The 72089-nt window shown below is 37.1% G+C and overlaps 2 protein-coding genes across 3 annotated transcripts; one reads left to right on the top strand and one right to left on the bottom strand.

Moving 5' to 3' along the window:
* Positions 1-632: 632 nt before the first annotated feature.
* On the top strand, positions 633-15878 carry LOC116711028 (TOX high mobility group box family member 2-like). Of its 2 annotated transcripts, none has more exons than XM_032550398.1 (6): positions 633-906; positions 2686-2916; positions 8848-8928; positions 11758-12165; positions 12259-12407; positions 13906-15878. In XM_032550398.1, the coding sequence occupies exons 1-6, from the start codon at positions 640-642 to the stop codon at positions 13946-13948; spliced, it is 1179 nt and encodes a 392-aa protein (XP_032406289.1). In that variant the 5' UTR covers positions 633-639; the 3' UTR covers positions 13949-15878. The 2 variants fall into 2 exon arrangements, with proteins under 2 accessions (XP_032406289.1, XP_032406288.1); XM_032550397.1 differs by having other exon boundaries at positions 2674-2916.
* A 12257-nt stretch (positions 15879-28135) lies between these two features.
* snta1 (syntrophin, alpha 1) lies at positions 28136-69342 on the bottom strand. The gene is made up of 8 exons (XM_032549012.1): positions 69005-69342; positions 59321-59506; positions 35329-35524; positions 34857-35046; positions 32209-32339; positions 31103-31299; positions 30378-30565; positions 28136-29304 (listed from the first exon to the last, which is right to left on the bottom strand). The coding sequence occupies exons 1-8, from the start codon at positions 69285-69287 to the stop codon at positions 29212-29214; spliced, it is 1464 nt and encodes a 487-aa protein (XP_032404903.1). The 5' UTR covers positions 69288-69342; the 3' UTR covers positions 28136-29211.
* Positions 69343-72089: the final 2747 nt, after the last annotated feature.

Raw genomic sequence — 72089 nt, 5'->3', positions numbered from 1 at the left:
CTAATATCAAATTAGATTTAGACCCTTGGTTGACCGCTTTGATATGTTGATGCAAAACACCAAACTTTTGAAGATCAAATGTAGATGCCACACAAACAGTAAGATAAAGCAATGTGAGGAACCGAAATAATAGAAAACAGGCACAGAAACCAACAAGTCGAGTGAGAAATCAAAAATAAGTTAGTTTTTTTGGTCTAGCAGGAAGCTTCAGCATTAATGGGTGTGTGTGATGCTGTTTCAATAAGAATTTGTTTCTGTGTTTCTTGAAACTAGATAATTGTTTTATAGAGGATAATAGTTACTTTGATACTATGTGACTCATTAGTGCATTCCGTTTCATTCAACGACCCATAGAAAATAACATTTCAGACCCTTGGACAGTGCTAGATTATTTTGCCCCCCAAAATAAGGAAACCTTAAGGAAAAGTTTTAAAAATTTAGAATGTGCAAGTACATATTAAAGGGTTCAAGTCTACATTAGTCCCGTGAGCGTTTCTTTTTTTTTTCCCAAACATTATGCAGACTATATCACATCAAAATGTCATCTCCACCTAAAAATATTTGCACATTTGGCTAATTGGCAACATTTATTGCTTGAGCAGAGAAGATAGTAAAGCTGGTGTTCTTCTCTCATCCCAGATGCAGGAGATGGCTTTGCACCACCACCAACAGCAACACCATCACCAGCACCCTGACGGCGCTCATTACGATCCTGCCCGTAACCACCCCATGATAAACAGCTCACCTCCGATACTGCCCAACCCCATGAGCGCACTGTCTCAGCTAAACCCTCAGGTCAGCCGGAGTGCACTGCCTCATGGTTCCCCCTCGCCTCCTGGGAGTAAATCAGCCACACCCTCTCCTTCAAGCTCCAATCAGGAGGAGGAGACAGATCCTCATTCAAAGGTACTGATGTGGCTTCTTTAGTAGAGGCAGGGACTTGTCTGATATGGTTTAATGGCCAGCATAGTAGCATTTTGGAGGAATTCAAATTATTTTTGAGTTTTTGATAATTTTGCTGGTGCTGGAGTTAAAATTATTACACCACTCTAATGTGTGTAATTGCTTGGTAGTTTAGTACTAAGTTCAGTGTCTTGCCACGTTTGGTTGGTTTTTTGAATGTTGAAAACACACTCTTTATAAGTCAAAAAGGGAGTGCACAAGTTTAACTTTTATAGGAGGTGTTGCAACACGGAAACTTTTGCCCTCTAAGGAAAAAGACCAATTTAAAATTTGCCAGAAAAAAAACAAGCAAAAAAACAAAAAAACATCCAAAGTCAAGACTTCTGGAATCATGCTTTTTTGGCGAAATTAGTATAAAATCTACTTATACAGACACCAGAACAAGTACATGTTTTACATAAGCCAAACACAGAATGCCAGGAAAAGACAGTCACACAAACTGTGAGGCATAGAGGTGGATATGTCATGGTTTGGGAACGGCAGGATCTGGCGATCTCACCATCATACTATTCTACTTTGCATCAAAGGGTGCTTGAGGAAAACTTAAAAACATTCTGTCAGAAAAATTCAAGCTGATGTAGAAGTTAGCTGAGAAATAACAAATGGAAAGTCCCTGACTGAGTCAAAGCTGAGATCTTTAGAACAGCCATGAAATGGTAGGGTGTTCTAACTTTTTGCTCAGCTAGAAAATATTTTCTGTAAAGATTAATACAATGCACAATGTGTTGATCATCTGTGAATATATATTTTTTTTCAGAGGTAAAATTGATTAAATATCAATGCATAAACATTTCTCTATGAAGAACTGAATACTCGTGAGGTTTCCTGTTTTTTTTGGTATTTGAATAACATTTTTTGTCGGAAAATCATACACATCTTACCAGTTCAGATCTCTGCCGCTTCTTTAGTCATGTTCAGGTTTAAAGTCTGACTCTAAATTCTGCTTTTGTTGAAATGTCTTTTAACAACAGCAGATCTTTGTTAGCCTGATCCTGTTTATGCACCGTGGCCACAATCCATTTTTACTGCTCAGTTTTCATCAGGAGGAATGCAGATGAGTATATAACTGACTTTGCCATCTCATCAATGTTTCAGATTCATCTCTTTTTAGCCGGCAGTTCGTAGTGATACAGTATAAGTAAATGGGGGATGCTTTGGTTTAAAAAATATATTTCTAGGCCTATACATCTCTGCCGGGCTTCACAGGGCGCATGTGAATAAAATGATTACCATTCTCTTCTATCAGTAAGTAATTCCATTTGCTCTCTCCAATTCATTCTGAGACCACATCAAAGCCAGAGCAGATACATCAGACGATTTAAAATTCCCTTCAGCCCAGGCATGAAAGTCTGAATTTATGACTTGCTGAGCAACTGCAAAATAAGATTTGAAAGGTCTGATAAATTCAACTAGCACATGATATTTCTGACAAAGTGCTCTAGGAGAGAAAAAAGACAATTTCTGTCAACTTGTGAAAGTGTTTCTGTCAGTGAAACATTGCTGCAATATCCAAATGTTGGTTATTGAACTGAGCAATCAAATTATAGAGTTAATTAAGTTTACACGCTTCACCAGGACCCAGTGTTACAGGCATTCATCACATTACAATTATTCATTTGGTGAAGTTTTTTTTTTTTCTTTTCTTTGTACATGTAAATTCTAAAACCAACTTCAGTATCAATAAGCCGTTTCTGTGTTGTGTGTGCACTGATTGTCTTCCAGATGACGGGTGAGAAACGGCCATCTTCAGAGATGATGAAGCCCAAGCCCAAGCCCCAAAAGAAGAAGAAGAAGAAGGACCCTAATGAGCCGACCAAGCCTGTGTCAGCCTACGCTTTGTTCTTCAGAGACACCCAGGCAGCCATCAAAGGACAGAATCCAAACGCAACCTTTGGAGATGTTTCCAAGATAGTCGCCTCCATGTGGGACGGACTGGGAGAGGAGCAGAAACAGGTACACAAAAACACGCATGTTCAGTTGAGTAAATATGATTCAAAGGTACAATGCTTTGGATGCCTTGTTTCACATTTCACACACACGGAATTTCATACTGTGGTGTGTTCAGGCCACATGATGTTCAGTGATAGTTTTCCACCACACACCATCACTCTTCATACACACATCTTGTCTTGGTAGGATTGTAGGAGGGCAATGAATTTTGTGGTTTTCGATTGTTTTTAAAGCTGTTTAATCACTTCAGATTTTTCTTTGTGCAATAAATTTTAATACTTGTATAAATTTTCTTTCACTTCAAAATTATGCCATATTTTATCTTTTACATAAAATCTCACTGAACTATACAACAGTTTGTGGTTGTAAGTTGTAAACTGAAAATGTGAAAACTTTAAAGTGAACTTTTAGATATGGTGAAACAAAAACACTGGTTTATCTAGCAGATAAAATTAGATAAACATTGTAGCTTGTTCCCACAAAATATAAATTTTTTACTTGTTAACCAGTCACTTGCTATCACTGAATCAAAGAGAACTACAAAGCTTACGGTACACTTTCTTTCTTCTTCATAAGCATCCTTATTAACATGTCTTTGAGCTTCTTATTTGTTTGCTGTGTGATAAACTTACGCAAGAAAATGTAGTTTTGAAGTAGTACAAACAAACAGCATTTGTACAGATTAAATAGATTTTATAGGCTTTGCATTAAAACAGCTTCGATGACAGCGAGACGTGACACATTTATTTATTTACAATCACGTTTGAAAAGCTTTTAGTTCTTGTTTCATATGTTTACTTTTGGATTACACATTCACAATCAGTACAGAATTAAATGTGATTATTGAAGGAAGTGAAACATTGTTTTTAGCCATCAGCGGTGTAGATGTAATCAGCTAAATTTGGTTTTATTACACCCCGACCTGTGCGTATGAAACCGCCTTAACATTTACTGCAGTTTATTGATTCCCACAATGGAGCACAGTTTCAATTTCATTCAAACATTCCAGACCAACAGAGCTGAATAGGTTTCTGTGTGTTTTGTGGTAACAAATGATAGTGTGAAATGAACGGAAAATGAGACAGTCTGATGATCGTGCGCAGACTCATATTTTTAGAATATCCAGTCAGAGGCACAGCCTATTGGGTGTCAAATAAAAGCACCTGTCTCCATGACAAAGTGCAGCCCATTCTCTGCAGCGCCCCTCTCCAGCATGTGTCTTTTTCTTTCCCGTCCGAACCTGCTTTATACGCCGGACTTTGGAGGCCGGCTGTCCCTTTTATTTGTAGTTAATTTTTGCCACCTTCACCGGGGCTCTTCACCATGAATCTTCATTTCGCCGCTGACACCCTTGAATGTGAATTCCTCATTTCCTGTCCTTTTATTTATATCTGTTGCCTGGTGATTTGATCATGCTGGGAATACAAGATTAGCAATTGCCTCGTCCTTGGTTTTCCCTCAAGGACATCTGCTCCAGAAATGTTATTGTTTGTGCTTCTTAACCCTTTGTCTTCTGGCGATTTTTTTCACTGTTTAAATTTTCTGTTTCCTTCTTACACATTTCACATGCATTTGTCCTTCACAGTGGAACCAGGAAAACAGGAACACAACTAACAAGCTAGTAGTACAGCAGCAAAATTGCCCCATTTAGCGTGCCACTCTACAGCTAATTTCTTTATTTCTGCATCACGTGTTTAATCAGACGTGTCAACTCACAGGACACATAATTAACTTGAGTTAATGATTCATTATCGAATGAAATGTAGCACTCTGTCTGGGCAATAACCCCGTGATTGCTTTAATTAATACAATAGACTACCACTGTCATTTATCTTGACAACTTCATGAAATAGTTCAACACAAAAGCAGCATGTAATTCTGAAGTGGATGGAAAATTATGCTTTCAATGTGTTATTACTTTAAATTTATTTTCAAATAAAAAGGTAAGAAGTATGTTGAGCATGTTGTCAGCTCCCATGAGCTAAAACGGTTTAACAACTACATTTCATCACAACTACAGCTCTGCAAAATATCTCAACCTCAGCCCTATTAGATTTTTATCAATTCAGAGAGCTTTTATCTTTGCTGAAGAAAAACAATGTGCATGAGGCTGCCACTACCATATTTCACATTGAGATGGTGTGTTCAATGCGTATTGCAGCATTGCAATTTTTGCTTGTAAGCTAAAAGATTCAGGTTTGGTTTCCTATGAGCAGATTGACTTCTTCCATATGTTGCTGTGTATTCTGCATGTCTTGTTGCAACCTGCAAAATGAACTTTTTAGACTTTTTTTTTTAACAATGATTTTTTTCGGCTCTTTCGTAAACACAACATTTGTGGAGAGCAAAATTAACATATGCCCTGTTGACAGATTCTCACACCTGAGCAGATGAACTCTGCAGCTCCTCCATGGGTGTTGAGTGCTTCATTGCCTTCTTTAACGTTTTCAATTATAAAGAAAAGGATCTAGCATTTTCCTTCCAATTTACAATATAACATTAGTTTGTGTGCATCTACCAAATGAACGCCAAATAATGTACAGAAGTTAATGGTAGCAAAAAATCCCCCCAAAAATTCAAAGGGTATGAATAACACTTAATAAAGTCCTTAAAATGTCTCCTCAAAGGTCCATAAACTACAAAAACATATCTTCTTTGCTGTAACTCTCGTAAATTGCATCTGTAAGGAAAGCTGTTCATGCCAATTTCTCATTCCTGAAAACATTTTCAACATACAGCTTCAATTTTATAGTTAACTGTTCCTGATCTGTTTACATACACACCACTATGCTTTTCCTTCCAACATGCGGTCGTCACATCATCACTGTTGAGGTGTATTCTTTAATGTCTCAGTCAGACCCTCTGGAGCCTTGCAGGAACACCAGAATGTAAACACAACCCTTCCCCTACACACAGGTTTGTTTTAACTAGATCAGAGCTCCTGTTTCCAATTATCTATAGCGCTTCTCAAACATACCATGCAGCAAAAATTCACATAAATGCAATAAAGGAAGCACGTTTTAGACCTTTGAATTGGACAAGATCAACACTTTTTCACTGTTATCATTTGCTTTTTGCTTGTGATCCTGTTTGTTGATCTTCATTATGTTTCTTCTACTTCCCCTGTGTTATCCAAAAGTACAGCATAACAAAGACATGTTTATGTTCATTTTTTTTTTCTTTTTCTTTATATTTTTTTCTAGTTATGCAGGTTCCAATGACCTGTGCTTTAAAGTGTAAGATCAATGGGTTATTTGGGCTGCGTTATTCCTCAAGGTGCCTACATGTTAATGTTGCCCCAGAAACATAAAAGAACACTTTTCTTGTTTTTGTTATTTGAGATTAAGATCAATTTTCAGTTTTTACAACAGTGAAAAGGGGGGTAATGATAATGGATTTGCGTAGGAGTGAGGGGAAACCTTAGCTTTATTTAATTGAGTCCATGTTTTGGATTTGTGTGCTTTTGAAAGGTCAGAGACCAAAAAAAAAAGCAAAAAAACAAAAACAGACTGTCAATTAATTTAAGCTGCATGTTTGGATTTTAAACTCCTTGTTTAGGCTCAGATTTTGTACACTTTTATTATGTTAGTTTTTCTTTCCTCTCCCCTCTTTACACCTCTAACATTTCTCATCCATTACTACTTAGTATGTCTTTCATTTTATCCTCGGTTGCCACCATCCCCACCCTTACTTCTGTTTCTCACCGATTATTTGGTTTTACGTTCGCAGGGTAATCATTCCCATCGGTGTCAGCAGGGCGCAGGGTTATTGTCTCCTGTAATTAACTGGTTATCAAACAAGAACAATTCATTAAGGTACAATTAGGGGGCTAATTCAGATGGGACACCTCTGTGCTGGGATTACGTTGGAGGCATATGCTATCCCTCCTTGCAGCTTTGTTATTTTTAATTCATACTGACCTGCAGCCTTTGACGGCTTCAACCACTAATGAATCCACTCACTTTGGAATAATTAGACATCCTTAGGCATAGTAATTTGCTTGAAAGTATCTGTCGTTGCATAGATCATTAGCTGTGTTAAATTAATTTGAAATTAAGGCTGCTGGGAGTAGTTTGAGTTAATAAAAGCAAAGACTTTTAGTCTATAAGATGCAAAGAGTGACTTAAGAAATGATTTTGAAAACTTTAGGAAAATTGACAGTATTTTCCTATGCTTGCTGCATAATGTATAGACATTTATTGCCTTGCAGAAATTTTTTTCACATTGTGCTGCATTACAACACACTTTAATGTATTGCATGAGGATTTTGCTTGATAAAACAGCACAAATTAGTGCATAACTGTGAAGCGGAAGGAAAATGATACATGGTTTACAGAAGTTTACAGAAAACAGAAGTGTGGTATGAAGTTCCCTCCCCTCCAGGCTCAGTGCTGTGTAAAACCAGTGCAACATGTCTAAGTGAACTTTCACTAGACTCATATCCTTTGGAACCCATGAATGAGTTTATTCTAAAATTTTCCCTTTTTTATCTTCTAGCTCTTTTCCATTACATCAACATAATACTGCCACCACCATGTTCATTATTTGATTAATTCTGATTGGCAGTGTTACTTTGCATGATTATTTTGCAGGCAGGCCAAAAGGTTCATTTTTGATCTCCCCTTAGCATCTTTGTCCACAGGTTTGCTATGGCTTCTACGTGGCTTATTTGCGTATAGCAACTTTAAAAGAACTCTTACAGCTTTCTTTCAACCATGACTTCTTCTTACCACCAAGGCTACAATTGTGAAGCACACAACAAAATATTTTCCCATCAACAGATTCTCTTACCTAAGCTGTGGATCTCTGCAACCCCTCCAGAGTTAGCTTGCGATTCTTGGCTGACTTTTCGATTACTGCCTATAGTTTACGCTTCATTTCCTTACAACTGAACTGTTCTCTGGAAGGTGTTGGTGTAACATGACAAAATGTGAAAACAGGGGAATTAATACTTTTGGATGCTGCTGTATATCAAGGTAATAATGATAATATTGTAAATATGGATGAGTGAGAGGATAAACATCAGCTGTTTGAGCAAGAGATTGTATCCGGCTTCATCCCGCTTTGTTTGCTGTCTTGCTTGTTTGCTTGTTTGTTTATTGAGTGCGTGCGTCAGCGGCTGCCAGCCTATGCTCACTTGGCAACCCATGAATGCTTAATGGTTATTCTACCCCACCTCTCTGAGAAGAGATGACCCTGCCCATGTAGCCACTGACAGTATCTCATAGAGGATCAGTAATTACCCGCTGCATTCACTCACGCAAAGAAGAGTGCCCTCCTTCATATTAAAATGCTGAGATCTGAGTCTTTTCTATTGATTTGAGGGTGGACTTTCTGACACTTTCTTTTGCTGCATGAAAAAGGCAGCAGCAGCTGCACACAGGCCGTGAGTGACATGTGATGACATTAACTTGAATTCCCTGTCTCAACGCATCATTTGAGGTTCATTCAGACAGTTCAAGATTGCCTTTTTGCTAAAGCTGTTTTGAGTTCTTTTATTTTTTTTCTCTCTCTCTCTCTCACATCTGAGTGATTTGCTGCGACATCAGCTCTGATTAAGAGATGAGCAACAGCCTTAATAGAGAAGAACACTGAAAAAGAAGCGTGCAGAGCGACAAACAGGCTTTCGCTCCTCGTTTAACTTCTATTTTCATGTTATTGTGTAGAATCTTTCTTGACATTTCATTTTGAGCTGAATTGGATTTTCAAGAAGCAAATGGTTCGAATGCATCAGCATCATGCAGATGGGCAAAAATCTCCTTGACCTGATAATTGTGCGGCAAATGCATGTGAAATGTTTTTTTGTTTTTTTTTCCATCTCAGCCCTGACTCCCCGAATCTCATCCGCATCAGTCAGTGTGAAACGGAGGGTCATTGCAACCTTTAGTATCGGCTTGTAATCAAACATTGTTGTTGTTGTGTTTGTTCCTGCAGAGCTACAAGAGGAAAACAGAGGCTGCTAAGAAGGAGTACCTGAAAGCCCTGGCCGCCTACAGAGCCAGTCTGGTTTCCAAGGTAACAGTGGGGGTCACATGTTTGATATACATGGGTCAGCTGCAATATAAGGGATGATAAATTAGACAGAATTCCTCTCTCATTCCAAAGAAAAGGTCAACTAACAACAAAGATGGTTTAGTACGTCTTCATGTAGACATATATATGCATTATGATTGAGTTGAATAACAATGCATGTTTCAATGTTATCATGTCAATATGTAAATGTATTTATGAGTGGAGGTAAAAGAGAAAGGCTGTGCGTGTGCTCCAAAGAAAACAGGGAAAATTAGGCCTGAAACACACCTCAATTTGTAACCTGGGGAGAAATAAAAAGTAATAGTGCACGTCTGCGTGCCTGCTCATCAGCGTGCATGTGTAAGAGCAGGAGTGGACATTACCTGTCATTTGCCGTCCTCCTGGTGCTTGGTTCCTCCCCGGTGGGCTGCTAATGTGTTGGCTGAGGTTTGCTCACATCCACTGCCCTCTCTTTGAAGCAGTTTAAGTCCAGACCATTACCATTTTTTGACTGATCATGTTTGTGCAAAAAGAGAGAGCTCATGTATGAAGCTTAAAAGCAGTTGTAGCACTGTTCCAACTTCATTTCATATCTGTCCCCACATTGTTCTACATATTGAGATCTAAATTACATTAGCATTTGCCAAGCTCCTCCTCCTCGCCCTCTCTAGCCCTCCTCCCCCGAATGGGACGCCACACTTCCTCTCACGCTCATGTGCAGAAAACAAGCACCTTGATTAAGGCATGAATAGTTAATTCATCAGCCTCTTCACTGTGCCATACTTTCTACTCAAAAGACTATTCTCATCTCTTGTCTCTAGTGCGATTACACATTCAGGGTATCCTATGCAGAGGCTTGATTGATGCCATATGATGGTAGTTTGAGAGTCAAAAGAAAAAAAAATCTGACAGACAAAAATAAACCTGCAAACCTTCGCTCTCTCGTTCAGGAGGAGCCAATCTGAAAGCAGGACTGAGCCTCATCCTTCAAAATGACTCTCTTATTTTTTTTTTTTTAATTACAGATGAAGGAGTCTTTTCAGAGTGAATTGGGGTGGGTGGAATTGGAGGTAATTGGAGGATCATTTGAAGGATTTACATCCTGTGTGTGCACCTGTTGCCCTTTTGTTTTGTGACATTTGTCAGTTTATGTAAGAAGAAAAGAACAAAAAGTTTGATTGCACCTCTAAATACCATTGGCCCTTCCCTTGTGTCTGAAAATTAAAATAAAAAAAAGTTTAAAAGATAAAATGTCTTTTAGCATAAACCATCTCCACTCCATCTACTGTAATACACCCTCTTTGACTATCCACTTAAAAATGAGCTCTAACAAATCAAATCCATCATCTCACTCTTCCCCTTCTCCCTTCACCTCATTTCTTCCTTATTTCATTTTCCACTTGACCCCTGCAAATGTTCCTGTCCCCCTGCTTTATCTGCTCCTTCATATCGTTCCATTGATTATTTGAGGGATTTGGCTGGCTGGATGGGAGCCATTACTAAATAACAGACCACCACACATCATTCTAGTAAGTCTGACAGTTAATGAGAAAGAATCCCTGTGCTTCATACATGCATCTGCATCTTCCCCAGGGAAAGAAAGGGAGACTGAGAGACCTGCTGAGTGAATGTTTATAGATGTAGATGAATGCAGTGGTGGGCGGATGGGTGGGTGGAGTTAATGAATAAATAGAAGATGAAGAAATAACAAGAGTGGACACAAGTTAACATACTCTAAGCTCTTTAATTTAAGGTAAAAATGTCATTATGTGATTAATGAAGGACCCAAACGCAGGGACTGATGGTGCCTGAAATAAGTAGAGTTTTAATAATGAGATAACAAAAGAACTTACAGGGGGGATCAAAGGCAGAGCAGGACACGGAGCTTGGGCGGCATAACAGAATGAACCAGCAACAAGTAATGAAAACCAGTGAGCTTATACATAATGAGGCAAGGAGAAGGGTATTGGATACAGGTGAGCTAATCCAGAAATTTGTAACAGCTGTGGAGAGCAAAACACAAAGACTGAGGGAAGGTGAATAACGCAGAGGTAGCTGAACTAAACACAAAGGAAACTCAGTGTTATCCTCTGCTGTTTACATGTTGATATCTCCTTTGCATCTTATGAATAAACTAAAATTAGACTAATTAAATGCCCTTGAATGAAGGGATGCTCCAATCAGTATTGTGTGCCCAATTTCCCATTTTATTTTTTTATTAACTGCAAAATTATGATCTTCTGAAACAGATTTTTGCCAGTTTTATTTTCTCATTAAACACTTTAATGACAAAGATTTAAGAAATCTATGTTAAAAAAAGTACTCCTCTTTTCTTTTCTCAGTTCTTCTCTGCTCTTTTCAAATAAACGATTAACAGTTTAAATTCTTTATGGCTTACAACACTCCTGTTTAAAGATGTTGTGATGTAACACAGTGGTAAACATCCTTATAGAATTAAATCCAGCTTTTTATAAAGGAAATCAAGAATCCCCAGTTTTAGTCATTAATCTGTTTGAAGCTTGGCACAAAGCTGAGCAAATTCTGTTTACATCACAGCTTTTTTGGCATTTGTTTCTGCATCAGCTACACACACACTAATATACATATATAATAGTTTTTGTATCTTAACTTAGCTGCCGCTAAGTCATGATAACAGATTGCAAATATAATGATAGCATCAAAATAGTCAGGAGGATAAACTTTGTAGTTACACATTTGTAAAGCAGTATCCACAGCAAATTATGTTTAATCAAATAAAGTCTGATTAATCTGTGAAATTCTTTTGCAATGAGATTAATTACTGTGTTTTGGTTTGTCCTGTTTTGCTTTTAGACGTATAACGACCCTGGGGAGAATAAAACTGCCCAAACGAGCCAGGCCTCTCCACATATGATGCCAACCAACTCGCTGTACAGTGTGCCACCTCCCCCACAGCCGTCATCGCCATACCTGGGACCCGGGGCCTTCCCTCTAACCGACCTGCAGAGCTATGCAGGCCACGCCCCACGCCACACTCTGTCACAGACCCTCAGCCAATCCCCAATGCTGCCCAGCATTAGTGCCTCCCCACCTTCCTCCTTCCAGATCAGCCCGCCGCTTCACCCCCACCAGCAGCTCTCCCTGCACCAGAGCTCGCTCCTCAACCAGCCCATCCGAATGCAGCAGGTCCAGTCCCAGCCAATCATCTCTCACCAGATGGGGCTACAGGCCTCTCTTCACTCCCCACCTCCAGGGCAGCAGGTACAGAAATAAACTGAGACAAATCTGATGATGAGTGTAATGAGATCTCTGCTCAGGGGTTTTGCTTAATTTTTTGTGAATTATCTCCTTTAGGGTTTTTCCCACCTCCAGTCAGAGTACCAGAAGAGCATTGGGGGTTCCCAGTCACCAGGAGCTCCTGGCTCTGGGCCCGGTCCTGGAGTGGCTCAGACCCATGAGTGGGATGGAGAATACTGCAATCGGGAGTGCGGCAACCACTGCAGGTCAGTGTATACGCAGCAATTGATCAAAGTTATAGTCTTACAACGGTCCACTTCACGGACATGTTTTATGCTATGGCTTAGCATCGTTTATTAGAAATACTTAAGTTGATTCATGTTTTGTGTCAGATTATTGAACTATATGACAAGTTGTAAAACCAAGTCTGTTAAAAATACAGATACATTGCAACAAAAAAGAAAATTATTGAAAATGTAATACAATAATTCAACTCAAAAAATGAAAACTTTCATATTATATAGACTCATAACACACAGTGATTTATTTCACTTATGTATTTCTCTTAATTTCATAACTATTTCTTACAGCTTAATGAAAACATAATGTTTAGTTTTTTCAGAAAATTAGAATGTTCCATAAAAGCAAATAAAAGAGACCTCCAACACAAAAACCCGAATCAAATATTTGAGCAATTTGTAGATTGTAGAAGTAGGTAATGTGCTAATTCAGCCTCCAACAACTAATGACTGGAGTTGAACTACACATGCATGGAACTGACTTTACACTCTCCACAAGGAGAATAAGGTGAAAAAGGTGAAATTCTCAAAGAACCTGGAACTTCACAAAGGATGATGAAGAATTTTTTAATAGAAAGAAGGAAAAAGTATTGTAGAAGGAGGTGCAAACAATCAGGGCTAGCCCCAAGCTGAGGATTGTGAAGCAAACCCTATTCAAGGATTTGGACAGCAGTCAGCATTAGCAGCCACCACACAGACACATCCAAGACGTTGGCTACAAGTGTTGTTTCCCTGTGTCCCGTCTTGAAACCTGAGATCTGCCAGGGAAAAAAAAGATGACTTCCAGCTTTCCTCTTCTAACAAGATTTATGGAGATGATTTTACTTTCCAACAACACTTAGCCTGTTCTCTAACTGCCAAAAGTACTAGCACCTGTTGAGCTTTCTATCACTAGGTTTATTGATCCTAGCTATCAAACAGTTCATTAAGTTTAGCTCATGATTCAATTAGTTTAAAAAGTTGTCTCTCCAAGGAAATCCAGCAGATTGCAGTATAAGTGTGACGTGTTTCACTTTTTGAATTGAATTACTGAAATAAATGAATGATATTGTAACTTATTACAATTTACATTAAGCATACAATTTGCAAACATGTTTGAGGTTGGCCTCGGATTTTATTGTATAAGGGCTGAGAGTTGTAAGACCAAGTGAAGATTTTAAGACAAAAGAAAAACTAAAAACTAATATAAAGAGATACTTATAACCTCAGCATTTGTATATTGACAGAGATTGAAGCTCTGCTTCTTCATAGCAGATTTAAAATCCATACTTTTTTATGCTCATGAAATCCGATTTTTTATTTAATTCTAAAAAGCTTAAACTTAAGCTAAAAGTAGAACAACCAAGTCCATGATAACAAGACAAAAAAGTATTTTTACATTCTTTTGATGTTTTATTTTTGTTAATAAAGTCAGCAAATTTTTGTTTGTTTAATTTCTTTTCTTTTTTTTGTTCTTGTGTTACAGTGGAAGCATGATAGGCAGGGACAAGCCCCTCTACCTCACCTGAAACTGAAGATTATCCTCTGCTGACAAATGACGACACCGAGGAGTCTATTCTCATCCCGCTCTGTTCTCCTCACCCAGCCCCGACCTCCTTCCTCTCACATCATGTGTACACTTTACATACAGCCACACACAAACACATTCAGATTCCTGAAACTGTTATCATCAACCTGTTTATTTTTCATTGTTAATGTAATTATTATTTCTTGCAGTTTCTAGAGTTTGTGACCAGTTTTTTGACTAGATGACTACTGTCTGTACCACTTATTGTATTAACAGTCTTCTTGCTGTTTAAATTTGCCAAGCACTTATAAAATCCCTCCCCCCTTTTCCTTCTCTTCCTCCTCCTCTTCTTCTTCCTCATCCTCCTCCTTCTCGTCCTCCTCCTCCATGCCTCCTCAGTTATATGTCTGAGCCCTCTCTGATCTGGGCTAGTGGAGTGCTCCTCTTGTGTGTCACCATCAAAAAGACCCCTTAGGGATCCCATTCAGCTTTAAGTAGAAAAAAATAAGTGTTCCTCCTTTTTTCCACCCTATTTTTGTAGTTTTCTTTGCTTTTGTTGGTGTTTCTGTCTTATTTATTTCTTGCTGGCTATTTTGTTTCTCTCTCTCTTTTTTTGCATTTTTCCTAGTAAGCCCTGTATCATAGAGAAATATTAACTCCTAGTATGTTGAGCATAGGCCTTGATGTTATGGTAGCTGTGCTTACGGGCCAGAAGATTAAAGGCTTGGTGGGGAATGAGACAGAAAAACAAAGCAAATCTTTTTTATTATTAATAAAGACCTGTAGAGGTCTACTGAGCTGTCACAGTGTGATTGTAAATATCACTTTTGTGGAATCAAATTGGGAATTAAAAGTCCAAATAGATTTGTTCCTCTAAAAGTACATGTATGTTAATGTATGTGTGTGAGTACGTCAGGACGTTAGAATGTACCCCATTCATGGCGTGGTATGAGTGTGTGCGACCAGAGGACTAGTAAGTGTGACTCTCTCTGTGTTTGAGTCTTTCCTGTGAATTTAACAATCCCGTGCAGCTGGATTTCGGAGGAGTATTTCACACTTTCACTCTCGCATTAAATCTGTGCTCACTCGTGTGTTGTTGTTTTATTCAGACAAAATTCAGACCGAATATACAATATATGTCCTGCAGACCATTAAACAGAAAGAGCAAGGTGAGAGACAGAGAGCACAGAGATGGAAAAGAAATGCTGTGAGATAAAATGAGATGTAAAGTTTCAGATAGGAAAGTAGGGGGTGGGATTAATGCCTCAAAATAATCACCCCTCCCTTCGTTTGTTTAGCTGTCTGACCAATGTATCCATGTTGTCTCCTCACCACCCAGGAGGGGGGGGGGACCTGCAACGTGAACATACACATCACAAGTAATTTTTATAAGTTTCTGGTTCGTGTTTGGTTGTGTTTTTAACTCTTGTGTGATTAACGGAAAATGCATTTTGCTGACAAAGACATCTCGTTTTTATCTCTTTTTGTGTAGCAGAATTTCAGTTCTAGTCGCTGCAACACAATAACATTTTAAGTTGTGTAAAAAAATACAAAACAAACAAAAAAACTGCCAACTGTAGTTATATTATTTGTAAAACAAGTAATGATAAATATTTGAAATGGTTATTCCTACATTGTTCCTTTTTTTGCTAGTTACCCATCAGCTGTTTGACAGGTTTTCTTATTTATAAAAGAAATGAGATCAATTTTGCTTCTTACAATGGAGGTGTATTTTTATTCTTATTTTATTATTCTCTGCTTTGGTTTGATAAATAATGATGATGACGATCACAAGGATGATTATTTAGTTATTTTTTTTATATATTTTGGATGCTGCCTTCTTTTTCTTTCCTTGCCAGCAGCATCACTTTCTGTCATAATGCTTCTTTTATTTCAGACCTGCATAATAAAGAAAAAAGTTCAAAAAGTGAGCTTGACACATGTCATTTCATTTCCCCATGGACATATTTTCATCTTCTGTCGTCTTCTCCAATTAGACGATCACACCTTTTGTTGAAGACTTTATAATAGCTATCATAAAAGCAGAGAAACACCCCCAACTCTCTCTTCTGCACTTTATATCCACACTTTAGAGGGGTCACATGTTTTGTTTCCCGTATTTATATTTAGCCCCAGTGGCATTAGCTAATTAACCATGGCTGGCTACAGTGAGCACCAGCCAGCATGGATATTGCCAGTAAACTATCTCAACGAACAGAGGAGCAGATGCAAGGAGACGTTTTGCTTTTGCTTGTGAAAGTAGTGCATCGTAGGCGTCTAGTGTGAGATAAAGAGTACGGGAAAAAAAAATCCAATGCGCATACAAACTCAGGCAACCGTCCAAGTGCTGATTTTACCCCAATTGCAAACACATCTTCTTAGAGACTTCATGAAAGAAGTCTAGAAGAGATTGAAATGAAACTGTCACGATCCTCACATTCAATGTTTTATTCATTTAACGCCTGCCTGCCTTTTCTTCTACGGTGGCATTGAATTGGCAACTAGATCATTATTGGACAATTGGGAAACCTGCCACTTTGTGATATGACACACATTATACGAAAATCACAGTCATACATTCTTAATGCAGTGTCAGATAAGAGGGAGTTTGGGTGCAGCCACACAGTCTTGGCTCTGTGCCTTTTGTGTACATAAATGAATATCATCCTATATGAAACTAAGTGTGTGTTTTCTTTGCGTAGCGTAATCTCTGTTCCTGAGCTTTGTGCTTACAAAAACAGTATTGTGACAATGAGATCTCCCTTATTTTACAAAAATATAAATCGAGCACACTCTACCATTAGACTTTTATTGTCTATAGTCATTCTGTCATAAATACTGCAAAGGGACAGCATCACTTTGACACTCTTGTCAGCACTTTTTATCCTATTCCTCATCCCCAAGTTGAAGTCGGGAGGCCAACGGTAGTGAAAAAGGGGCAATTTATGGTTGTGGTTTTCAATGTGATCCTGTCAAACACTGACCATTTTAGTTTACATAACTTTATGTAGATTGATTTAGTGGATTACAATAATAAAAACATGTTATCTGTCTAAGGTGTAATACTAATTCTAAAGCACATGCAACACATTTCTATCCAAGTCCATACATTTTTTACACACTGGTTTGGATTTATTATCACATTTATGAATGTGTAGAGCAGCATTAAGAGCCAAAAACATTGTGTCACTAGTCTTTAATTAATATTGATGGAAAATGTAAGTGTTCAGGGGTGCATAGCTTGTGGGTGCCATGAGCACTTAAAAGAAGTTAAATGTCATCAGCCAGTTTTTCTAAACAGGTTTTCTATTCCTTTTTAGCATATCTAGTCAGTGGGTAGTGGGTGCATACTGTGTTGCGCATGTGCATGTCAGTAGGAAAATGCTGACACACACTTTAACTAGCTAATGACACTAAAGTTTGACTCTCACTTTCAGCTTCCAATTTGGCACTAAAGAACTTTATCACCGTTTTTAAGGTATCTGCACTGCTATTGGTTGTCCCTAGTTTAAACTGTAAAATATCCCCATTAAACCTGAACTGTGTGGTTCAGACTGCACTATGTAACATCTGTACATGGTGCAAAGGTCATTTACGACAATTTGGGATTCATGGAAGCTTTTATTTCTATTTCTGAAAACTGGAAAACTTGCATAAAGCACCACATTAGATCGAGTAGGAGAAACACATTATTTAGACTGGTCAAACCTGGACATTTCTATTACAAGTGTAGTTAATGTATGCAATATCTATCCACTGGGCAGTAAAATAAATCCCATATAGATTTGTATTGTTTTTGACACACCTCAATATTGTAGATCACTTAAGAAAATGTTATATTTTATATGACCAGAGAAAAAAAAAAATAGAACATATTTTTCAAATGATTTCAGATATTGTGAGAAAGTAGTTACATATCTAACCCATATTGCCCCTATGTAAAAACACAAGTAGCCATTATATTGATCTTATTGTTATAACCTTGTTGGCAATAACTGGCATCAAGCAAAAATACTTTTATATCATTACGAAAGCTATTGCATTATTCTTGAATTGTTTTAAGCTCACCACATTTGAGGATTTTCAAGAATAAGCAGCCTGTTTCTTGAAAACAGGCTGCCAGAGCATACGCTTGAGCCTAAGATCACAAACTGACTGCGAACATCAGGGCAATATTTATACAAGAGAAAAAGACATACCCAGCTATTTTCTGTTAGTAGTAGGAGTAGTATTTCTATTATCTGCAAGACTTTATTATTAGCGCAGATAAATGTTGATTTTAGGTGATCAGTGTTTAAATTGTTAAACCTAACTCAACTACATGTTGTGAACTCTAAATGCACCGAAGCTGTCGCATTCACCCAAAATCTTCCAGTTGCAACTTTGATGGCGCAACAGAGAAACAAACGGCAGGAAATGTGGGCGGTTTTGACAAGAAACGAGTTTCGCTTTGTCTTCGGAATCAGTTAAGGTTTCTTTTTTCTGCTGACTGTACAGCACATAATTTATCAATTTCTCGTTGAATGATCCAGACGCATTCACTCTGATTGCAATTAATACCTTTTTTGTATGGTATTAACAAATTGATCATAATCATTACAGGATTATGAGATAAAAAAAAAAATAATGACAATGAATTGGTGGAAACCCCCTTTTTAAAAGAACAAACAGTAATTAATTATTTATTGGAGTAGTTTTACAGTCCTTGTGCACATTCACCAAATAATGTAGCAAACAAACAGAACACAACAAAATCTATCTTCAGGGCCGTGCCGTGTGGCAAGCAGCACTGTGGTTTCACACTTGTAGATATTGACGTAATCCAAGGTACCTGCAATGTAAACTTTGAAAACCATTATTTGCTACATGCGGTGGCCAAACAAAACCAATTTCCTGTTTTAATGATAGAGCTAACAAATAACGTACAAACTTGTTGCTGCACCTTCATGCAACAGTCAGAACTTAGCTCTTTTTCTTCTCTGCTTATAATTCTCCATGTGAATCATTGTGAATCATTGTGAAACATCGGGTGATGGAGAATTTCTCTCTATGACTCCATTAAACCAAATTTAAATTTCTCAATATCAAACTATCAACAGTGTAAGATGAGTTCAAAGATTGTATAAAGTGTGTGTTTAGAGTCAGATTTCTGATGCAACATGTGCAAAGATTTCTCAGTACAAATATTGTTAGCCAAACATATCCGAGTTTGGCTATTTTTGTGACATATTTTATAGGATGTTTATATACCATGATGTCAGTTTCCTCTCTAGGAAGACCAAGCTGTAAATAAAGTCAATGTTTTTGAATTTCTTGTTGATTGCTAGGTTGTGGATCTGGGCATTAAAACAATGGTGACACAAAGATAAACTTCTTAATCAGAAGTGAGTCCCCCCACCCTCGTTCCTCACATGACCCCTCATATTTGCCTGGCGGCTTTATGGGACATGTGTCCTCATCCCCACTGAAAACCTTTTGACTAAGAGCTAAAATAAAGAAGCCACACTTTTTCTCACACCTCAGCAGTTCTTAAATCTTGACATGAAGTGCAGATGAGTCAAAACGAGAACCACACATATAACCATTTTCTCATAACCCCCTTCAGTCGTCTGTGAAAGGCAGGTCTCGTTATGCACTGGATCACCTCAGAGTCGAGCCACAGAAACACGACCAGCCATACGTAGTCATTTTAGATGTTTGTTAAACACCACAGCTGCTCTGTTTGAGCAATATCGCCCACACATGCTGCACCTCAGATCCTCTGATAACTGCGTGATGGAGAGAGTTTGTGAAACAAACGGTTATGTTATTGAAATGAGGTTCTGCTCCAGATGTCTGGGATTTAAAAGTTGTTATGAGATAACATTGTAGTTACTTAGGAAGTTAGGTATTCGTCTCTGTCATGCATATGGCATGTAACAGTGTTTGAATTAGCCTGAAGATCAGATTGGGAACAGATTCAACTGAATGTAGTGCAGCATGTTGGCATGTTGTATAATAGACAGTCCTACCATTTGGCTGGCAAAAAAGGTCCTTGTTCTTAAAAATCAGTACCATAGCAACCAAGCTGTGGAACAAGCTTTGCCAATATACAGCAAACATAACATATCAGTCGCACTCACATTACTTTGAATTCAAGAGACGCTATTTGAAACAGTGCTGATTAGATGTTCTTCAATATTTTTTTTGAAATATAGAAAACACAGAAAAATGTAATCACTGTCCAGTGTGTGAAAGGTCCACACTTCTAGAAAAATATATGAAAAAGAGCTCGCAATTTGATAAAGTACCAAAATGTCTCACTCATAGCAATGAAAAATTATGTTGTCAAGTGTCTGCTGGAAAGAGACTGACCTCACTTTTAAAAAGGACGGTATCTGTCAATTGTTTGCGTGTAAAAAATACCTTTGTTGTCCCTTGTTTTATTCTCCTGAAAAGCAGGGAAGATTGTCTTTGCTAAAAATGGCCAGAATGGGAAATCGAGGCAAGGACTGCTCCTAACTGGTATAAGACACAAGAGACTACTTGAACGTACAATCAAGGGTTTTGACCTCTTGGATCATCTGCAACAATTTCTTGATTACTGAAACTAAAAGACCATCTCCAGCAAATGAACAATATTGGTAAGTCATACATTGAAGATTGTATGACTTCAGTACAATCTGGGGAAAGCTTTCCATACATGGCGAGTTAGAGATGAGAGAAACATCTTGTTCCACACTCAGTTTACAGTTGATAATTGAAAATCATCATTGTTAGTGTTAATTTTTACCTTTATTTTCATGTATTAAAACATATTATGCACATTAATCATAATGAGTTTTGCCACTGTTAAGCAAATGTATAAACAGCATAAAATAACTACCGGTAATTAGAAAACGAGAAAAAATATAGCATCATTTTTTTATAAAAGAATTATGCAGTATTCTCACAAGCCAACTCTGACAGACTCCAACTATATTTTTCTCTGAAAATTGTTTCATATTTTGTTATTGCTTTGAAAAATATGACAAAAATAAAATCTTTCATTTCTGATTTAGGTTTGAGCTCTCCCAAAGTTAAAGTGCAAACAAACAAGATTGTCTTGTTTGGTCATTGTGAGCTCCATTGTTTCTGACACATGGTATGTCATGCTCAAGTAGTTTTCCTTCCTCATCAATTACAGTGTTTATGTACCTGCAGAATCCAGAATGCTTGGTGCATGATTGTAATTTTCATATTTCAAATCCAATAAATTGCTTCATCTTTAAAGCCCCTCATCTTCTATTTAGGTCTTCTTTTTTCCTCCCATGAGACATTTATTTTCGTCAGATGCATCTGCATTCATTAGAATCAAATCTACCTGAGTGTTTTCCCTCTCTTTGGTTTAGTTTTATCCCTGTCTGTGTCTCTTCTAAGTAATGATACTTTCTATCACTCCAAAGTGTTTTCAATCAGTCTCACTGGTTTTAGAGAAATTGACTTCAAAGGCATGGAGCGAGTGAAAAATGAGGATTGAATTCTAACTTGGGATTAAATTTGAAAAAAAAAAAAAAAAAAAAATCATCCTGGTGAAAGTCATTCACGGAGAGCTCCAGGTGCCTCCATACAAATCCTGATGAAGGTTACACTGTGAAAACTAGGTTGCAAGAGCGAATGTGATGAAAGTGTTTTACTTCTGTTTTGTCAACGTTGTAGTGGATCCCCTCAGTAATGTGACAGGCTAGGCGATCATTTGCAGCAAGAGCAAATGAGAAGATGAATAAGATTTTTCTTGTTTTGTTTTTATTAAACATTTTTCAATCTATTTTGGTTTGGCCAACATCCGAGAAAATTATTTTTGGAAACATTGTTTTGGCCTTGGTCTCAGTTGTGAGGAAAAGGGTAACGAGTTTAGTAAAGTTATAGTTTGTATTGTTTGTTTGAATTTTAACAAGAAACAAGTATTTTTTTTATATTTAAATTGAGATCTAAAGCTTGAAGTTAAATCCAAGTCCACATGGATTCCTCTGAATATAGTGTTTTATGGCATATAAAGTAGGTCTAAATACTGGCTCCATTTATGCCAGTTATGAAAATGAATAAAATCTTGGCCTTCTTTTTTCAAATTATTTGTAACACTGCTCTGCTTTTTGATTTGCCTGTATTGACATAGGCATTTGCTGAATTAAATTCTCAAACAATTTAATAAAATATCATTAAGGTTTTGCAAGGTTTTTAAACAATACGCAAAGTTTATTTTGAATACTCAACAAGAAGATTAAGTTATTCTGAGTTTTTATGCAAGAAGAAGAATCTTTCTTCCATTGATCTCTGAATGACACATTAATTTGCTATAAACCTTACATTTCTTCTTCAATACACTTCTTTTCACATAGCTTGAGCCCTGGTAAATCCAAACCCGCCCACTGAAATGCATACATAACAGGAACATTACACTATGTCTAGTGACGCGAATTGAATTACTTTTATGTGCCTTGTCAAATTATGCACACTAACCAGAACAGACAACAATAACAGTTAGTTTTTTTTCTTAAACCATTAAACTGTCTTTTTGTTACTAGAGCAAATCTAATTTGACAAAATACAGATAGAAATTATAGAAAAGACTACTGATTTCAGTCATAATAACAGATATTCTGCTAATAAGTAATTACTACAGAACTGAGCTCACTTATCCATATGGACCGTTTTAATCTGAAACACTAATTCACATTACTGCTCCATTTTAAATCTTCATTAGTAAGTTTAATTACATTTGTTAATTATGAGCCATGTAATGACTTAAATCCCTTTTTCCCCAACATCCACATACATGCAGCCTGCGGCCTCTGCATTCTCTGCTTGTCAGCTTCAGATAAAAATACAGGAGAGTTTTCAGGGGATGGGGTGGAAGCACATTTTTCATCTATTTCTTTTGAAAATGGATTATCAAATTAAAGGAAACTGCTCAATAACCGCTGCAGAGAGGAATGCTTCCCACTTAATTGAATTAGGGTTTTTCATTTCTGTGATTTCTGTGTTTGTTTTTTGGCAGCTGCCATCTGTTTGCCCAGGACCAGCTCTATTAATAAGCTATTCAGATTGAGAAAGGGGCTTTATTCCAGCAACTGTTTCTCACCTCCTCTCTCTCTTTTGCTCTCTGTCTCTCTCCCTTTCTCACTTGCTCACTCACTCAAACGATTGTCATGGAAATCATTAGAGGTGCCAAGCCGCAGACAAAAGAAAGAGCTTTGACACACACCTGAGCCAAAAAGAACAGAATTGTAGTCTAATTATGATGGGAACAATTAAGACTGTGCATATTTATTGACAGGGGACTTCACACAGTAGCATATGCTCATGAATACTAAAAAATAAAAAAAAAATCAGTCAGGGAGGGGAAGGATGGCTGATGGTACTGAATTTGATTGCCTATTAAAAACTGTATCAGCATTGCTACTGAATAAAGTAAATCTATATTTAAAACAAAACTACAGCTTACTACTTAGGACTGAATTTGGCTAAACATAATTGTAGTAAATTGAAGAAAGAGGGAAAAAAAATTAGGATTAGCCAAATTAGCCAAACTAAACACAATTTCTTCTCTTTATCCTTTCCTGTCTCCTTTTCGATGTTCCAAGAAGAAGAAAGTCCAATGTAGTCTTTGTTCTGTATTCTGATCACACGTCTCTCTCCCCAAGTAATACAAGTCTACTTTAAAATTCATAACTACATTTGGAAAGAATAAAAGGGTACCCTGATGGAATATTTCCAAGGAGCTTACTTGAGAGGAAACACTATTCGCTTTGGAATATTTAATAACCTTAACCTAGTCTTTAAGACATACAGCAGTAATAACATTTAAAAAAATAGTGGTGACTGGAAAATAAATAAATAAATCAAACTATGGCTTAGCATGAAATGAGCAGCTATAATTCCTGCCTGCAGGCAGACGATGAGAGAAAAAGTGAGAACGAAAGTAGACAAAAGATGGTGAGAATCCTTGTCAAAGTTAGAGAGTCGGCTCAAGTCGACTCTCATTTTCTGCTTTGCTTTTCCTCTCCCCTCTTCTGCCTAGGAGGGAGTTTGAATTGAATCAAACAACCTAGATTGATTAAGCTTGGAAGAATGACTTTCCAATGACACAGGATTCAGCAGCAGCCTCAGCCCATCCCTTCTGTACAGATTTGACATGGTTCTATTGAGAAAGTGATACAGGAGTGATTGCAGTTTGTTCCTGTGGATTTTGTGTGAGTCTGAAATGTTTTCTCATTGTACTAAGTGTTGTCACTATTGTGCAGTTCCTTAAAGGTCCCATTTGATTCATGTTGAATCCTGCTTCGGCTCGAATGCCTCTCCGGAAAAGGAGCACAATGGATGAGTGTGAGAAAATAGATAACATGCTTCTCCAGTTTTAATATGAATTGCTCAGAGAGAGCCTCGGTATTAATCTCTTGTCCGCTTTCCTTTCTCTTGTTCTTTTGTGTTTGTGGAGAGGGTGTTGGGAAGGCGGGGTACAGTTAGGGATATTGTGGGATGTCCTGCTCGGGATTTGGTCAGAACCAATCAATGCTGTAATGTTCTCAGTCTCTTTTCTCTTTTCAACACCACCACTGTCTTTAAAAATATTCATTGTGGAGACACAGAGACCCCTACTGTCTGTAAAACCTAGCAGCAGCATTTTCCTCCCATACCTGATACTCTACCGCCACCTGCTAGCTATAAATATAATGTGATGCACCAGTTCAGCCTATTGTATAGTCATGACGATATAAAGATATGTAAAGTTTATATCAACTCAAGCATTTTATGAATGAGTGCTTATTAAAAATTTACTCTAAATATGAATGTTTTTTCAACGTGAATTAGACGACTAAATGCTTACAAATTGTGTGCTTTTCTATCATAACAAAACAACAGGCTTTGTTCCCATGATTTTATAGCTTGTGGAACTGCATTTATGGGGACATAACTTAACTTGTCAACTGCCTGAGATTACTCTGTGGATATATTTGATCCCACTCTTCCTAAATGAAGTTTAAATGGTGAAGTTTGCAGTTGATCATTTATGCAGTGTTATAAATATCCTGCCTACACAAGTATTCTGTCAAGTTTGGTGAAATAGTCACATTCTTTTTAGCCATTGACAGATCTTTGTTCGAGTCTTACATATTTAAACAGTTGAAAAAGGCTACACATTTATATTAATTATATTTAATTAATTATAAAATGTTAGTAATGAAAATGAACCACTTCTCCTAGGGATGGATGATATGATATTCATGATTGTCAATAGATAATTATAGATTCATTTTCTAGTTTAAATATATGTGTGATCTTTTCGGTTTTATCCTGTTTTCATTCTATGTCATTGTTTATTTTTAAGAAGTCATGAGAAAAGGTGGCGAAACCTGAATCTGCTACTGTGCAAGTTTCTCAAGTGGTTGTTGCTAGGTAACCAAAGAGCGTGTGAGTTAGTTGATACCACCCACCTCACTTAGCTCATGTGAGAGTTTGAGCAACTAAAGTCTTTCTGCTGCCTACATCTACCAGAATGCTGCATGGTTCTGGATCGGAGTTCAGTGAATATTCTAAATGTTGAATGTCAAATATTCCATCAGATGTATTATCTATTAATAGTGATCAAATGTCTATCACAATATATATTATTATTGATTTATTGTCCAACCCTAGGATCTGTGATTAATCCTTGGGAACAATCTTCAAATCACTGAAGCTTCCACAGTTATACCAGGAGACAGTTCTACATCCCGAGACAAACATGTTTTGGTGTGAAATGTGTGCAATAAGCCCAGAAGAAAAGCAAAAGATACTGCAAATACAGCACATTGATCAGATTTTCATGAGTTAATGAGATCAAAGATATTTTGTTTATAAACATAATACACAACATTTTATAATGAAATTGTCTAATCTGGTCCTGGGAAAACAAAAAGTGAATCTTAGAAGCGTAAGTATGAAAATAGACCATAAGTGTTGACAGCAGTCATAATATTATGAGGAACTTTGAGGGGCAGATTCTTTTTCTGAGAACTAGAAATAGTCTCAGGTGTTGCCTCAGTCTCTTTTACAGTATAGTGTACTTTATACTGCTTATTCTGTGTACTTTACCCTTTATTTGCTCATTAATTTCTTGAGATTTTATTTACATTTATTTACATTTTTGAATGTTTTGGTGGTTCTTTTACAGTGATCTATTTCACACGTTTATGTCTGTATCTGTTTGAGGATATGTTCAATTTAGGTTTAAGACATGGTAACTACACTACATTCGCTCATTCACCTTTTCACACATATATTTACACTCTGGTGGTGGCAAGCTACTGGATAAGCAAATGTTCTTATTGAACACATTTATGTAACCATAACATAATGAAGTTAACAATGCATATCTAATCTCAATGATAATTCCATGAAAACAATGTGTTACACTTTGAAACAATAAATGGGTTGAACAATAAGAGGCATTGCAAGGTCATAAAACACATGAATGCTTTACATTATTGCTAAATATCGACAATTATATTATATTCAGCCTATGAACATATTTTTTAAAATTTCTGTCTACATGTGAAGTTTTTTCATGCAGAGGTTTTATTTAAAGTCTGTCATTGCCAATTAGAAAATATGTTCTCAGTCTTAGTTAGAAATATATGACTAGCTTTCCAGAATTCAACAAAAAAAGATCCCAGCATTTGTGCAATTTCATGCAACATCTTTGCTCCTTCTCCCCCAATGAACATCATATTTTGCTATATTTTTCTTCCCTTCATCTCCGTCCAAAGTACCCTTCCACTCCTGTTAATCAAAATATATTCACATTGTCTCCTCCCTTCATACCAAGTGAATCTGAGGGGCTGATTGGCAATTTCAAGAGCAAAACCATAGTTCAGTGAAAAAGAGATGGATGCCGTGAGGATGAGTGTGCCCTGCTGTTACTATGACAACACTTCAACAAGAGGGTGGGGGAGAAATGAATAGGGGACATGATCAAATATGAACACTGTATTCTGATTTGTTATCCAGCCTGTGCTGTTATTACTAGACTACCCTGCTTGTATTTGCTGTTGTGGCACACACAAACGGAAACAGGCGTTTGGTTTTTTTTTAAGTACACACAAAGGCTGACACAGCATCTGCTCCTTACTGATAACACTGCTTAATGGCAATAAAAAGCACATGAGAGCACAGTCTTTGTTTGCTCCTTTTTACACTGGCTAGCAGCAGGTCTAACTGTTCCAATTACCAACCCTGCTGACTTAAGCATCACATCGTCATAGTCATCATTGCTGTGCTCTGTCCATTCTACAGATCTGTCTGGACTTTAGCGAAATGAACAGAGCACCAACTGGGACTTAAATAAAAACATCAAGATCTGCTGCTTGAAGCACCACCGAAGAACCTGACTGAAATATTTTGATGTAAAAACTCACTTCTATGGTACATTTAAATGTTTTCATACCCTTCATATATCTTCACATTTTGGCATAATGAAACCACAAAGTTCAGTGTGTTTTAGGGGATTTTATATGATAATCTCTTTTTGGTCTGAACTGCAGAATGCTGTGCATGTTGGAACACCGCACATCACCCTGAAACAACCAACATGGTGGTGGCAGGATCATGGTATGGGCATACCTTTTAGAGTTAATGGTATGACAAATGGAGCAAAAATACAGTACAATTCTGAAAAAAAACCCTGTTTGAAGCTGCAAAAGACTTGAGACTTTAGCGGAGAGTTACCGTCTGGCAGAATAATGACCCTAAACATACAGTAAGATCTGCAATGGAAAGGTTCACATCAAGGCATATTGACTGGTTGGAAAGGCCCAGTCATAGTCCAGACTTAAATCTAGGAGAACAGTTATAGGAACATTAGAAAATTGACATTCCTAGAAGATCTCCATCCAATCTGATTAAGCTTGAGTTGCTTTGTAGCAAAAATCTAGCAGAGAATGAGTCAGTTGTTGAAAGTCTTTGGAGACATAAACCCCACCCCCCAAAAAACACACTTTACACCACTTTTCTTCCACTTCACAGTTATGTGCTACTGTGTGATGGTTCGATAAAATCCAAATAAAACACATTTGAAGATTGTGGATGTAATGTGACAAAATACGAGAGCCAGCAAGTAAGAATTATTTTGCAAGTATCTCCAAAAAGAGTAGAGAAGCCTGTAAATTACAAAGGCAAATGCATCAATAAATAAAAGTTAACAAAGTTTATTACATGTTTATATACAAACAACCTTGCAAGGCACACCTTTGTTTAAATAATATACAATACATTAATTTTCTTGAGCAAACAGGTTTTAGAACATATATTACTATATGTGTTTTTAGTGTTTAGATATTTGATATTAGAGAAGGCCCCAAACTACAAAAAACTTAACATTGATGAATAAAATAATCACACACTTTAGGATGTAAACACATTTTTATATTTTTAATTCAAACTAATAAAATAAATTTTGAATATGTGACATAAAATCTGTCTTTCCTGAATATAAATAAAAGTTACTGTTGCATTAATATTAGCTTCTTTTTACCACTGGGATTAAAGGTTGCAATCTCTTTTATTTAAAGAAACGTCATTCGATTTTCAGCTTGTAACATTACAAAGACATGCTTATTTCTTTTTATAGGCCATACCACATTGCTAAAAAAGAGAACTAAATCCAATAGGTTGATGAAAAACTTTGAGCAAACAGCATGTCGGTTTAGCTGTTCTCTGTTCAGCACAGGCTATTGATCATGTTACAATCAGCCACGTCAATCTGTCACTCCTCTGATACTGAAAAATGTTTGTCCAACATCAATCAAGATGTTGATGAAGCAGGGATTGAAAGATGAAAAGATGCTTATGACAAAAGCCTGCTGTGACTCATAAAATCAAACTAAAGAAAAAGATGGTTGCGACTGTAAGCTTAAAAACATTAAGAAACAGGCTGTCACATTCTTACAGTTTCCCATCATGAAGTGGCCTGACCTATTTAGACAGCTTTGACAGATATAGACCCCTTACATGATTGCTGACCTGAAGTATCTGTAAAAACATCTTTTATCTAACTACAATAATAAAAAAAAGTCCATCAGTGTTCCAGTTTTCTCTTCATTTTTTTTTTTTACAGACGAGAGAGCCTGACCAAAAACGATAAGGCTTAACGGCTGAAAAATGAGCCTATCAGCTTCACTTCCCCGGCTCTTTTGTTGAAGGTCTTCTGGGGCTGGTGTGTGTTTCACTGAATATTCCTATTTTGATGTTATGGATAGCTGGCCTTTATCATGCCAGGAGGCCAAGTCGCTTGACCTTAGCAGAAAGGAAAGAGTGGATGATGAACACTAAGGTCTTTGGGCAGCAGCGAAGGTCCAGTTTCTAAGAGCAGAGAGAGATGAGAATAAATCAGGGAGTTTGTATATCAATAGCCCTTTATAGGACTTCATGAAATACAATAGTTAACATTGATCCTTTATCCATCTACTACTTGATGACCTTGGTACCAAAAAACAAAAATATATGTTTAAAATCACCGTTAAACTCTAGAGACAACGGATGGATGGATGTCTTGATTCAGTTACAGTGTATGTTTTGAATCACTGTCCAACTGACAACCAAGTTTGAGCTCCATACCAAACTTGATAGATGATATCTAAGACTCCCAGGATCTTTGGATGAAAAACAGGTCTACTGCATTACATACAGTCCACCATACAAACTTTTAGCCATGGAGTGCTATTCCACATATTCATCCCTTGTTTTACTCTACACACATCTACAGAGAATTTTGGCCTAATGTTTAATCTAACTCTAAGTCTCATTTGACAAAAGTTCGCCGCATAAGTTAAAGATACAGTATGTTCGTGATGGTAGGACAGGAGAGCTGCTTTTCAAGGCCCCTGGATATAGATCAGATCTTATAGTTGTGATGGTGACTTGATGACTCCAACATGCTCTTTGGAGCAGTTTGTTAAGAGTTTGGAGATGTTTTATCTTCTTTACAATCTCTGCTGATTGAGCAAAGACAAACTTTAATCCTTGTAAACAGTTTTAAACTTTTAGTTGTTACTCTGACTGTAGATATTTTTAAACAAGTAACATTTTTCTTCTTATATACATCCCCTAAATGCTGGTGAATACATTAGTTGGAGAACTTACATATTTTGAACTGACACATTTTTCTGAGTGATTATGATTAATTTCCAGATATATTTTACTAAAACAAATCTGTCTCTTCTTGTATGTTTTTTTTATTAACCTTGTTGCTTCCTTGCACACAAAAGGACAATTCCTTTGATATGCGCAACTTTTCCATGTCTGTGTTAATCAATTCACCAGACTGTCCCCAAACACAGTCCTGCTTTCATGTTCGACACATTCAGTATATCCTCCCACACACAGAACATTTTTTGTTAGTAATTATTTAATACAACCTATAAAGTGTTTCTTACAATTTCAGCCTCCGGGCCTCCAAAGTCGAGAAACATCATACGGACTCCATCATCTGAGGACATTCGGAGGCGCTCGAAAGGCTGCTGGAGGAGAATATTTTTCCTGACACCCATTTCATCTGTGAATAGCGTGAAGCCGTCGTCAATGTGCACTCCCAGCATGCACTCTTTTCCATTCCAACTACAGGCTGCACACACACAAAAAGATAGTTTAAAACCTGACCAAGTTGAGGGAATGTTAATACTGGACAGAAATTTAAATCTTTCCTGTAGTCTATTTGGACTGCGACGCCTTAATATGCTAACATGACAAAAGAAGCATTCAAGCTTTTAACTCCCATGAAATCAAAATTTCTCTAAATTTTACTTGATGTAAACGTTAATTTACAGATTAATTCAAAATCCATGTCTTTCTGTACCACCTAATATTACCACCAGATGGCAGTGTAATGATACTACTCTATCTGGTGATTGAATGCAATGTGCTGAGTGTGCATTAGGGCACTGTTCAATAAGTCAGTATCATACAGAGCAGTGAAGATGCTTTATGAAACCTTAACAAAGTAAGAAATATAATTTAACTGTGATATGTTAATGTAAGAACCAAATCAATGAATTTCAAACCCACAGCAGTGTTATATTTTTACTTTAGAAGAGATCAGCGACTGCTCTTTACTTAGCAACTATAAAAACAGACATTGATATGGTATTTTGGATCTTTTTACCTGCTATGACCTCCTTGATGAGTTCTGCAGCATTGTGGCAACCCTCGACCAACAGATGAGTCCACGTGGACAGCTCCTTGGCAGTGTCCACTCTGAACACATGAGTCTCTACGCCCTGCTTGGTGCCTGAACGCAAGCCGAATGACAACTCAGAGTCCAATAGAGAGGAACTTTTTCCAGGACCAGAGTGGACCAGCCTTTGGGGAGAAAGAAGAAAATATCACCAGAATGTGGCTGAAAAGATTGCAATTAGGAATTATAGGATAGACTGTGGCTAAAGATGAAACTGCTACCTATGTGGAAAACAAGGTGCAGAATCCACAGCAGAGAGAGTGACGGAAACACACATGACTCATAGCTCCTATGAGGACTAATGTTTTCCAACTAAAGCTATGGAAGTTATGACACAAACTGTTCAGTGGTTCAGTTATGGAAAGTGTGAGCATGAGCTCACAAACCAGTGGAGAAAAAAACAAACTGATCAGGGCGAGGCACAAAGTGTATGTACGACAGTTACTTTGAAAAGTGAGGATTTGGTGTGTGCGATGTATGAAGAGAAGAAAATTCTAAGGATTTCTGCCACATGGGTCAAAATCAGCAAGTTGAGGGTACCAACTGGTCACAAAAAATACATTTTTAAACACAAACATAATTTTTGTGAAGGATTTATACATTTTTATCAGCTCAATGTTAAACTTAACATACAATATAATGAGAAAAGAAGTGAGATTTTTGTTGAAAAGGGGTCAGGAAATTATTATAGATCTGAAACATAAAAAAACTTTATTCTCTTAAATTGAATGGGATATTGGTCTTAGCTCAGAAATATCTGCTGTAAAAGCTGCTGGATGTCTGTGGCTCCATTTACTATGTCATTAAAATGAAAGACATGTGGTTAATAAAAGACAAACACTGCGATGGACCTAACATTTTCCTATTTAAATATGTGCTTAAATAGAACATTTAAATTTCACCCTATGTATTAAAAAGATGTCTCCATCTCTACCAAACATCTGCATAAGGGCAAAAAATTTGAACCAAGAGCCCCAAGTAGCCCCCACGATGCACTTTGGGCACCTCTGATGTAAAGAAATTAAAATTTTAACCTGGTTGTGATGAGGGTGTGACTCTTGGTGGGGTTCCTTAGGCTCTCTTTGCTCTCAGGAAAGGAGGAATACAGAAGCAGGTCCTTCTCTGTCAACACTGCAAAGAGAGGTTTCTCTGGACCCTGGGACATCTGCACACACAGACAATTATATCAGACTGAAATTAAATGCCTATCACTCTTTCAGGGTACATACAGCAATCCTTAAGTTAAACTGAACACCTCTGATGCATAAATGGGTCCTTTTGGACCCGGTGAGGTCATCTTTTTGCAATATCTTTGTAATGAAAAGTTTTCATCACTTCATATTCCAGGTATTCCTCAACATGTTATTGTTATAACATGTAAACATGTTATTGATATCATGCAATTAAAATTTTAATTTACCTTTTATACATTTTAAGAAATGTATAATATTACTACCCCATTCTTCCGTGAGTGGGTCCCAAAGGACCCTCATTCATTTCCTATGGAATTTAATGGGAATCTTTGTTTCTTACCAACTGTGACTGTCAGGAAAACATTTTTTTGTGAACCATACACACAGAGTCCTAAGTCTCACCCCTGAATAATAATATTTTACAAAGCAAGAACTTTTACATATAATTATTATCTTTATTTTTACCTCACAAAGGGGTGTGGGTGTGTGTGTGTGTGTCGATCATCAGTGCTGTGACAGTGTTATTGTCACAAATCAACCTATTAGCCTTCTTTGAAGTTAGCTAATACTAGTTATCTAATCAAGCTGGCTAACATTCCTGCCTATATTTTATTGTGCATAAAATATAGTGCCTGTGCTTGTGTCTCTCTGTGTGTGTCTGACACCCTGGATAAGAAAACCAAAAGAGAAAATGTGTTGAATGACATGCGAAACCTGTTGATCAATGTGGTCAATGTTCTTTCTTTTATTGTCTCAAAAAATAAAGGCCCCCGGGGAAGACCCAGGACACGCTGGAGGAACTATGTTTCTCAACTGGCCTAGGAACGAGTTGGGTTTCCCCCGGAGGAGTTGGAACAAGTGGCTGGGGAGAGCAAACTGTGGGCCTCCCTTCTTAGGCTGCTGACACCGCAACCTGACACATGGATAAATGGAAGATGGATGGATGGATGGATGGATGGATGGATAGATGGAATGGATGGATATGGATGGATGGATAAAAAAAATGCACATACATACACACCCCCACATGCATGATACACACAGCACAATAGAATACAGACAGTAATGTTAGCTAGCATGGTTAGCTAGCTAGTTTCAAGAAATGTGCTCTTTCTATCCCACACACACACACACATAATGGACACTGACATTGTTCCAACATTGCTGCCGTAAAATTGCTGTTGTTGTCATTTCGTTTTAAAAATGTTTTACAAATCATCACAAATGTTCTACAATTTCTTCTAAAAATGCTTAAAAAAGCTAAAATGAAAATATTTCAAACATGAAATAATTCTTGTGTGAAATAAAACACAGCAGAAAGTATCATATTAAGCATTATTCTGAATCAAAATGACAAAGGTAGCATAAAAACACATTGATTTAAACCCACTCATGGAAGACTGTATAGTCAATATGTCATGCATCAAAGGGTTAAAACCACTTTTACTACCTTCTATTGTTTTTTTTTAAACATCACATAAATTTGTTGCAGATGTTGATCCGTGTGACCTTCTAACTCATGAATCACTGTTTCCAAGTCACACCCAGAAAGGAAAGGTTTAACCCAAGACAGGCATCTGATTATAAAAGGACAAAATATTTTACAGATTTGCGGGGCTGCATCTATTTTTAAATTAAAATATCTTCTGCTATTAATTGCTGTAGTAGCAGGCTAATATTGGTTGCAGTAGTGGTAATTTAGTAGTAATTTACTACTAAATTGCTAGTAGTAAATTACTACTAATAGTAAATTACTAGTAAAAACACAGAAATATATGTTTTTTAATTTTAAAACACATATTCTGGTGAATTGTGCAGGCAACCCAAAAGATATGTATCTCTGTAAAAAAAACAGTGCATCAAAATTACTTTAATGGCAGATACTGGCACTGAGGGTTAAGCTCACAATATTCGGGGACACCAAGTTCTTTTCTATCAGATCTATTTTGATCAGCTGCAGGAGTATGAGGTCCTGGAGGAGCTGTCAGTGAAGCCAACCACCTCAGTAAACTCTTTAAATGGTAAATGATGCCATCAACAAGCTGTTTTTTGAAGAACACTGCTAATCTGGTTATGTAACTAGTTTTGTCTTTACCACATGTGAATGGCATTGCAGTGTCAGAGCTGAGGAACATTTCATTATTTACATTATTGTGAATAACGTGAAGGAATTTAATTACTGTTAAAAGGCACTGTATTTATGACATTTGATGAAAACATCAAGTTTTTGAAATTTTCAAACTTATCTTAAAGTTTCAGACTTACTGTATCTTCAAATTTAAGACTTTAAGATAAGTCTTACTTTTTTTTTGCTAGCTTGTCTCAAATGTGGAGAATCTAAGAGTTTTCCACAACCAACAAGTATATTGAGAAAACTGAAACTAGAGAGTAAAAAGGGTAACTGAGTACAAAAAATACAATTAAAAGATTTAGAAAAGAAGAGCAAGTCCTTTGACTCTTTTCCCATGTACCCCGGTATCCTTCCATACCTGCTCTGTAAGCCAGCCCAAATGTTTGACATCCATGCCAGGTTGCATGCTCTTCATCTCCTCCTTCACTTGTGGTAAAAGGCTGGCAGCAGCAGCTTGGATGGCATTGTACCACGACTGAGCCATGGCTGGGTCTTTTGCCCGCAGGAACATTGAGTTCTTTCTGTTGGATGAAATCACCTCGAAATACCTGGCAAGTGTGATTAAAGGAGGCGGGGGAGGGAGGAAAGAAAATGGAAAAAAGGGTCTGTTAAAAAAATAAGAAAAACCTCAAAGAGAGCAAAGCTTCAGGCTGAAGAGGAAGTTTCACATATTAAAGAGAATATCAAAGTAAGACATAAAAAAAAATCCTTTTTGCGATAATCTTTCAAAGTAATTTTGTAACTTGTCAGTCAGCCTCAGCCTGGTTCTGAGAAATATATTAACTGAATTAAACATGACATTTAAGTGATAGATGTCTAATATGTAGTACCTGTTCTCTGTGTCTGGGGGGCACTCTTTCCGCGACACCTGGCACATCCTCAGTGGGATGATGCGAGGCTCTTTCACCTCGATGGGGAAGACCTCATTGCTCCTCTGAGGTGTAGAGGGGGGAGAATCCCAAGGGAGGTTTGCTCCAGGGGAACCGGCGCTTTTAAAAAATGCAGACATTTCCTTGATGTATTTCACTGTAAAAGAGCCAGAGCAGGGAAGGGAGAATTGGGTAGTAAGCAAGATGAAGCACTGCAAAACGAAACGATAAAGATTTTTTTCCAAAATGGATCCTTCAGGTTTGTTACAAACTAAAAAGTACCACACTTAGGAGCTGTTTTAAATAGTCTCTAAGCCCATTTTTGACAACTCATAGCAGACTCATTGCAGCTTCATGTGTAAAAACAACTTAAACATAATGAAAAGTAGATGGTTTTATCTTAATTTTCTCCTTCTTATAATTCTGGAGGAGGACATTCCTTGAGCACCAGGTGGAAGCATAACGGATATGTAATTCACTTTAGTTGTACACCAGCACAATGCCATGGGTCACCAAGCACAGCTGGTTCTTTTGGGGAAGTCATGGACCATAGGGACAGGAGCAATAACAAGGATCTCAACACTCTACACCCAAGATTATTCACTCCAGTGGACAGGTGCCAAAAGGCTGCAGTCACTTTACACCTTTTTAGAGTCAGTTAAGCTAAAATCCATATGGGAAAACCAAAGCAGAGAAAACCATATGCATAGGGGGAAATATAGATCTATGTGCGGTATAGAGTGCTGACAGTAAGACTTTGATGGCTGACAAATGTCTTCTGTTTTTTGGGGGTTTTTTGCATTTTGTGGCCTCATTAAATGCTTTAAATCAGGGTATTCAGCACCAATCCTCAAGGCCTGGTGTTCAGCAACATTTAGATGTGTCCCTGGTCCAACACACCTGAATTAAATGGCTTGATTAACTCCTCAGTATTCAGTCAAGTTCTAATTATTAATTCAGGTGTGCTGAAAGTAAAGACTGGGGTTGAATAATCCTGGTTTAGGTCGACAAATATAGATGTGGAGGAGGTTTTGCCCTACTGCCTCCATAGATTGTTTTCCAATACCCAGATTAGGATAATCTCCCTCAGGACTTTCTGCTGGACGTCATGAAGCAGCAAAGCAACCCAATACAACCATAACCATATTTGTTTTTTTTGTGACACACACCTTCCAAAAAAATCCACTGTTGCCATTTGTATTTACTCAGGTTCTTCTGGCCTATCTACTGGGAAATGTATATAAATGACAGTCAAAACGAAAATACCCAACAAATTGTGGGTTAATTAAGTCACCCCTGTATTTGGGGAAAGCAAAACAGGGCAGTAAATGCAACCAAGATCACTTAAAAAAAATGTTTTTTCCCAAGTGTAATAATGCTACTCAACTATTCAGATCAGAAGCTGTGCCTGTTGTTGGTTTGAAACTTTATGATTTTGTAGCAATCCTTTTTATCACATATTGTGAGAGTTTTCAACCACCATCTGAAGCCAAAGGCAAATTTCCACATTTGTGGTCAGTGAAGTTTATTATTATTGTCAATATTAAAATCTGTTTAAAGATATAAAACGCATATTTATGACAAAAAATAAGAAAACCTGTAAGCGGGGAATATATTTTCTTAGCAATATATACTGTACTTCACACTGCAGGTACCTGCATAGTAGAACACTTTTTAACACCTCACTGTTGGCTTGAGTTTGTTTTGTGATTTTATCTTCTTGCTTGTGTTCCACAGCTGAACAATCAATTACCCTTTGAGAACAGACACAGCCGGTTCATTGACTTAATCTGATTTCACTAGCACGGACCACATCACAACAATATGAGTCCACTGTCTCAACCAAAGAGAAGAGAGGATAAGAGAGGTCTGCTGAATAATTGTTTGACACAGTCAGCAAATGACATGGTAAACCCCTCGAGATGGTGCCGTGAAAGACAGAAAAGTATGAATTACAAGTAATAAAAACAATGGGTATTATAGGGAACAAGGGAAAACTATTGAAAGAACTGAGTGTTGTTAAAACAAATTTAATTGTCACTTGTGGTTTGGGTACAAGCAGGAGAAAAGAGGCCATAAAAGAGAGATGTGTAGAATGAATAGGATGAAAAGGTTTGTAAAAATCTATAAATGAGATGGTTGCAATAAAACAGAGCTCTAAAAAAGAAGCGATTTGGTAAAAAAAATAAGATGAATATGGATGAATTTCAAGAGGGTGGGATAAAGAACCCCAGCACAAAGTGTGATACATGGGTAAGCCAGCTGTAATAGCTTGCCAAGCGATTAGAGGGGCAGCGCAGGATGAGCTTTGTCCTCAACTTAAATCCCCTTTCAGGTCATCTTGACATTCTGATGATGCAAATAGATTTCACGAGACCACAGGTTTCAATCATGCCTTATACCTAAAAGTTGTTATGGTTTTGTGACCACCTGATCAGAGGCAAATAATGATGAATCCCCATCCTATGTGACCTTTTAGCTGATTCAAGATTTTCACTTAACTATTAGTCAGTCAATTCAGAGATCAATTGACTGATCAGTCAATTGCTGGACGCATGTTGTTTAGTCAATGTGAGTAAGTTAATTGATATATTTACATAATATATGACTACACTCATGAGTCAGTTTTTGGATGATAACATAATTTGAAAAATGCTTCAGGTACCTTTAAATTCTTTAATTCGTAGGTATTTTATGTTTCTTGTGAGACTATATCTCATGATCACTAAGTGCAAGCAAATTCAATTTAGGAGCAATTCTATAGACACACTTTGTTACAATTAGTTCAGCCACACACCCATGCAGATACACCTACACACCACCACCACAGTGCAGCTCCAGCTCAGCAGGCTGTGGTATGGGTTCAGCAATTGTAGCCTCTGCTTGAGTAAAAATAGCCCAAAGGACATGGCAAGTCAGGAGGCTGAAGGTAAGGCTCTGGTTTCACTAGGGAAGTGTGAAGTGCTCTTCGTGCACAGTACAAGAGGCAAGCAGTCAGAGGGCAAGCAGAGGAGTCACAGCGCTGGACAAGAGCAGACAGAAGGGGCCTTCCTGTGTTAAAATAGTGTGTGACAAGCCAGTTATACATCTATTTGTTAATCATTGTACTGTATCTTTTTTTTTAATCTCAAACTCAATTTTGTAATCAATTTTTAAAAGGCCCATCTCTTTGACTTAGACATACTTATGTGGTTATGTTTGACATCACCCTAAATTTAGCTATGATGTGTGGTGTTGGCAGATTTGTGGAGTAACAAATTGCAAAGTGTTACTACTGTTACTTTTGGAATAAGCAGGTATTCAACGTTAAACGACCTGGATCTCTGGCGGGGACAAAAACATTATCAGGAAATCCTTACAAAATAATCAAAGCGAAAACATGAAGAGGTTGCTGAAAGCTCTTGGGATCACATCCTTAAATCAACAATGCAGGGGAAAAAAGGCTTTTTGCATAATCTAACAGCTTTCATTTCACCTACTGCTGTATGCCAATTAGCCTACCTCAGCAGTTTGGGAGAACAATTGTGTTCATTCTCGGTTTTAGACTTGCATTCATGTAACTCATCGAAGGTATTCTTCCCACTGGCTGCTCAAACAATGTACTGCACAAATAAATGACTGTGAATTACAATGAGATGGAAAAACTGTGGGAAGAGTTGATCAGTGCAATTGAATAAGAATAGGCATGGCTAGTTTTTGCTTTAAGGTTTATGTCACAGTCTCATACCTTACTAAGTCTTTGGTCAGTCAGCTGTGTGCTGTGACTATTATATTGAAAAATAAACCTCCTCAGTTCCAAAATTATCTATAAAAATGTTGGGTTGTGAGATGTGATTATGAATTGCTCATAATTTCAGAATCTCTTTAAACAACCTTTCTGCTCTGTTTGATTGTGATATTCTGGTTCAATAAATTGCATAATGTTTTTTTTTTTCTTTTAAAGCTCTTTATGTTTTATTGATATCCGATTACTTTTATTTCATTGTGCTGCAGTTGCTTATATTTCAGTTGTACAGCAACTGTATTTTTAGATCTGCTCTACGAATGAATAAATGAACTAATGATTCAAAATTATTTAATTTGTAACAGTTCACATGAAGTAATAGTATATTTTGGCAATTATCTTAAAATAAAGTTTGCAAATGTATATTAATATTCAAGTCCAGTCACATCAACTCATTCTGAATGGATTGATATATCGACTTAACTACCATAACATGTCTAAAATGACTATTAGTTTTCTAATCTTAAACTGACAAGTAAGAACTTATCCAAAAATCTTTTTAAAACTGATCATAGGAATTCAGAGACTGCAACTCATATCTGATGATATAAGGAATAGACTGAGGAGAAAAAAATTGTAACTGACAGTAACTCCTCCTAAGACAATGCTCAGTATCATTGAGTCTGTAACTCTTCTTTTGGAAATCTATTCTTCCTTAATAATAATGTTCTAGATGCTCATTCTGTCGCTGATCTTAGTTTCTGTCTACCCACTCACAGCTGAGAATTATGTTATAAAAAAGGAAGAAGAAAAAACCATTACTTCCACTAAAATGCACAAAGAATAATTGAAAAAGATTACTCCTTTTCCTCCTTCGGTTGTGGAATAATTTCCTGTCTCGCTGATTTTAAAGGATTTTGTTTATCAATGGTCCACTAAAAAACTTAAACATAAAATTCATACAAAATTGTGATTTTTCAATTTTGAAACTAATCCTTTCAGTGTTTTGTTAAAGGAATAGGTTTCTCATAGAATAAAATAGTAAAAGTTAGCAAATCATAATTCTCTCTATGAGTATTTTCCTTGTCATCATTTTGCAGTAAAATAATAATATTTTCTTTTTATTATTATTTTCATTATCTCAAATTTTTCTTAATTATTTACAAGACTCAATTAAACTGAGCAAAATAAACATTGTAAACAGAACAAGACATCTCTAGACAAATTCCTACTAATTCGGCATGTGTAGACTGGGAGCATGTATCAAGCAGTCAGCAACTAATGTCAACACTTTTTGAAGTAGATGACAACTTGCATACATAATACTTCATGGAAATGAGCTTCTTTCCATTAGTTCCTGTGCCAGCACACTTATATTCGTACCATGAGAAAGGCAACTGCTTCTTGTTTCTGCACTGAGGTCATTCAATATTTATCTACTCAATCTCATTGCATTGGGCAAAAATATGGAAATAAGAATGAAAAAAGAAATTGGATTGCTTAAATCTTTGCCTAAAGTTGAATATATCACAAAAGATCATCATAATCATCACCACCTATCAGTTTGTGACTGGTGACATCAATCCTACATCCTCAGATCTGATTAAATGAAGATGGAACTTCTTTGGTCATTGAGCAGGGAGAGGTGCATCCTTTTTGCCCGTCCATCGCAAGTTAACATAAGACAAACAATAATTCACTCATGCAATTACAACATTTTTTTTTTACAAATAAAAATCAAAAAAGTGTGCTCTGCATTTGTATTCATCTCCCTATATAGACCAGTGAACTCACCAAAAAAGGTCTTAAATTTGAAACTGGGTTTTCTTGAGTGGGATTTACACCTTCCCCATATGCAGGTACAGTATCTGTAAACTTTGTTCACTCACAGTCCAAAAAAATAGTAACTCACTACACTGACCTTTGGAATAAGTCTGAGCATGCAATGTTATTTGTCCTATTTGTATATTGATAAGGCTTCTGAGTGTGGCCTGCCTCTGGCCAATAACAACTACAGCAGTGGACAACATGGAGTGGATAAACTAGATTTTCCATTGTCACAGTCTGCAAATTTTATTATAAGATTTTTTTTTTAAATGGCCTCTTCAAACAAGATTTTAACAAAAAGCTGATAATTCAACAGTAAAGTTTGTGTTTTTTTAGAAACATAATTGAGGCATTAGCTTCTCAATAAACAACAGGTGCATGAAATAAAGGCAGATTTGTTTCTTTGACAAATCTTCACCACCCCCAAAAAAAACATGTTTCATAATGTATTTCACAAGTCTCACTTGCACACTTAGTTGTAAGCATTACAACTTAGTGCAACAACTTTTTGCTATGTTTAAAAAGTTAGCAAAATGCATTTACCACAGAGAAATACAAACAATGAAGAAGAATAAAAAACAGAAGCGAAAACTAACACAATAAGAGTTTCCAGAAACCTATGCATTCTAAAAAGAGCACAAACCAGCTGCCATGAAAAGTGGTTTCGGAGAACACTCTCAATAATTTGGGCAGACCAAGCCCGAGTCCAGACTGTAGCCTAAAATAGCAGCTTAGCTTTGGACCTAAAATAATATATATATATACATATACATAAAAATGTATTCTACCTGAAGAGATGGAGCAAAGTTCTATCAAACTTTCAGGGTCAAGTTTCCAGAAGCATATAGCTAGCTTTTTAACCACCAACAGTGAGGTGAAAGGTCTGTAAATATCTTAGTCTTTGCTGCAAACACATGTAGAAAAATATTTTAATTTATTTTGAGTTGCTGCAAACAAGAGAAATTCACATCATTCAAGTAGTTTATAAAAACCTTTGCTACAACAAGTTACCCAAAGTTTCCATCCTCATCCACTTGTTTTAATATGAGCTGCTTAAACATCTTTGTCAACCAAATTAAAATAATTTTTGACTCAGGTGAACCACAGTTTATCACTCAAACATAGTTTTCAATTTAGCCTAGCTTAGGGAACAATTTTCCAGTTTGTAAACTGTCCACTTTGTGTATTAATGCATTAAGATATATTTGGTGTTTGACTTAAGTTTAAGAAGTTAAAGCTTCAAATAATACATATAGCTAAAATATATATTTAGAATAGAAGCTGAGGATTCAGTACATTTTCTTTGTAGCCACTACATTTTACAATGAGAGCAGGCAGCAAACCTTAAGTGGCAGTACTTAAACTGCAGTATACCCAAGCATTCAGATCAGTGAATATCTGCAGTGTGTCTTGACAGGCAATGGCATGCAGGTGCAGATGACCAAATTTCCATCAGGCAATCTCGACTCTCGAGAGGCCATTAAAAATGTGAGCTTAAACTGAGTCAGTGGACGCTAAATGGTGTCACAGTTGTCATTAGTTCCTAAATTGACTGGTAAAAAACACAGCAGAAGAAACAAGTGAACACGTCCAATATTTGTAAAAGACAAAAGGTGACATGTATTTCTATCAAGTGTTTGGCATTAAACTAAAAAGAAATTCCTTGAGTTGTTGAAATTCTACATGATATGCATTAAGGTCATATTCAAAAACTTTGAGTTAAGACCTACTATACACAAAAAGAAACAGATAAATGTAATGATTCCAAGATTAAGGTAGTGTAATTCACCCAAAAGAAATTAAGACTGGAAAAAAATTTGAATTTATTAAATCAGAATGTGAAAACTAAGATGGAAAAAGCAGGCATGCAGAATACCCAGCCAAACTCAGCCAGAAATGTTGCAGTGAATACCAGTGGTGACACATTCAATACAGAGCTAAAATTAGCTGAGATGGAACTGTTATTACTTAGCTTATCTGGCAGCCAACGAAACTACTTTTGTACTGTGTGAGAGTCAAGGAGTTTCTTGCCTTCCTATGCAAGGTATGTTACTAATCCTTTCCTGCTCGGTTCTCCACTATTACAGTTAACATCAAAAAAACGATAAAGATTTTTTTTTTAGCAATGTAAGTTTTAAAACAATTCACCAAATTACCAGATTTTTTTTTTTAGCTTGGTTTATTTTAAAAGCCTGGTTTCTGTTGAACAACCAAAAATACATATATTCTTCTAATGCAACTAAACATATCAAAATCCATAGTGATTTTTTAAATTAGTCCCCAATCTGCAACACAAAGTACCAAATAGATTAAAAACAACTAAAGACCTTAAGCTAAAATTCCTAAAACATGTGCATATTCAGTACTATTACAGCCATTACAGCTATGCAACATTTTGCAAACCAAAACAAATCTTTTTCAATCTCAAGGATGCATTGTTCTTCATTGGCTGCATAATTTCTGCAGTCTTTAAACCCTTTGCTCTCTAACCAGAACAACATCAACTTGTTGGACTATTTCTTTTTACACATTTTTTATTTCGATGGTCAAAAAGAAGTGCTGGCTTCTTGTACAACAGTCAGCGCAATAAAGATGAACACCAGCCGTTTCTGCTCCCACCACTGGTTACTGTGGGAGTGGATGGAATTTCAAAGTCCAGCCAACGATCTCAGAAGCATGTTGTTGGCTCTGTAATGTATGTTAGGAACAGAATGACCCAATGTCAAATCTCTAAGGCAAGATGTCTGGGGCCAAAACAAGAACATAAATAACTGTACAAAACAAGAGAATACTTATCAGCTGAGGTCAGTAGAAAAACAGCATCTATATATTAGCTCTGTAAGCCTAGCAATTATAAGCATGTATTTTGATAATTTTTTACTTTGTATTGGACTGATTGAAAGCCAGTAACAAAAGTATTTATGTGTGTAAATATGAATGTTTGTTTGCTGAGAAAGTCTGATGCAACATGGATATTTAATTAATCTGACACCTTCAATATTAACCCACTTTTGTTGCAGCTACTTTTAGCTGCAATCAGAACTGTAATCAGTTCTTGGTTATGTGTGGTTCAAGCACTACACATAACCATTAAAGCAAAGATATTATGGAATAAGAACAACAGAAAGCCATTTTGATTACTTAAAAACTTTAGCCTATAGTGGTATATGACAATTTTAATCAGCAGAACTCAGTGTAAATGCAAATAGGTTACACCTTTATTAGCAATGCAAGAAATGAAACTATTATTGGTGCTTATTGCACTGTGTTGAAACATCTATGTTGTGTTAAATCAACATAGCCAAACAGCCATGTATTTTGTCATGATGTGTAGTGAGGTGGTGGTGAGGCAGACGCTTGAAGACCCAGGTAAGATGAATAATGAAGGTTTTTAATGAGGAATAATCCAAGAAAACAGAACACAACAATGATCACACAAGTCCAAATCCCTGGCAGCACTGCTGAGGGATTTGGACGGAAGCTGAGGCTCAACACAGGTAGCAACAGAGAACACGAATGGACTGACCAGACACACGGCAGAACAGACGCCAAATGAGGCGAGGAACAAGGAACACAGGTGGGGTTAAATACACAGGGAGTAATCAAGGTAACGAGACACACCAGGGAGCAATCAAAGGGTAAGACAGGACAACAGGGAGACTCAGAGACAGAAACTCAAAAATAAATACACAGAAAAACACAGAACATAATAGATTTACTGGATATTTGTGATGTGGCATTGCAAAATCAGGAACAAGTCACCACAGCATAAATGGAGAGCAAGGATGAATACCGACTAACTTCTGAAAAATTAGTGATTGCTGTTTTTTGGCAAAATACTAGTTGAAGTTATAAAGAAACCAACCCATGCTTTGAATGCCAGTTTGAGAAATTTTAAAACAGTAAACTTTGTATTTGAATTCAGCTTGTTTTCAGATTAAATCTGAGCTGTTTCAGGAAGGTGGGGGAAACTTTTATTGTTTTTAAAACGCAATTAGGACACATATAACACAGGCACACAGATCTCTGCACTGCTGTGGCTCTAATGATATGATATGAAACAAGACAGAAGCTCACACCATTATTGGTAAATGGAACAAATGCTGAAACTTCTAAAAAAATTTATATATCTAAAACAAGACAAATGAGGCAAATTGTTGCTTTTATCTGAAAAATTCTCAATCATACCTGCTCACAGTTAATACCGGGGACTGGGGTTAACAATGTCAATGAACAGCCTTTGTTAACATCCCCAGAGAGCTCATCAGGTAAGGGGACAACCTTTGAGGACTGTTTTTTCACAAAGCTTGTTTGCAGAATGTTAGCATTCAAATAATCATATCTTCTCCATCTTTATTTTTCTATTTGTTTGGCATCATTAGAAAGTTTGGAATCCACACTTTCAGAATCTGTAAATAACTCAATTAATGCTGCTTATCTGAGAAGTTTGGGCGTTTGGGCATATGCCAGCTGTAGGTATCCCCTTTGTTATTCTTATGAATATATATCTCTTTTGGTGTCTTTCTGCCAGTCATCCAGTGGAAATTTCCTCTTTTTTGTATGATTTAGATAAGAACATCATACATCAATCCTGCAGCCCAACTAATTTGAATGAGGGATAAATGCCAACCTTTGAGAGGGGATGAGTTTGGGGGGCATTGTGGGGGTGTGGTGTGAGAAAGAGAAAGAGGGCAGAGACCAGTGGATTAGACTTTTAGGCTAATTCATATAGTGCCAAAGCAGAGATTTGATTACTTTGCATAGTGTGTCAGGAGAGTTAATTATCCTAATTCAAGAAAGTGAAAATGAAGGAAACTTGGACAGGATATGCAAAGGACAAGAACAGACCAGAAAAAAAGATTCAGCTTCAGACAGTTTCACTTTACTTTGCAGCATTCTCTTTCCATTTGGTTCCAAAAATGAAGAAAAACTATTCTCCTTTTGTACATTTGTAAGTATTTTTCAGTGGGACCCAAAAGAAGTAATGCTGATTGCAAATTAGGAACATCATTTCCATATCAAATTTAAATTGTATAGAAGAAAGGGAGAACAGTTAACCAGTTAAAAAGTAAAGTTTGAAAAAGTTACAGCAAAGGAAAGCTGCCTTCTATCTCCAGTGCATGCACATGCTGCTGCAGAATACTGAGACAGTTGAGTTGAATGTGAGTCAGAGTGGAAGTAAGCGTTGGCCACCAGTTTATCAGAGGCCCAGGATTGGGGCAGAGGGGTTCACTTGGGGCCTCATTAAGATAACTAACAGCCAAACACTGTAGAATGGCCCGAGGGGAAAATTGTAATTTAATAAGTTGTGGTATTTTATGGGTTAATCGCTCCACATCTGAATGTGAGCACACTGAGTTTGTTGTTCTACAAAAATAAAGAAATGAACCTTTGTGTGCATAAGGTTGAACATTTCACAGCAGGAATTCCTATAGTTATTGCTCTTGTCACATCAAACTATGTGATAAATAAAAAACATACAAAAGACCATTTAAAAAAGAGTAATACACTCTCAGTATGCTTGAAGCAAAACATGTTCCCCTGACATGATTCTACCAATTTTAACAACCAACACAGCTTCATATATTTTTTTAAATAATTTGACAGAGAAAAAAGAAGTTTCCACCAAAAAAATGAGTCTAGACTAGACTAGATGGTCATCATGGCAGGTGGAAATTACTTCTAGGAAATTGTCGGATTGATTTTTAAAAGCACACACCATATTGTATCCAGGCAACAGCCACATATTAAAGTCTATAATATGGTTTACCTATACAAAATTAAAGAGATCCGTATACATTAGTAGAAAACAATATATTCTGATGCCAAACATATTGTAGTGAAAATGTGCAGCGTCAAATAACCATCACAAGTTTTATATAACACAAGTTTCCCTAATGCTTTACAAAGCTGATAATTTGTAGTTACATTTTTTGTGAGTTTTGATGGTCTTTCCATGCCCACATTACATATCAATAAATTCATAAAAATGTAATTCATTAAAAGAAATGAAAGCTCATTCTGTTCTTTAAATATAATCATGACAAGTATAGTAAAAATTGGATTGTTCAAAATGAATTCAAGCCAGTTGGTTCAATGGACTGGTCTACAGGCACTTCTCCAAAATAGACTACAAAACACTTTAAATCACACACACACACACCCGCCCACCCCCGCACACACACACACACAAAAACTTTAATTTCTCTCCTGTTATGTATGTCAGTCAAAGAGCTGAGGAAGGAGCAAAGAGAATGCAAGGAAAATTATCCAACCGTTAGCGGTTCTCAGGAGATGTGGAAGTGAGGACTGAGGAGAGTTTTAAAGGTAATAATTATATTGTCGCAAAAGGAAGAGCCAGAAAGACTAATTATCATATAAAATACATGCATGAATCTGGTTCTGCTTTTCCACAGGAAAGCAGTCATACTGTCATTTTAATGCAAAAGGCAGAATTTACACAGAGCAATTATGTAGAAGGTCTTGTTTTCAGCACTGACTGGATTTTGCTTCCTTATCCACAAAGGAAATAATTTAAAAAACATACAATACTCAGTTTTACAGCATTTATTTACCAACTAGTCCTTTATGACTTTCTAAGGTCCAACCTTAACACTAAAGCTCCTTGTTAAAATTTTCATAACTATTGAACTTTTTCTAATTTATTAGGCCCGAGCAGCAAAGCGCTGCGAAGGCCTATTGTATCTGTACTGTTTATTATTATTATTATTCTTACCCCCTCTTCGTGCGCCTTTTTGGGGGCTTTATCATATTCAAAAACTCACCAAACTTGGCGGTCGCGACTAGGCGGTTTAAAAATTTTGAATTTTAAGGTCGTTGCAAAAATCGCAAAAAAAATTGCTCAACGGCGGCAACTAGCAATTTTCAACGGAACCTTTGCAATTCATTTATTTCATCGTACAGACATGAAATTTGGTACACATGTAGAGCTCAAAAAGACATTCAGAATTTGGTATAGATTTCATAGTGCAACTATCACAGGAAGTCGGCCATTTTGTATAGAACGTCCATTTTTTACCTCGATTTTGACGTTTACAGCCTTCGTATTTGATCGAACTCCTCCTAGGGATTTTGATTGATCGGCTTCAAACTCGGTCAGTCTGATCATAAGGCATGTCTGATTTAAAGTTATCAAATTGGTGAGTTTTGGAGCATGTTGAAGGGGGGTTAGCAGGGGTCAAAGTTCACCTACTCGCCATGAAACACGAAACTCTTATATTTCCTATACAAAAACACAGAGAGGGACCAAACTTTCATTGATTGATCGTCATTGGGTGTCCTAAAATACCCTGTGGTGAAATTATTTTTTTAAGTAGGCCACGCCCCCTGAGAACAGGAAGTGTCATGTTTTACTGTGAACGGTCGCTATCTTAGCCCTTTGACCTAATCAACATGAAACTGTGTCCAGAGACAGAAGACATGTTGGTGTGTTGTGGATTCCAACCCCGACCGGCTTTGACATAGCAGGTGGGCGTGGCGGCGTGGCGAAGTGACCTGTAACGCCGTTGCCATACGTTTGGCTCTGAATTCCACAATTTCGGGCCCAGCTGCTCCAAACTCACTAGGATGGATCCTTATCCACCCACCGACAGGAATTCATAACAAAATTTGGTGGGCGTGGCCTAATTTCTCTATAGCGACCCCTAGAGTATTTTAAATGAACAGCCCTAAGCCATGCTTTAACCTAGAATTACGAAACTTGGTACACATTTGTATCTTGTCAGGACGTACAAAAAAGTCTATTACAGCCATGGTCGAAACCCAACAGGAAGTCGGCCATTTTAGATTGAAGTTCATTTGACCTCAATTTTGACGTTTACAGCCTTTGCATTTGATCGAACTCCTCCTAGGGATTTCGATTGATCGGCTTCAAACTCGGTCAGTCTGATCATAAGGCATGTCTGATTTAAAGTTATCAAATTGGTGACTGTCTGAGATTGCTGAAGGGGGGTTACCAGGGGTCAAAGTTCACCTACTCGCCATGAAACACGAAACTCTTATATATCCTATATAAAAACACATAGAGGGACCAAACTTTCTGTTATTGATCATCAATAGGTGTCCTAAAATACCCTGTGGTGAAATTATGACATCGCTTAGGCCACGCCCCCTGAGAACAGGAAGTGTCATGTTTTACTGTGAACGGTCGCTATCTTAGCCCTTTGACCTAATCAACATGAAACTGTGTCCAGAGACAGAAGACATGTTGGTGTGTTGAGTATTCCAACCCCGACCGGCTGCGATGAAGCAGGTGGGCGTGGCGGCATTGCGAACGCCGTCGAATTTCGTTTGGCTCTGAATTCCACAATTTCGGGCCCAGCTGCTTCAAACTCACTAGGATGGATCCTTGTACACCCACCGACAGGAATTCATAACAAAATTTGGTGGGCGTGGCCTAATTTCTCTATATCGACCCCTAGAGTATTTTAAATGAACAGCCCCAGGCCATGCTTTATCCTAGAATTACGAAACTTGGTACATATGTGTATCTTGTCGGGACGTACAAAAAAGTCTATTAGAGCCATGGTCGAAACCCAACAGGAAGTCGGCCATTTTGTATTGAAGGTCCATTTTGGACCTCGAGTTTGACGTTTACAGCCTTTGCATTTGATCGAACTCCTCCTAGGGATTTCGATTGATCGGCTTCAAACTCGGTCAGTCTGATCATAAGGCATGTCTGATTTAAAGTTATCAAATTGGTGACTGTATGAGCTTGCTGAAGGGGGGTTACCAGGGGTCAAAGTTCACCTACTCGCCATGAAACACGAAACTCTTATATTTTCTATACAAAAACACAGAGAGGGACCAAACTTTCATTGATTGATCGACATCGGGTGTCCTAAAATACCCTGTGGTGAAATTATTTTTTTAAGTAGGCCACGCCCCCTGAGAACAGGAAGTGTCATGTTTTACTGTGAACGGTCGCTATCTTAGCCCTTTGACCTAATCAACATGAAACTGTGTCCAGAGACAGAAAACATGTTGGTGTGTTGTGGATTCCAACCCCGACTGGCTGCGATGTAGCAGGTGGGCGTGGCGGCATTGCGAACGCCGTCGAATTTCGTTTGGCTCTGAATTCCACAGTTTCGGGGAGAGCTGCTCCAAACTCACTAGGATGGATCCTTATCCAGCCCCCGACAGGAATTCATAACAAAATTTGGTTGGGCGTGGCCTAATTTTTCTACATTGCCCCATAGAATAATTTAAAAAATCAGCCCCAAGACATGCTTTGACTTAGAATTACGAAACTTGGTACACATGTGTATCTTGTCAGGACGTACAAAAAAGTCTCTTAGAGCCATGCTCTAAACCCAACAGGAAGTCGGCCATTTTAGATTGAAGTTCATTTGACCTCGATTTTGACGTTTACAGCCTTCGTATTTGATCGAACTCCTCCTAGGGATTTCGATTGATCGACTTCAAACTTGGTCAGTCTGATCATAAGGCATGTTTAATTTAAAGTTATCAAATTGGTGAGTTTTGGAGCATGCTGAAGGGGGGTTAGCAAGGCTCAAAGATCCCCTGTGATTGACTGTGTAATATGTTACACAGTGAATTACAAAGGGGATTATTTTGTCATGTGTAAGGCAATGCTGCCCTCTGGTGTCGAATTACTGAAATAATGAAACTATTTCAGTAATTTCAGTAATTCGACACCAGAGGGCAGCATTGCCCTACGGAATGACAGTTCAATGTTGAATTATAGAGGAAAAAATTAAATAATTTGTAATTCTAACACAAAAACTGACAGAGACACCAAAGTTTGAGTTATTGTTCATCCTCGGGTGTAGAATAATATCCAATGGTCAAATGATGACATCACGTAGGCCACGCCCTCTGACAACAGGAAGTCTTGTATTTTACTGTGAACGGTCGATAGTTTCTGCACCAAACTTTGCACGAGTGACCCTGGTGGGATCCTTGACGACCCTATGTCATCATATTATGACGTCATCTAAGCCCCGCCCCCTCAGAACAGGAAGTGCCGTTTTTTTACTTGGAAAGCTCCGTTTATGGCTCTCTTGACCTAATCAAGATGATTCGGATGATAAACTCTGTCAATGCTCGCTGCTGGCTGAACCGTGTGGGCGTGGCCAAATGGCGAATATCAGTCCCTCGCCATATGCATACGTTTGGCTCTTATTCAGGCATGGATCATCCGATTGGCGCCAAACTGGATATGTATGACCTTTGTTCACCTCTAAAGAGCCTAACGGGTTTGAAATGTAATTTGGCTCCACTGCGCCCCCTAAGTTAATACATGGGTTGTATCTCCTCGACGCATCGACCGATCTGCGCCAGATTTTTCGACAGTCGTCGGGGAGCGCCGCCGAACGCATTCACGCCTGTCGCCCGGTGGACGGGCGGGGAAAACGCGCGACAGCTTCTGCGGCGGCTGGCGGGCGGCGATGCTGGAAACTGCGGCGGAGCTTCCGCGGTGGGGAGCGGGCTGCGGCTCTGGAAATCGCGCGAGAGCTTCTGCGGTGGCCGGAACCCCCGCGGTGGCCAATAGGCCGGAGCGGCGCTTGCTGCGAGGGCCGCCCGAGGCTGCTTGCAGCTTTAATTCACTTTACAACCACAAACTTCAGTCTATTTTATTTGAAGTTGTGTAATAGACCAATTTAGGTCAGTACAATATTATGAAGATTGAGCAAAACAATACATTTAAATGTTTGAAAAAAGAACAGTGTGGCAGGCGTTTGTATTCAGCTGCATTTATTCTGATGATGTTAAATATCCAGTATTACCAAAAGCCTTTAAAAGTCACCCGACAGGTAAACATTCAACACCCGCACACCTCCTCCAGAGGTCAGGAATGCATTAAATTAAGAAGTTTAAGCATCAAGTACCTGCATATTCTTTGCATCTGTAAATGCAAAGAGTATGGCACAATTGCAAGCTTGCCAACTCAAACAATGCCATAAAAAAGTAATTGAAAAAAGCTGTAAATCATGTTTGAAGTTTTAAACAAGAAATATAGTGGACACTCTGCTTAGTTGATTTAGCTTTCACTATCCCTGCAACAAAAGCTGACACTGAGATTATTCTAAGAACAGCATTCCAACCATACAGTATGGTGATGGCCCCATCATGTTAGGGGGATGAACTTCTGGAGCAAGAACGGGGAAGCTGGACAGAGTTGAACAGTTAGTAACAGGAATCCTGGAAAAATAACCTGTTATCAATTTTAAAAGAATGGGGTTTAGGTTCACCTTTCAGCCAGACAAAACTCAATAACAGGCACAGTACTACAAAAAGAAGGGTGTAGATCAAAGTATATCCTTGGCCCAGACAAGGTGAAGATCTAAATCAAGTTGAAATCTGTGACAAGAGTTAAAGATAAATCTCCACAGATGCTCACATTAATGTGACCTTGAGCCATTTTGTAAAGAAAAAAAGGGAAAGAAATTTAATGTGCACAGCAGGCAGACATGCACCTAAAGACTTTCTGCCATGAATGCAGAAAAAGCTGAATCTACAAAGTGTTGATACAGTAAGGTTTTATGCATGCCATACTTTTAAGATTCTTTATTCATTATCAGTCTAGAAAACCAAGCATCATAATCTTTTCACAAAGTGAGAAAATGCTCAAGACGTCTAAATGCTTTTGTAAGCCACTGTACTACATGGTACAGTCTTTCATATAAATTACATTATATCATTATGTGAGCCTCTGTATAGGTTGTGGCATGTACTGTTTAGTTTTTTTTTTTGTTTTGTTTTTGTCAAGCTTTTCTTTTATACGAAGAAATTATTGAAGTTGTTTTACTGTTCTGCAATCAGCTAGTCTCTCCTGCCTGTATCTGGCGTCTTCCAGAACAGTCTTTAACAAGAAAGGCTATCAGACTTGATTAAATCACACATTCTTTTGAAGAAAATGTACAGAAAACGTTTTGCATTCCTGAACCTACCAGCAGCAAGAGATAAAGAAACTACAGGGAATCTGGGAATATAATTTCAAACATCAGGGCGATGCTGCTTCTACCTCCGCCCACCAGATCAACAGATAAACCAATTTACACAAACACATACGGTACTCTGCAAATCTAAAAAAAAAAAAAAAAAAAAAACTACTTGAGAGTTTCCAGTCAAAAACTGTAAATTAAGAAAATCTCACTTGTGCTGTGTTCTGTTTATCTGACCTCTGACAGGTCAGATAAACAAAAATCTTCTGGATTTGAACCACAACGTGAAGCAAAATGTAAGAGTGCAAATGAATGTGCAACCGAATATGCTAACATACATGAGGACAGTCTCTTTTTTTCAGATGATATGTGTGAACAGATAGCAGGAGTGAGGCATACATTGCTGCTGTAAGAAAATCTGAATTTGTATAAAATTAACTTTTGACAAAAAATGAATACTACAGACTTAGCCAGCAGCATACTGTATGTGTAGCTTCAAACTCGAGTCCCTGAATTCATTATATTCCATAAATCACTCACTTAGCCATATTTGAATCAGTCCATGAAGATAGAGTGAGAATATATCTCTCTGCTGGCCTTACTTTAAAAAGACTCTAAAGTATGTATCTTCTTTTTAAGGGCTATATTCACACATGTCCTTGAAGAGCCTGATTTGTAGATAACAAATAGGAGTTCTGGTCCTCAAAGTAAAAAGTAATTCAAACTCTGCCAACACTCTGAATCTGCCAGAAATATTTAATTGTTCTCTTAACAGAAACAAAGATTTATTATTTAAATTTCTGTATGTTTAAATGTTTATTTTTATAGTTAATTTTAAAGTAGGTATAATGGAATCATCATACTGCTTTCTATTTTACTCTGCCAGGATAAACAATCCCTACCTTGATAGAGAAGGCCTTCACTTTTATTAGATAAAGGATCACGAATCAATACCATTGTGCATTTATTCCATTATCGTACACAGCACATTACACAAAATTCCACTTCATCTGTTATAGAGGCTCTAGTTTTCATAATAGAGCCAGGTAATGAATTAGATGAAGACATGAAACTATATGTAAGGCAGAGAGGTAGAATATGCCTTACTGGTTAGCTGACAAAGCATCCCAGACCAACACAAGTGAAACCATTTAAATGCAATCTCACTACAGATGGGGAGCGAACATCATGGGCGCCACAGAGCATATTTTCAATTAACGCACATCAACTGGTGCCTCTAACACACATTGGACAAGTCAAGCTGAAATGCACCAAGCCAGGACATGATAGTAGACTCCAGCCTCGGAGAGGTTTAATAGAAGAGTGAACTCTTCTCAAGGGAAGAGGTTCAAAAAGGATTGCTCAGTGCCTGGTCTTGGTAAGTTGGATGCCAACCAGACGGATGCAGTGTTTTTTTGTTGTTTTTTTTTGATAGAAAACTAAAGGGTTGTACATTTCTTAAAGTGTATCTGACAAAACTAATGTGTGTTGTCCTTAAGGCTCCTAAATGGTGCTCTAACTTGTAATAAGTGCTCACAGTTGGTTGGTTTCAACACATTGTTACTATTCTAGGGATGATTGATGATTATATTTAATATGATATTAAATATAAATTTGCATATTTTATGTCAACAGACATTTCATGTTAAGAGATGCATTTTAATAATTCAGTACAGTACAATACAGTTTCCAAATTGATCATGAGAGGACAATTTAAATAGAACATCTGCAGGTGACGTGATAGAAGTTGACCCCAATAAAAATCAATCTTTTGGTTACTGGAATAACTGCTACAGTTGAATCTGTATGACTAAAAATTGTCAACTGAAAAAAATAACAATCTTTAATATGTTGACTGCATGTGAAAGACTGAGAATCCTTGAGATAAGAAACTAGCTTTAAGGCACAGCTGACCTCAGCCTTGAAATGTGTATCTTTCTTTAAATCGGTGTGTTTTCAAAAGGTTACATTCATATTTTGGAACAAACCCCTTTTAGACAATTTTACTATTTAAAGGTGACATTGGGGACAATGTCTTACAAATCACTCCCTCCCCAAATATGCTAAGCAAGAGGAACACTGTGGCCAAAGAGTTTCCTTAGCTAAATCTATCTAATCCTTGTGTGTGCATGTACCCTGAGCCTGAACACAAGGAATTTAATGAACATGACAGCATGTACCAGAAAGTCCACAAAGGTCTTGTCAGGGGAAACTTGCTCTTTCTCACAGTTTACCTATTGCTCTCTCTTGTGCAAATCTCATAGTGTTACAGACACACTATGAATTATGTTTCTCCAAAGGTTCATGTAAATTCTTCTGTAAAGAGCATCGAATTTAGGATAATATCTGCACCATGTGCTAATACGATTCTAAACCCAGCAATAACATCGAAGTCAATGTGTGATTTCCAATAAATGCTTTAACTTTTCTTGTATAGACTTGCAAATGATGCAAAATCTGTCTCTCTTCCAAGTTCCTATAGATACTGTAGATATCTTATCTATAGGAGTGAACTTTTTCAAAATTTTACTTCAAGGGTAATTTCTTGCATTAAATATTCCAAGTTTCTGTGAGAGACTTGCAACATTAGCAAACACCACAAATGTTGCAATTAGAGAACACATGTTTAGACCAGTATATAATTCAGGAGTCAAGTTGTTGAGAAGCTTAAGGCGGTAACAATAAGCCAAACGTTAAATATCTAGTGGACTACTGTTCAGGTCGTCATCTGAAAGTGGAAGGAGTATTGGAGATTTGATCATCAACCTAGACATTCAGGCCAGACAAGCAGCACACTAATCAGAGAAGCAGCCAAAAGGGCAATTTTGGGAGAACATGTTGGAATATTACTAGACTACACACTTGGACCTCGACAAATCTCATATTTAAGGAAGACTAGCAAGAAGAAACCCATAAAAATTCAAAAAAGGTCATGTTTGGAAAAATAATACTGACCATCACTAGACAAGGCATTTATGTATACAAATTGAACACAATGTGTTCAATTATCAATTATGCACTACTTGTGTATGCAATACACAAAGTGTGCAATTAAGTCCATTTTAACATGATAAAATGTGAAACGTTTCAAGTACTATGAATATCTTTTTCAAAGTGCTACGATCAAACTTACGAAAAACTCATTCTTTTCTGCTGACTCAGTTCTAATGCTTTTTTGACTTGATCTCTGACTCAGCAGCACAACAAGCATGGAAAAGGCCAATGATTTAGAGGGGAAAATAAAATTTGGCATGACTGGTCTCATTTTCTTCCTGGCTGTCCTTTTAGATTTGTTATAGTAGCTAAGGTCACTTTACTAAGTAGGTGCTCTTCATTTTGTCCATTAATTTGGCAAGAGAATGCTAAATTATTCATGTGCTACAAAATATTGTGTTCCAGAAGGTGGAAGGATGGGACACATGGACATTAATCAAGCACAAACATTAAAGAGCGCATAGAAAAACTCAACTTGGACCCTGATATTCACACTTACTACAGTCTTCCAGTCCTCTTTTTTTAATTGTATATTTCCTTCTTGGGAATGTTCAGTGCCTTAGAGATATTGAAAACATATACTTTTCAATAACATTTTCTCTGATTTGCTTCTTTTGTGTTCATGTTGTAATAGTAGCTAGCAATGCTGATTACTTACAGACACCCACGTCTTTATACTGCAATTACTTAAGACACACTTACTGCAATTAGGATATGTGTATTTCACTAATTGTGAAGCTACTAGCACAAATTAGCTAGATTTCTAAATCACTTTAAAAAAGCCAAAGTCACAAAATCCAAACTTTGTTGATCATCACTGATTTGTAAAAGCAGCAAAAAGGGTAAAATATACAAGGAGGTGAATATTTCCTATGGGCATTGTACAAGTATCCCAGAGCTCCCTTCTATGCATTTCATGCACACATGGGCACATGCACAGTTTTATTGCTCTGTTACTGTGGATTTAAGTGTGTGCACAAGACAAACAAGTTTTGTCTTGGCTGGCGAACTGATGGAGTGAAGTCCTCAAAAGGTTAGATGAAAAATTGTGAGATGTGAAGCTATTCTCCCTATAGTTTTTCTCATTGTTCTTCAACTGAAGAAAAGGTTTAATGAAGACAAAAAGTTGAACTAGAAGCAAAAGCACACATACATAGCATGGACACAGAACATGTGTCCTCACAGTCACATATAACCACACACACACACACCCAACGCCCACGCACACACACACACACACACACACACAGAGTAGGGCAGTACACAATTGCTGGGCGGAAATGGAGGCAGCTGTGCTTTTATGGTTTCATTTTGTCTGTTATATTTATCTGACCCTCCCATGTCCCCTCTCTTACACACACATTGATTATTCCATCTCCATTTTGATAGAAGGTGTGACATTAAGGTCAAAAGGGATGCTAGCTGTTTTTCTTTCGAACCAAAAAGAATGTAAATGGTAAAAAAGTTCACAAACATTCGCATTACACCTGAGAGCTGGTCAGTACTGCCCTTTCCCTGCTCTTCTGGCTGCTAAGCAACCACGAGGCACATTGAAATCACATGATTTAGAAAAACTCAATAGTGCACAATGGTTAAACTACTTCCAGCTGTGTCACATATGTGGAGTTGGGAAACCTGAAACCTCACAAAATATCTCCCTGCAATATTTCAAAGTGATGCAAACAGACAGCTCAGACCCTATGAATGTAACACAGTGACAGAATGAAACATCTATTAGGAAAAGATTACAATTCATATAATATGAGAGAGACAGAGAGCTCAACTTCTTTCCACTGCATGAATTGCTGTAAAAGTTGAATTAATATATGTTTATTGCATTTTTTGTCTCCTGCCAAAAGCACCAAACCAGCGAGGCTAATTTATCTTCCTGAAAGCACTTATCAGGCATGTTTAAGTGCTAGTGTTCACACTTCCCAGATATTTTAATGTGATGGAAGAAGTTTCACCTTCAACTCAGTCAAGGCCGTCTGTGTTTGGAATTTCACATAGCACTGACAATTGCCTGGAGGGCAGCAATAGTAGTTGTTTGTTGCTGGACACATAAAAAAAAGATCTGACCTTTAACACTGCAGCGGTACCAAGAATGAGTTAGATTCTGAAAATCTTGATAAAATGCCAAAGAGCAAAGTAGAACGCTGAACCTGAACTTTTACATATTTTTGTGATTGTCTAGTAGAGATAAAATAGTTACCAAATCTTCAAAGTTGCACTTGGAAAGGTCATAGGCCTACAAGGTATAAAGCAAAGAATGTTATTTCTGCAATTCTTATACTATGCCAAAAAAAATTAAATCCACCCAAATCTCAGTTTATCGATAGGCATCAGGTAAACCTGTCATCTCCAGGTCAGACAGACATATCAAAACATCAAAAAAGAAGAAAAAAAATGGATCTGGGTTCAAACACTCATACAGCTTGGAGGCCTCAGTTAGCCTCCAAGCTTCTTTTCTCTCTTCACTCCACTATCAGATCCTCTGAGGGGGAAGGGAAACCCATGAAATGATTCCTGACACTACGGATCAGAGAGCAGTGCCAGCTGAGACGTCTGATATCAACACTTTTCTGCCTGACTGTGAACATGTAACGTAGGAGGATTTCTACTGATTTCTGCTGACAGGAGCTCTAACTGTGTCTTGTCTGCACACTAATGCTGGCCCACAATAAAAGTTCACCAACTGAAAACGCTGTGACATGGTAAGCTGATAGCTCTCCATTCTTACACACTGAATTGAACTAGATTGACATCACTACAGTGTAGCACTGTATAAATTGCACATTTATTGCTACCGTATGCAATATGCGTGTTGCGAGGAACTGCTTGGACTGCAATCAGTCTTAGCTAATCATTTAGGTACCATGCATTCAGATTCTGACTGCCACTAATATAGTTCTGGAACCTTGTTGCAGATTCTTTAGAAGGTAAAGAGGTGGAGTTGGAAAATTCATTAAGAATGATTAATAATGCTCCGGATAAGGGTCGAGACATTTTACATGCAGTGGAAAATCTCTTGTGGCCTTCATTTAGTATGAATCTAGATGACTTGACCCTGCAGGCTGAAGCTATAGGCTATATAAGTTAGGTCAAGACCAAAGTAGACTTCTAGTGTTCTAGTCATGTAGTCAATGCTTTTCATCAGGTAGTTACTCTGACCAAAAAACTTTTTTGAGATTGGATGGGTTTTAAGACCATAGAAGTGTGCTTTGGCCTTTCAATTAAGCAAAGACATTTTTAGAAAGAATAATATGGGGATCTTTCTAAAAATGACATAAAGAATTGTCTCTGAAAATTCAGTTTTCTGATGGATAAGGCCCTACTCAAAAATGTGTTGCAGTTATTTCAGAGTACTCTTTTGTCTCTTCTCAGTATGCTTCAAAGCAAAATAAATGGCAAAGCAAAAAAGAAGCTGAGTCAAAGACTTGTTTACGTTATTTTTTCTCTCTGTGAATGAAAAACATGTTACCTTCAAGGATGACTTCTTTGCCAGTTTTTTTTAGTGCCTGCACAGCCTCGTCGTGCGTGGCCTCTCGTAAGTCAAAACCATTGACAGACAATATGGCATCCCCGACGTAAAGCGCCTCTGTCTGGTCAGCTGCAAGGCCTTTAAAAATTTTTGAAATGAGGATGGGCATTTTGTTTTCCTTTCCACCTGTGTGAGAAAAGAGAGGACGTATTGTTACTTCATTTTTAAAATAATTCAGGAATACTTCGAGTAACTGCACATTAACTTTGGCACAGTGCAACTAATAAAAACGTGAACAGAATTATTATATTCTATTCAAACCCTTTCATATTACACGATCTAGTTAAAGAAGTGAATGTACAAATTTTAAAATGTCCTTAGCAATTAACAGTGAAGGTGACAAAGTGTCAGAGGGCTTAGTTGTTAAGTCACAAAACAAGGATCATGAGTGCCAAGTTAGAAGCTGAAATTCTAAATTAAGCCCCGTCCCACAACTGCTATTACTCTGACTGCTGTACTCCTCATATTTAAGCCTCTAAATTAAGGGTATGTACGTGAACTGCGGTTAAAAGCACACAAAGACAGACATTTAGTAGCAATTACTCCCAATGTACTAATTTCAGCAGCTTCCTATCGCACCCTCTCCCTCTTTTTCTCTCTGTCGTTAAGCGAAGGTCAGGTAGTACGTCAGTGTATCTACTTGTTGCTGTGGGCTGCCACTCTTCACAAGAAATGTCACTATTAATGTGAGATGGCAGTCCAGCCTTCCAGCTAGTAAAAAATAATCTAAAAAGGGGGATTAGATTCCATAAATTTTTAATACATCTTGAAGAGGTTGTGTCTTCAGGGTTATTCCTTTCAATTTATTCCACAGACTGCAGTGCAAAACTTTTAAATCATCCCTTCTGCCTATAGATTTTGCTTCAACAAAGACAAGCTTTCATATACAATAGTGTGAAAAAATGTTTTGATGGAATCATAAATTCTGATACAAAAAAAACTAACTAAATGAACATGTTCAGCCATGGAGTCATGACATTAAACACTTGGGTTTTTCAACAAAACAATGGTACAAAGAACACCACCAAATCTGCCTCTGAATGGCTCAAGGAAGCCAAAATAATGGTTTGATGTAGTCCGGACCTTGATCCAACCTTAAACTGGTCATTCAAACACCTTTAGTGTTGCTGAATAAAATCTGCAAGAGTATAGCCAAGATTTCTCCATGTAAAAGACATGGAGAAATGTTATGACACATGCTTTACAGCAGTAACTGCCACCAACAGCAGTTACTGCCACCAACAGTGGCACAACCAGTTATCAGGGCGAGGGGGCAATTACTTTTACCACCTCGGGCAAAGTTGGTTTGGATCACTTTTCTTTTTTTAAAAGTAACCTAATGATTTCAAAACTGCTTTTTATATTTACTGAGGTTATCTTTGATAATCATAACATAATTGACCATCTTAAACTTGTAGTTGTGAAAAGAAACTAAAACAGTAAAATTGCCAAAGGGCAAATACTCATAGCACTGTAATCTTAATTGGCCTCCCGCCAAATCTCTTTATGTTTTCTTATTTTTTCTTTTTTTCATACTAGTACCTGATCCTTTTTATTGCTTTGTTCAGCCACAATACTTGTGGGCAGTTAATAGTTGGGGAGGGCACAGCTCCTTCACACAAGCTCAAAACCACAATGAATCAGAATCAAAATCAAAAGAGAAAATTCATGTTAAAATTAAATATTGCAATACATACAAACTTTCACGCACATCAACAGAATAGGCTGAGGTAAATTTCTTGTAATTTGTTTTTTTCTGGATTAAAGCATGAAGCTGTGCCACAAAAACCGGGAGGCACAAACAAAAACCTAGGGACACCAGGACTAGATAGACAGGTTAAGATAATATCAGAACTAAAAAAGACCAACACTCATATCTACAGCTAGATTACAACTACAGGCACATACTGATGCATGCCATAGAACTGTTGTAGGAAACAAGGAAGACTTGCAAGTATGCATTCACATTCCCCCAGAACAGTTCTCCCCTTTGACTGCTACACCCTAACAGCAAAAGTATGAAACAATACTGTTGGACCAGATGGTCCATGTTTAAAAGAAGCACTTCACAGCTGCAGTGTGGGAACATTTTGGGCTAGCGCCAAATGAGAGCAGAGAGTTACACAGTCCTAAGCCAACTAAAAATAAAGATAAGAAAAACTGCTTTCTTAGTTCTGCTTAAAAGATATTTCATGGCTTGAAAGTGACTGTATCATCGTACCACTTGAAAATTGAAATCATAGCAACAAAACAGGTTGAAATTCACAAAAAATAACTGAAAACACAGTAACGAAAACGTCTTGCTAGAATGTTTAAATCTTAAATACAACTAAAAGGTAATTTAACAGATTAAACCGACGACTGCAGCACGTACTTCCGTAATGGCAATGGAACTGTTACATGCAAGGCTTTAAAATTTAAATTGCCTGGCACCCACATTTCTGACCTTTCACCCCAATCAAAGCTGTCTCGGCCAACTGAAATATTAAAATTTGAACACGTTCCTTTCATAAGAAGCTTCACTTACCTTGAAATTACCTTTGACCCTTTTTGCACCACCTATCTTTTCTAAATTACAGAGCCCCATAATCTCCTATCATTACATAGAAACATTTGAGTATCAGAGGACTACTACCACTGCACAAAACCATAAATATGTAGGGAATTTAAAGTTATTAATACTAATATTATTTAATACTAGCATTAGTCTAGACTCTAGTGTAACCCCCATAAACTATGCTGATCTGTCTGTATGTTTAATGTGTTTGTTTGTTAGTTCTTAGAATGTCCTGTAGAGGGCACTAGACCCACATTTCTCCTGTGTCGGTGCGAGAAGAAGAGTAAAAAAGAAATGGCAGACTATTCAGACTAAGCACATTTCAGCAGAAGTAGAGAAGTTACCATGCATAAGTGCTGCTGTGATATGAAGGAAATCTGTTTATTTTGAACTGGATAATGTACATTCTGTTCTGAGAGTTCTCCGGTGAGTCTGTTGTTTTATTTTCAGCTGCTTACTTACGCAGAATGGCTACCTAGCTGGAGCTAATGTTGCTCAGTTTTTTTCGAACTGAAAAAAAAACCAACCGGAGTATAAAGTGTCGCTCTGTAAGTAGCATAGCTCTGTGAAATGAGACCGTTTATGATGAAGTGATGTTTATTAAGTAATTTCTTTATTACTGAGCGTTTTTGGTTTATTTTAAACGCTAATTTGATTTTCACTGAGAGGTAATTGAAAGATTTCTATGATTTCCGTATACCTGCATGATCGGTTAACGCTCTGCATGCAGGTTGTTTTTTTATTTGGGACGATCGATACCTGAACGAGCCAGTGGAGTTCCAGAAGCAGAAGGGTTCCGCCGCCATCTTTGTGACTCGAACTGAAGCCTGGAAAGACGGAGGGACTGGTGCTGCTGGAGCTGGATATTTTGCGTGGACAACAGATAAGCTTATTGAACAAAAAGGGGGCCCCCAAATCTTTTTTTTTTATTCCACAAACTATTTGATTCATGAACATTTTCATAACTGGACAACTTATGTGCACATTGACTGAACTGACTGACCGAACTGTTATATTGAAGGACTAACTGGAATATGTAATTTCTTTTGTTGAAATAAGCTTTAAAGCTACTGTTTTAAAAAAACTACCCTCAATTTTCTATATATTAATTTGATATTTTTATATAAGGGTGGACAATTTAAGTTTTATACCTTAATTTTATTAAGGTAATTAGTGTTACCTGGATTATTATTTTTTTTGTGGGGAAAGAAAAATAAACCTGAGTTGTTAAAACTTGTATGCTTATCATCCTCCTGTGTGACCCTAGAACAAAAGTAACTTTCCCACTGAATTTATTGCTAATTAAATTAAGTAGTGGTTACACTTGCATGAGCATTGGTTTAATGGAATTTTCTTTCATTGTTCTCATTGTCTTCTGTGAACAAATGTGCTTATGTGACTCACAGTTTGTAAATATTACATACTAGCAAAATGTAACCTAGACATAATTTGATAATCTCTCATATTTTATATTGGTCAACTGGTTAAATAAGAACACTCGAATGGAAAGAGTGTGCTGCAAAATTTGAAGAAAACAAAATACATTTAAATTAACTATGCATGGACTTTGAACTTTTTATAATGTATCTATCATTTTAATAAATTTAACTATGAAAATAAGTAGGCATAGTTTTGATTAGCTTTTTTCTGGTTCAAAGTGGAAGTAAACTTGGATAAAATGGCTAAGTATAAGTGCAAAAAGGGGGTACAAATAGACTAAGGCGCAAACTGACTCAGAAACAGCAGGTGAACTTTGACATTTATTAAAGCCTGACATGACTTTGGTTCATCTTATGCCACTAGAGTGCTAATCACAGCACTTTACCAGTTGCACTTCTCCTTCCCTCTGGACAAGTAGGAAAACTGAGTCTTGCTCCTTTGAGTCAGCAAGAAGATAACAGTGTAAGAAGTATCAGAGTGACAAGGCAGTGTCATTTGTGTCAAAATAATTTTACAACAGCTGTAAAATGAATGCAGGTTACAATAAGACAGTAGCTAAGGTAAATAAAGGTGAAAGGCAGCATGAGGTAAATTGTTGTAAAGTATTCTCACAAATTTTACTTTGTTTTGGTCAAAAGGTTTAGATTTTCAAAATAATTGTAATATCAGAGACCTGAATTAATACAGAATGCAGATATCAAAAGTAAGTAATTGCCTCTAAATGTAATAACAGGGTAGTGCCACCCTTTGGCAGCGAATCATTTTGTGACATCCTTGATAAGTTGTCAGTGTGCTTTTGGAGAAAAGTTGTTAGGCTGACTCATCCTGGAAAGCTTCAACAGTTTTACGTTGTATTTTCGGCATTTTATTCAAAGGCTCTTCCTGTTCTTTGCCTATAGTACTAAAACCTTAAAAATGGCAGTGCACTCCTTCAAGCATATGAAAATCCATTACTTTATTTGACATTAGTCCTTGAATTAAATCAGGCTATGATGAGTAATATTTCCATGCCCACTTCATGTGGCTACTGACATTTTACTCATCTGTACAAAACAAAATGTTGTTAATCAGTTATAGTTTTGATTTAAAAAGAGGGTCAACTGCTTTTTTGTATATGGTCAGGTGTGCTAACTTTTTTTCTATTAGAAAATTTTGTTTGACTATCTGAAACATACAAGTGTGCCAAAGAAATCTGTAAGAAATCTTCTGTTTCAATGGCACTGTTTACACTTTAACCTTTTCCCAGCTTTGTCATTCATTTGTATCCTCTTGTCATGTACTTTGATGTTTTTCCTCTAGTCTTAAATATAATTTACTGACATGACTGGTGAATAAACAGCTTTGACATATTTCAGTGAAAATAATCATTATTATGAGCACCACATTTATCCACTTTGCATGTTATTGCTTTCCTTTCTATAACTTTTCATATCAAATACTTCAGCGCCTTCTGGCTGGCGACCTGTCAGTCAGCTGACAGGTGGGTGGCAGTTGTGGAGATAAGGTGGAGTTACTGGAGCTACTCATGACAGGTAATTGAACTGTACTGACATGCACAGTACTGACATGGGCCTAATTAGGTAATTTTGTGCTAACAGCGCTCTTGTTGGGAGAGTACTCCTGTCACAACTGTTGCATAGTCAGCACTTTCAATTTTATTGGACAAGTTTCTTACAGTGCTAATGAAAAGCAAAACAAAAAACATCAAACAATGGGTTTAAGACAGTATTTCCAAATATTATGAAGCAGCCATTGTTTTCTTCAAGGTCACTAAAACAATGACTAGGATAGTTTTTTTTATGATGTTTACTGACTTTGGCTTAGTTTTTATGTTCTGTTGCATCTTATTTTGGGAAACCCCTTGCCCTGAACATGAGAAGCTTACAGCAACAGAAAAAAATCCCTTTAAAGGTCAGCAGAAACATTTTTTCTCACTAAGAAAAGTGGCCTGATCCAGAGACCAGAAGTCTAGCTTCCCAGCCTCCCCTCTTAAATTTAGACATGCGAGTAAAGGTTGCCTCAGTTCTCTTCTGCAAACTGGGGTGGGCTCCCTAAAATTAACACCAGTGGAGTACTCCACTCCCAGCCACATAGCTTTCATCTTAGGCCAATGACAACTGACTGCTGCGGACTGCTCCACTCAGCTGTTCACAATGTGGTGTCAGCTAACCCACAACAACTTCTGCCCTCTTTCATTTGCATTTCCCTGCTTCAGTCTGACACCTTTCCCGATGTTTTTCTTCCTTCCGTTCTTTCTCATTTCACTTCTTTGGCTTATTCCATGCCCCATCTAATCTGCAGCAGGCTCTTTGCGCAACTTTGCTGCACTTTTTTTTTTCTTCTTTGCGTTGGAGCAGTCAGCATCACAACAATGTCAAGGCAACAGGCTGCCAGCTCTGACTTCATCTTAATAACATGCTGTCTCATTTTCATAACCACCCATTTCTGAAAAGACGGAAATGGCATTTATGTCATTAGGGCCCAGCTTTGTTCCGTTGTTGCTGACAAAAGTAGAGAGGAATAAATGAGCATTTTCACAATAATGAACCATTTCTGCAGCACGACAATAGCGCAAGTTTACAACAAACCATCAAGCAGACCCTGTGCCTCAACCGACACTCACCAGTCAAATGATTACTGGCACCTGTGAGCATAAAGTTTGCAAGAGGAAGAAGTAGTAGCTTACTCCAATGCAAGTTCAAACACATACTGCGTACAGTCAAGATAAAAGTAAAACATTTCTTATCACACATTTACTGCATTGTTAGACTACTGCACACACCACTACTTAAAGTTTCCTGGCACAAACAAATCACAGACAAAGACACTGAATATATTAAACTGTTATTTAGCGCAAAATAACAGTTTTGTGCTAAATAGTACAAAGTTGCAATAAACTCGCAATAAAACACATATTAAACATCTGGTCCTTTTCTTATTCTTATTGTTTTTGAGAGTGTTATATTTATAAGATGCTAACTTCCAGGAAATACAATTCAAATTAGGTCTGTCACAATAAGTGACGGACCATAAAATGGGACAATTTATTGCTGACCAATAAATTGTCATATAAGTTGTTGTGATAAATGATAATATTGTTGCTTAGAAACCATTTTCAAGTAATGCAATGTTAATAGCATAATAATGCAAGAACAGATTAACAAAGATCAATTAACTTTAAAAACTAATGAATATTTAACACTAGAACTGGAAGACTTCCTAAATATTCAAAATAAGTGGAAAATTGTTGAGCTCGTTTTAATTTTTTATGCTATTAATTGATTTATTTAGTCTATTATTTGACCATTTACATCGTCTTCCAAAGTTCACTCCTTCATTCTTCTTCTCATAGTGATCTTGTCTCAAAGATAATGCAGATCGAAGAAAAAGGATGATTAAAAGGTTTTTATCGGCAGCATGGCACTACAAGAGACAAGAATGCCAGCTTGACTTGCAAGATGTAGAGAGGTCAGTCTTGCCTGACAGAAAAGTTAAAGATGCAACATTGATGTAACCATGATGTGCATCAGTAGTCTATGCAGCTGCTTCTATCTTTTTGTTCATTTAAAGGAAACAATAATCTGCAAAAGGCCAAGAATGGTTGTCCATTTTTTGTGGAGATAGCTGTTTGTGTCATATTGTTAACCAGAACTTAAAAAAGGGTGACACATTTATATGTCAATTTTCTACACAGTAAAGTGATGCAAATGGGAAGAAAAGGGAAATCACTGTGTTCTGTTTACAATATATGAGAAAGCCACAAGACTTTATGGGTTTCCTTTTTTGCATCTGTTTAAGGGAAATTATTTCCATTTTTAGCATTTACAGTTAATCAAGAGAAGACTTTCAAAACATCAATGGCAAAAATAAAGGTGTATTGTTATAGTTTTTTGCAATGGTTAAAAAAAAAAAATCATATCTCCAGCATCCATTTTGTGGGAAGGGCCAAAATCTGGCATGTTGCTACCAACTTTCTGTTCTCTCTTATTTTTCCTTTCGACAGAAGATTCACTTGGGCCAGAGATTCTGTGCTTGACTTTGTCTCTTTTTGAACAAAACTCTCAAAGAAGCTACTTCACCCAATAAATAAACATATTATCTAATGTTGAATGGTATTTAATAGTGCTTTTTTAAGAAGAAACTTGTAGCAGGGCCCTATTGTTAACAAATTAGTGCACCATCTTGCTATTTCCCATTAAAAGTACTTAAAGACTAGTGCTTCTCTATTACAAATTAATTTATCTGAAACTGAGTGTGTAATTACGACTGAATTGTGAATTCTGTGTGCTTAGTTGTCATAAAGACAATGTTAACTACAAACCAATTACAAATGCAAAGTGTAAACAGCTTCCCAGCATTTCCCTTGCAGTCTTAGTTGAATTTGACTGCCAATGCCTTTTATTTATCTATTTATTTATTTTGTTATGAAATGTTACCCAAGACTAGCTCAAGGCACAAGTAAGCTTAGGAACTTTAAGGCTACCACACAAGCAGAGGACCCCCAAGAACACCACAGTTATCACTGGGATCAGGTTTGCAAAAGTGTATCTCATCAGCACACACTCATATAAAGAACATTTTGTTTGAAAATGTTCATCATCTCCTTTGCAAGTATAAAATTCTAACATTCAGAAGACCTTTCTTTTGTAAAAGCGACAAAAAATTATTTTAATTTTCTTAAACATATTCAAAAACATAATTTTCCAAGTGCCATGACTGAGTTTGAAAGCAGGAAATGTGAAATAACTTGTGAGTCTTTTGCAATATAGGTTCGGGATGAAGTCAAATAATTGATTACTCGTTTTGTTTACTTATTAGTGTATACTTTGCAGGAATTTGCAGGAACCACAGCCGCCCAGGAATAGCCATAATCTTTGAACACTTAAGAGGGCTTGAAGCTGCCTGTTTTTATAGTTCAAATATTAAATACTTCAATATGCATAAATCAAATTTAGATTAGAATACCTTCAACGTTTTACAAATTGCAGACAGAAAAGCAGGGGGAAACACTGCTCAAGTATTTGAAGAAACTAGGCTTTTGAGGCAACAAAAAGAGTTCAATCAACTCATTCTGAAAATCAAGTCATTCTGAAAAAATAGACACGCAAAGAAGTATGCTTATAAAAAAAGAATGTTGCTGAGAGGTGTGTTTAGATTTCGTAGCTGGTATCAGCAGCTGATAGATCAGCAGGTTAGAACCTGCACATCCCTGCATTTGTTTTATCTCAAAGACTAAGTCGTTGGAAAATTAGGGTAAACATGCATCCTCAGATTGTATAGGTTGCGGATCCCTGATCCAGCCAGACGTTCCAGGACCTGCTCCCATGTGACTCTGGGATACTGAAATGGTTCCTCTGTCTAGGTGAGTCACGGCTTAAGAAAAATCACTGCTGTCATATTTCTTCGCACACGAATACTTGCAAATATAGCTTAACTTGTAATGCAAAAGAGTAGCTGTGCTTGAAAACTCCTAAAAGTGTGACTTGTGTATGTATTTAGGAGTTAAAGTGAGTTTGAAGGCTGGCTGCGGTGTTCTTCGTCGTTACTGAATGCTCTCAAACTCCAAGTCAAACTTACTGACAGTAATTCACCGCCTATTACGAAGTCTTCTCTTAAAATTACCCTACCTTTGATACTAATTCCAAGTCCTCCCACATCTTGTTTGGTCACTCGAACGGTGCGCTTCACGTTGGTGATGGTTTCAGGGACCGGGGACGAGCTGAGGTTCGGAGGGTCTCCGTTGACAGCACCTGCGGGACTCGGGTTGGGCTTCGCGGGCTCCTCGGCTCCCTCACCGGGGTTTACGGTGAGAGTGTCCTCGGAAAGAGTGGCCAGCACACGGATCCAGCGGTCCACGGTCAATCGAAGTTCCAGCAGTCCCGTTTTCTGCGCCTTCATCGCGGCAGCCATGTTCAACGCATTCCTGGAATAACTCTAGACGGGCTGGCAGTCCTGTAAAGAGGGGGTGGAGGGCTGGGGTAGGGGGCATGTAGACACGCACACCCCACCGTAAAGAAGCACTGATTTCACCTCCTCCTTCTCTATTAGTAAGGAGTAATCTCACACTGCTACAATTGCAAAAAGAGTTAACAAAGTTCGAAGAGCTGTTTGGTTTGTTACCCTCAATTAAATGTGAATCCATTCTGTCGTTAATTTATTTGATCTTAGCCCTTTTCACTGTTTTAGTTAAATGTGTGCCATTTGCGCTCAAAGATGTTGGATTCACATAAAGAGTTATTGGCTTATGACTCATTACCCAGCCATAAGCTGGGTACAGTCTAGAGAGTGCCACAAGTCTTTGAAAAAGACTTTGCGTAAAAGAAATTGCGTAAACAGGTTTATTGCCTATTTGCATGTTCACCCCACTGTGATGCCTAAACTGTAAGCAACTTTGGTTTACAGCTGCATTGTAAACCAACTGTAATTGTTGTTTTACAGTGCAGCTGGCTACTCATGCTGAAGGTAATTTTTGATTTGAAGGTTTTAATTCAGAGCTTAATTAATTGTTGGTGTTTTATCATCACTAGTTTAAAAATCAAATGATATCAACTGATCAAACCTGAATTGGATTATTCTATATTGAACAGATGTTCTTTAACATACTGGCCTAGATTTACTGATTATTATTCCATCCAAGGGTGAATTTATTGGGATTTTATTCCATGGTCAGCAGTGTCTTCAGTTAGAAAAGCTCATATCATAAAAAAAAATAATAATAATGAATACATAGAATGAACAGTTGTGTTTAGTGTGAATCATCAAGTGCTGCAATATATATATATATATATATATATATATATATATATATATATATATATATATATATATATATATATATAGGTTACTTTAGCCTTTTGTGTTAAAGTCACTTTTAATGCTTCCATATTCAATGACATTACGCCAACCAACACTCTTTTATTGGTGTTTTGTGAGTAAGAAGCAGAACAGTTGCTGAGCAGTTGTTTAGTGAAAGGTTGTTTGAACTGTGAAGTATAAAGGATTTGATCACAATCAACAAAATGAATGGAATCCATGTGGGCAACATGTTTAGTGAACAGCAATAAACAGTCAAGAGTCTATTGTGATTGGTTAAAAAAGGCATACTTATGGAATACATTTATCGTTGAAAATTCCTTAGAAGTTCAAAACTGTCACAAACAAAGGTTTGTTTTGTGGTTAGTTATCCAAAAATAATATGTAATAAACAACAAAAAAATAGGATTTTTTTAGATGTTAAAACTCAGTCTTTAATAAGCCATTACCAAGTCAATTGTCCTGGGTTCTAGAGTCCTACTTCACATTGATAAGTCTTGCAACATTACAGTGATTCAGCAGAGGCCCACTTAATTGTGCACAATTGAAAACAAACATGAGGCACTGATACAAACTGATGAAGCGGTCCACTGTTTCAATACTCTTTTGCATCTGCAAGTGATCTCCTAGCACTTCAGCTGAGTTTGTGTACATGTGTGGCAGTCTGAGTTGCATCTGCTTCACAGCAGGTGAAACAGCAATGAGGTTCCAGTAACTAATATTAGAAAGCACACTTCTGGGTGGGCCGTTTTGAAGTCAATTGCTCACTAAAAGAAAACAAGTTTGGCTCACTGACTGAAAATTGCTTTAAACATTTGCAGATGGCTTACAGGAGCCCATCTGTTAGAATAATACCTTCATAATCAGGTTGACCTTTACCATTTTTATTTTATTTATTCAAACTGTATTGTTCCTTAAACATTTTTGAGACAGACCAGGCTGTACACATTTTTCTCAATCTTTTGTCTCCCTCTAGTGGTTAAAGGGCCATATTATTTACTAAAAAGTGCACTTACTGTAAGTGTTGGCTTGTGGTGCTTTGAATTGTTGGGTTTCATTATGGCCAAAAACAAGAACAAAGGTAACATTAGTTAACAGAATGCTAAATTAATTGAATTTTTGTACAATCCAAGATTGTTGTAATACAATATTATTTTTAAACTTAATGAAAGCAACCAGAAGGACCCTACCAGAGAAAACACTTTTTTGCTGAATATACAGTAGCAGTCATTCAGATTAAAAGGGACAAAAGTCTCTATATTTGTCCATTACAATAATGACAGACAAAGACAGAAATAGTATTATTTATGATTAAGCCTGTAAATAGTCACTTTAATGCAAATGTCAGTGAGATGTACTGTACACACACATATATATATATATATATATATATATATATATATATATATATATATATATATATATATATATATATATAAAGTTATATATATTATTTAAAGGTGATGAAGCTTGTTAGGACTTAAGCAACTCAAAACAGGAGTTAGATTAAGTGTTTGGAATTTACAAAAGTAGTACACAAATTGCAAACATATCTTTGTAATAATAATTGATAGAAGTATTTTAGAACTTGCGTCTTTGATTAAATCAAGACTTAATCTTGACTATTATTCGCAGTAATAAGAGTATTTAATAATATGTTCAACATAGGTTAGACTGCTGCTATGCCCTCTAGTGGCAATATAAAATTAAGTCAAAAAGTTCCAAACATTTGCTATTATTTACTGCTTTTTATATACACCATTTAATTGTGGGGTTTTTTCATATTTTTTTTCATCATTTGTATGTACCCCCACAAACCGTAAGCACACAATAAATAGTTCAGTAGCAAATAAAAAAGGCATTGACACCAGAGCTTGACTTTAACACTGCATCTATTTA

This window comes from Xiphophorus hellerii, chromosome 20, assembly GCF_003331165.1.
Source record: "Xiphophorus hellerii strain 12219 chromosome 20, Xiphophorus_hellerii-4.1, whole genome shotgun sequence".
Classification (NCBI taxonomy): Eukaryota; Metazoa; Chordata; class Actinopteri; order Cyprinodontiformes; family Poeciliidae; genus Xiphophorus; species Xiphophorus hellerii.
The sequence above is the reverse complement of the archived record's forward strand: the minus strand, read 5'-3'. Positions and strand labels throughout refer to the sequence as shown.

Coding starts and splice junctions, on each gene's coding strand:
- LOC116711028 (XM_032550397.1), top strand. CDS start 640: ATGCAGGAGATGGCTTTGCACCACCACCAACAGCAACACCATCACCAG. Junction 907..2,673: donor AGACAGATCCTCATTCAAAG/GTACTGATGTGG, acceptor GTGTGTGCACTG/ATTGTCTTCCAGATGACGGG. Junction 8,929..11,757: donor GAGCCAGTCTGGTTTCCAAG/GTAACAGTGGGG, acceptor TTTTGCTTTTAG/ACGTATAACGACCCTGGGGA.
- snta1 (XM_032549012.1), bottom strand. CDS start 69,287: ATGGCTGCCGCGATGAAGGCGCAGAAAACGGGACTGCTGGAACTTCGA. Junction 59,507..69,004: donor ACTTGGAATTAGTATCAAAG/GTAGGGTAATTT, acceptor TTTCTCACACAG/GTGGAAAGGAAAACAAAATG. Junction 32,340..34,856: donor TGGGCTGGCTTACAGAGCAG/GTATGGAAGGAT, acceptor CTGTGTGTGCAG/ATGTCCCAGGGTCCAGAGAA.